The 60,948-nt window shown below is 29.6% G+C and overlaps 1 protein-coding gene, 1 non-coding gene and 1 pseudogene across 2 annotated transcripts; 2 read left to right on the top strand and 1 right to left on the bottom strand.

The window, feature by feature from the left end:
• The first annotated feature begins 9,639 nt into the window (after nt 1-9,639).
• Nucleotides 9,640-11,968, top strand: LOC111308431 (putative GPI-anchored protein At4g28100). The gene is made up of 2 exons (XM_022906753.2): nt 9,640-10,734; nt 11,349-11,968. Exons 1-2 carry the CDS (start codon nt 10,099-10,101, stop codon nt 11,685-11,687), a joined length of 975 nt encoding a protein of 324 aa, XP_022762488.1. The 5' UTR covers nt 9,640-10,098; the 3' UTR covers nt 11,688-11,968.
• Nucleotides 11,969-14,763: 2,795 nt separating this feature from the next.
• Nucleotides 14,764-29,259, bottom strand: LOC111308430 (equilibrative nucleotide transporter 3-like; annotated as a pseudogene).
• A 27,049-nt stretch (nt 29,260-56,308) lies between these two features.
• Nucleotides 56,309-56,415, top strand: LOC149519979 (small nucleolar RNA R71). Its single transcript, XR_016335574.1, has one exon. It is a non-coding gene; the product is annotated as a small nucleolar RNA R71 (small nucleolar RNA).
• The last annotated feature ends 4,533 nt before the right edge of the window (nt 56,416-60,948 follow it).

The raw sequence follows: 60,948 nt of genomic DNA, 5'->3' as shown, positions 1-60,948 counted from the left end.
ATAAAAAAATTTATTTAATAAGCACAATGTTTTTATTATATACACACTATAATAAATAACAAACATGACATTTCTATCATTATAAATGCAATATTTGACAAAAAGACAAGCACGATATTTTGGTTTATAAACAAGCATGACATTTTAATTCTGTAAATGTAGTTTTTGAACCAACATGACATTTTTGGCATTACAAATGCAATGTTTGACAAGTAAATAAGCATGATGCTTTGATTTAATAAATGCAGTCTTTGAACAAACAAGACATTTCTACTATTATAAATGCAGTATTTAACAAATAATAAAGATATTATATTTGACAAGTATGATGTTTTGGCTTTATAAACACAGTAATTAACAAATTATATTAAACAAACATAACGTTTCTGCCATTATAAATGTAATGTTTGACAAATCATTAAAAAAAATTTTATTTAACAAGCACGACGTTTTTACTATTATAAATGTAGTGTTTAATATTCGTTATATACTTTTTCCCCAAATCTATAGACAAGTCTCTCATGTTTGTATCAGTGTATCACTTGACATTATTCTTTATATCTAAACGAACCTTATGCCATCTAATCACTGTCGTAATTGTTGTCATCACCAACATTGTTCTTATTTAAGGCAATAGATCATTTCTTATTGTTGCTTATTTTATGAGACATAGCAAATAATATGGTATTTGAAGTATATTTATCTTATTTCCATTTGATATTTGTTTGTAAAGATAAATTGATATAATGGATTATGAAGAATATTTCTATTAATTTGAAGTATATTTCTCTTATTTCAAATAATAGGGTATTCGAAATATGTTTCTATTATTTCCATTCCATATTTGTTTGTAGAGATAAATTGATATAAGGGATTCTAAAGAATACATGTCTACCTCAACTGAACATGAAGAACATTTGGCATTAACTCATTTATTAGACACATCATATTTGAAAAAAGGAAAAGCAAAGGGACGATCTAAGTTACTTCAAATAACTGGAAAGAAAATACATGTTGAGTTCAATGTTAAGAGCCGGCTTATCTTAAGTGGTGGTTCAAAAATGGCTAACCATATTAGATGTCTTATCCAAGAGAAGATAACTATTAACTACAACAATTGGAGGACTGTTCCAGTAGAAAAAAGCTAAATTTAAAAATGGATTGTGGTTAGTTATATTAATCAAATTGAAGTTATTGCTTCTTTGATGTCTATTATTTATGAAATGCAATTATACTGCCTTGTTCCAATGTATTATTTTTTTTTTGGGAACGATTTGACATACCAACTGAGTATAAAAATGTTGTATTACAATCTGTTGGTCTGAAATTTAGATATTTCAAAAATAGATTGACTCAGAAATATATATATTACCTGATGCTAACAATTCTAAACTTTTAACTCATTCCCCAATCATATATTCAGATGTAATTAGTGATGCAAAATGAATGAAATTTGTTTTATCTCGATTATTAGATGAATTCAATGTATACTTAGAAATTTTTTTGTAAAAAATTATTGAATAGCAATTGTTATTAAAATTGTTTGGTTCATGTGTTCTTAATATGCAATAATTCTTGTCCTATTTTGTCCCAAAAAAAAGAATCCTAATAAAAAATAAGGGCAAAAAAAAGTATAACCATTGAGTATCAAAAAAGGGATATGCAAATTTGAAACATGAACTTGTAAGTTTTTTTTATTGTGTATTATACACTTGATTCAATTAATTTGAAATTTATTTACTTTACAAAAAGAACCTATTTTTTCATATAGTTGTAGGAAACATTCGGATCAAGCAACGAAATGTCAAGATAGGATGTTTGAAAAAAAGCACATGCATCAAAACTTGAGAATATATTGATGAAGCAAATGAAGAGCTGGCTAAAAATATAGTAAGTTCATATATATCTAGTTTGCTACTTTCCCATTTGTGCATGTTAATATATCATATTGACTTACATAAGCATTTTGTGTTTTAGGATGACAAAGTTATGAGATGTACATCCAATGAAATTGAAATTATGATGGCATTGATGTGCTAACCTTAATTTTCAATTTTAAAGATAGATCTGGCCGTGTTAAGGGTGTTAGAAGTTTTGTTTGTCCAAAAACTTATTTCAAAACAAAACCTAAACCACGCATATCAAAGACTACCCAATTAAGATCTATAATAGCTTAGCAAAATTTACACATTGCTGAATTGGAGGCATAATTGAAAACTATAGCATCTAAAAAAATGGGTTAGTCATTTATTGAGAATGTAAGGAATGTATTTGTGGATGAAGTTTTGACTAATCATCTCCTGTAGTAATATTCGTTTTGACTTAATTAATTGGATTTAAGGATCATTGTGATTTAATTTTGTATGAATACACATGAATTTTGTATGTAAGAAACTGAGATTAACCAAATTTCACATGCGAAATCTAATATGCATGCATTTCTCTATTATGTGAAACATTAATAAGTAGACGAAAGACTAATAAATACAAAAATCAAAGATGGATTATTTAACTATCCATCAACTTCATGGATTGGGCAAGAGAAAATTGTTAGATTTTATTTAATGATAGAAATATCAGCTGTAAAAATCTTAACGTACATGAAATTAGCTTATATAATCATGTAAATATGAATAATATATATTCATTCATATAGAGTGTAAACTTGTATTATAATTAATTTGTATTTCATTGTAGCCTTTTTAACAAACAAGAAAAGAAGAGATAGAGAATTACTACATATAGATTCATTGATCCAAGTTATATATCCAATAGCATGGGCTCTATATTTGAGCGTGTACTTGCTTTGGCATGTGCAATAGAAAGAAAGTCCCAATACTTTCTTGCACTTTATAATCACGTATATGTGTTCATAATATACCTTAATTGTTAATTACTTTATATTTTTTATATTGATTTGAAAATTCTTAAAAGCCTAAATTTGAACATTGGAATCGATACTATTTATTCAAGATTTATTGGCAGTTGATTGTCATTGAATACACAAAACATATGGTTTACTTTTTCAACTCAGAAAGACGTAATCCGAAACTATTACAAGAACTCAAAAATATAACAATGAGGTACTTATCTTAGTTATGTTAAATAAGTTCTATTATGTTTATGGTTTATTATGAGTATAATGTTATGTTTACGGTTACCTTTTGGTGTTATTTTAAAGAATTGATTATCCATAATATAAAGAAAAAAATACCGTAGGTCACATTTTCGATATGTTTGTTTATTTTATTTTATCAATTGTTTGCACTAATGTGAAAATCACTCGACAACCTAATAATTATTTGTAGATTCTTCATCAACTAGGAACTCAATAATATGGATATTATATTCTCTATTTCATGAAGGAAATAGTTAATAACAATATTTTGAGCACACCAAATTAGTGGGTTGGAAAGGCACATTTCATAGAAGAGGAAATTGATGAAGTACATCTTGAATAGTGTGACTATATATCTAGATTTATATAGTGAGGACAAGTAGTCTTTTTCTTTTTTGGTTGATGTAAATTTTTATATTGATTAAAATCAACATATAATTTGTATTGAATACCATATTCAAACTATACTAATTATACAAGTCCAAATTTTTTTCCTTTTATGTGGCTCATATCCAAATTCAACATATATTAATGTTATCTTTTGTCGAAATAATGTATCATCCAAATTGTATAAATTGAACAACTGGAAGCCTAAGAGCAATAAATTTTATGTATTGTTAAACTTAACAGAGATGTCATTTTAATGTTATAAAATGCAATCTTTGATTTACATAGATGATGTTTTGGTGTTAAAAACACAATTTATATACAAAACCATTTTGATGAAAGAAAATGCAGTCTTTGTTAGTTTATAGAATTAAAGTTGAACTTTCTCAGTTTATGCTAACTTGAAAATTAGATTTTTTTTTTTTTTGTTAAAAAACATAGTCTTTGTCTCAAAAGATGACGTTTTTATTTTTTTTTAAAATATAGTCTTTGTTAGTTTATTAAATTTTAAATTGAATCTTGGTAATTTCATGTTAACTAACAATGACGATTTTTTTTGTTAAGAAATGTAATATTTGTAGCCAAAGATGACATTTTTATATAAAAAAATATAATTTTTGTCAGTTTATCAAATTTTAAATTGAATTTTGTCAATTTTATATTAATAAATAATGACAACTTTTTTGGTTAAAAATGCAGTATTTGTATACAAAAATGACGTTTTTACGTTAAAAACACAGTTTTTGTTTATTTATCAAATTTTAAATTGAACGTTATCAATTTTATATTAACTTAATAATGACGATATTTTTATCCTAATTTTAAAAAACATTTATATAAATAAAAAAAGTAATCATACCATTCCAATTTAAAAAATTCAACATTAGAAACTAAATACAATCCCTATAATTTAAAAATGTAATTATAATATTTTAACATTACAAAAAAAATATGTTGTTCATTATTTAAATCAATTACATATATCTTGAAGGAAGAAAGTCAAATTATGGTTAATAAGCATTATATTCATTCGATTGTTTTTATATGTAATCCTTTCAAAATTTATTTGACAGAGCACAGAAAAAATCAACTTTATCAGTATCTTTCAAAATATACTCCCCAGCAAATAGCATTTCATCTTAGAAGAATCCATCTAGTTGTATGATTTCAATAAAGAGTGATATTCGCCTATCATTTTCTTTAACTTCTTTCTTGAAAAAACAAGAAATGTTTTTGATTTCTTGCACTACTTCATAATATGTAGCCTCGATATTACCTATTTACTCCACCAATTCAGTTAATCCATTAGAGTTCTTAGAATGCTTCTTGCTTGATAGTGTGTAAGAGTTGTCATACAAACTAAACTTTTAACTTTATTATCCTTTATTCTTTTCTCATCGTGATCACTGTTGACCTCATTTTTGTTATACCTAAAAGCAGCATCATCACTAGCATGAAATGATTCCACAGCATTAGTTGTGATTTCAGCTTTTCTCTAGTTGCTTTATTTCGACCAAATATCTTAATGAAGTCATTAAAGTGAGAAAAATGTTTGTTTCTTAACTTTCTAACATTAGGGTGAGTCTACACAAAAATTAAATTAAAAAGATTTAAGTATATATATAAGATATTTTGATAAAAAATTAGTAATCAAAGTAACTTCTACTTACATGTTAACTATTTACCTGAATCCACTAATCAAAATCATCATTGTTAATAGTTATATATTTGTCCTTATCATTCTATCCAAATCTACTTGCATTGGCTATCATATCACAAATAGCATAATATTGTCTTTTTAATAATTTTACCTTAACTTAATGTGAGGGGTTGCTTTCAGTTGGCCTTCAACATCTTTTCTAAATGTTCTAAAAAGTCAACTCTGAATGCTCCATTATCAGTTTTTATTTAGGATCATCAACAAGAATAAGTAAGCATTGGACAAATGTAGCATACTCGAATTTTATCCATGTGTGATTACCAATTGAAGTTTGTTTTCTTTTTTTATTTGTACTTCTTATGTTGGTAGCAAATGATAACATGTTGATATCCTAATAATATAGGTAGATATCATGCAACAAATGCTTATCATATAAAAAATCAATAAAGATGAACCAATAAATATTATTGCAAACAATAATCAACTACATGTACACTCAACAAAAAAACAAATAGGAAAACAAATATAAAATAAATGTAGAAAACAAATAATACACTTAACATATTGTACATTTAATAATGTTAGCAATCAAACAAAAAAATAAAAGAATTTACCCTTAACCAATGGATTGCAATCAATTCGTGAACATCTCTTCTACCAATTTATCTTTAAACTTAACCTAAATATCACTTAGCTCAATGTACCTAATCAAAATTTGATGACCATCTTTTTTTGCTTGGCTATTACTCACTTCATCAACATTACTTTTAATAGAGTCAATTAACATCTTCGACCTAATAAAATTATGGAGAAAGTGGCAAGCAGAAGTGATTCTACACTATGTTTTAATGTTTCTCCCTTAAAATTGCTTATTTAGCTTTCAATATACTAAAACATCTCTCGATACAATTTTTTGCCTAAGAGTGTTTCATATTGAAGTATTTCTAAGGTATCATAAGTTTGTGTCCTAATCTCTAATCATTCAAATGATATCTTTGACTTTTATAAAATGTTAAAAAATCTTCTTCATTTGTCTACTCAATATCACACAAATAGTAAGAACCTAAGTTTAGTGTCATAATATTAATATACACTAAGTTTAGTGTCATAATATTTATATACATTTCAAATGTATTTCATGGTATAACTAAAATCAAAATATTAAAACCAATACATTGTGAGATCTTTAAACTATTTCTACATGTAATGACATCTTTGAACATTCTGCCATCTACTATAGAATCTTTTCATCCTGATAAAACATAAATGAATGGCATGTTTAGTGTGTAAACACCAAGAATATTTATAGCAATTTCATTTTTCACAGTTTTATACCTAGACTTGTCAACTGAATTTACATTCACCATTATATAAGTTCTATCTAAGGCACCCAAACAACCTTAAACCTAACAACTCTGATTAATACATTATATAAAATTAAGATTTATTAATATTTATTCAAAGCAAGTAATCATTAATGCATTACATTGAATCATTTTCATCTGTTATCTGTTAAATTCTCTACATCGATTTTAGTTTTTTAAACAACAAATAATATAGTCTTAAAATATAATTAAACACAGCATGAAATTGCTTACTAATTTTCTCTCTAAATTTGATTACTTGACACTTCATAACCCTATTTTTTTGTATGATGGGCGATGATGTGAAAGAAACTAATAGCCATTTCTTCTATTGACATATATCTAAATGCTTTTAATACTCATCGTGTTTGAAGTAACTGACATAATTTTACAAAAGCTTTTCTATCCATTCTACAATTATTCACAATCTGTATATTACTCTTAAAAATCATTTTGTTTAAGTTTAATGACCTAATTTGAAGCCTATTTTGAAGCCTATCAAGAGTTTTATCAGTATAAATGATTCTATGTCTTTTTCTAAAGTTTATAGCAACTAATATCATAATAACAATAAACAACAATTGAAATATACTCTCAATTTAGTTCATTTGCAAAAATAAGCACAATTACCAAATATGTATTCTTTTTTTATTAATAAACGAGTCGTAACTGTTTAAAAAAAAAGATTTTTATTAATGTTGAAAACATGTGTTGAAAGCAACAATGTGCATTTGGTAAATCAAGATCTAAATCACATCTAATGAATAACAAATAGCAAGAAAACATTTGAGTAGATCAAGAACTAAGCCAAATCGAACAAATAACAAATAGCAAGAATAAGTATGATAGATCAACAACTTTTAAATTAAGATCTAACCTAGATCTAGCAATATAACAATAAGACATCTAATGCAAACAAAAAATACATAATAGATTATACAAAATAGAGAGTAGATTGACCATATGATGATAAAGATAAGCTAAAATGAATCGAATAAATATAAAGTCACAAAGCTAGAAGGTGATGTTATGTGAAACAGAAATGCTATGATTTAGGATTTGACTAGAGCTTTATGATATTGTCTGAAAAAGAAATGTGGCATCCATTTGTTAGTTTATTTTGTTATTTTTTTTCTATTATCAAAGATGTTTTGAAATTAAAAAAGGTGATTATTTCCAGTTATTACATTTTCAGGTGATCATTTACTACGGTTTATCAATAATTATATTTTCATAACAAAAGACGTAGTTATTAATATAGAGATATAAATCACATTTTATTTTTATCTAATACTACATTTTTTGCATAAAAAACATAGTTAAAAACTTCATAAATATTCTATTATACTGATAAAACCAACAATAATACATTTTTATATAAAAAAAATTATGTTTTATTTATTATTATGTTTGTATACCAAAAAATGTCGTTGATAATAAAAATATCAAATTTATTTTATTATAATATCAAATTTATTTTGTTATTATTTTAAAAAAGATAAGCTACATTTTATATATTAAAAATATAGTACTTATAAAATGAAAAAAGTGATCATTACATGCTAATACATTTTCAGGTGATCAATTATGTGGCTATGTTTCCGTAACAAAAAACATAATTATTAATATAAAAAAAATTTTATTTTTATCAAATACTACATTTTTTTTATAAGAAGCATAGTTAAAAATATTATAAATATTTTATTTTAAGTATTTTATTTATTACTATGTTTTTGTACTAAAAAATGTCATTGATATTGAAAATATTAAATTTATTTTGTTATTATTTTAAACGATTAACTACGTTTCATACATAAAAACATAATGCTTCTGAAAATAAAAAAAATAAAAATTTTAAATTTAAAAAAATCTACTATTTTTTTCTTTAAAAAACGTTTTTTTATTATAATTAATCTACTATATCTAATCATTATTAGGTGTTTAATCATGTTGTTAGAAATGTTGATTTGCCCAATTGTGTGATTAAGAATGCAACCTTTTATCTCAATTTATCTTGCGATTATTTTGATTTTTAAAAATAAAATAGATCATAACAAATTATTATTAAAATAAAAAGTAAGATAAAATTTACTTTTCTCCAAAAATATTAAAAACCTTAGGTAAATTTCTGATTCTAAGCTATTACCCTCTTTTTTTAACATTATTAAACATTTTAAATATCTCAAAAATTAAATTTTGTAAATCAAATGAAAAATTAATTACAAAATTAAAATTTTGACTAATAATCTAATTTTCTCCCAAACCGAACACTCCATGAAAGTAGCATTCTCCACCATATCTTCATCTATAAATTTTTTATTATGAGCTATTACATTTTTTTTGACATTATTAAAAATTTTAAAATATCACAAAAATTAAATGTCATATATATCAAATAAAAAAATTAAATTACAAAAATAAAATTTTGACTAATAATCTAATTTTCTCTCAAACTGAACACTCCATGAAAGGGGCATTCTCCACCGTATCTTCGTCTGTCTCACTTTGTCTTACTGCGTCCGTCGCCTCCGTCTTTTTCTTGATCCGAGCAAAAAGTATTATCGTCCGCACTTGACCTAGCACGTGGAAAGTTCTCCATTTTTCTCAATTATGTGATTTCACATAATTGGTCGTGCATTTAATGGTTGATGCACATGACATATTAACATAAAAATTATGTTTGAGTTCAAATTATAAACTGAAGTTTTATCTTAATACAATAGAGTCATACTTACTAGGAACTTATTTAAAAATAAAAGAAAAACTTTAGAAAAAAAAAAAAGCAGCAGCAAGTGGGCAACGGCGGGTGGTGAAAGCGAGGGGCACGTCTATATCACACCAGCGGGAAGAAGAAGGAGAAGATAGAGAATGAAAAGGAAAAGGACACCACTAGCTGCCAAATCTACAGAAAGAAAGCCTTTTTTTTCCAAGCCCCAATCTCACTCTCTCTCCTATAAGCCTATAACCAAACGAATCTCTTCTGTTTTTCCGTGGACCCATAACTTTTTCCCCTTTCCATTGAAACCTTTATAGTATTAGCATTAGGACAAGAATTACCAGTATTGTTAAAACAAGAATATACTAGTGATATAAATTAATGAATGGTTACTTGTTCCATGACCACGGACCTAGAGAAATTGGATATTCTCATATTTATAATCTGTCATTTCTCATTTTCGGGAGGAACCCTGAATGAACACACAAAAGAGAGAGAAGAGACGACATGACTGTCACTCTTCTCTTCATTACCTACTGCTTATAGTTTTTCAACGGCTTGATTACAGCTGCTTGTAGCTTTCAAATGTTAGTTCTCAGCAAGGGACAGAGCACCACCCACCTTTGCTACTGCTACCTTTTGAATATCTCTTGAATCACTTTTCCTTTTTTTCCTATAATCTAATAGTACAAAAAACGAACGATTATCGTAGAAGCAGAATCAAAGTCGTCTTCTTAACTTTTACCCTCTAATTCCGATTCCCAACTCCCACGCAATCTTTTCTCCACCTCATTCCTTTCAAAAGAACACCCTAAGAACCTCATCATCAACGTAAAAGAACTGGATAAAAAACATGGTTTCTTTTTCCCTCATTTCCACGTTTCTAATACTTTTATTTTCTTTCACTATCTTCCATCACTCTCTCGCAGGGTTTTTAGCTCAACCGGTTTCCGGTCACCTTCAGCCGTTAAAACCTGGAGACTACTCATCACCAAACACGGTCCCTGCATTTCCAGTTCAAACCCAAGCTCAAGTTTGCCGTCTCGACCTGTCAGCCGAGCTATTCGGCGGCGTCAGCGACGCCTGTAGCCACAACCTGGACAGAAGCCGCTGCTGTCCCGTGTTAGCAGCTTGGCTCTTTGCAGCTCACGCCAGGTATGCTTTGGAAGTCTCATCTCCTGCTCCAGTGGAATCGGAGCAGCCTGAGCAGCCCATGAGGCCGGATGATTCACAAAAGTGTGTGAACTCGTTGCAAAACGCATTGTTAAGCAAGCGCGTGAGGATTCCTCAGCCAAACGCGAGTTGCGATGCGATTCTATGTTTTTGTGGGATAAGGCTACATCAGATTAGTTCCCTGAGTTGTCCCGCGGCGTTTAATGTTTCCGGGTTGAGAAACGCGACACCTACTGCTGCCGTGAAGAATTTGGAGAGGAATTGCAGGAACGCTTCTTATGCTGGGTGTACCAAATGCCTCGGTGCTCTTCAAAAGGCAAGTAATCAATGAAAGTTGTTTCCTTTCTTGGGTCCATATATTGGGTAGCTAATGAACCAGACAATTAGTTAATGGGAAATGCATTAACTCTAGCTCCGAGTCTTTTGATAATTTTTTCTAGGAATGTTGTCTTAAATATAATTGCTCTTGCAGTTGCCACTTTCAGATTTCTATTGTTAATTAATGAAAATGCATTTAATAAGTAACTGATAATTGGTTCACAAAAGGTTTGCGTTGCAAAAATTTAGTGGCCATGGGCAAATGAGGATTGGTTCTGGTGTTTGTTTGTGAATTTTGATTGTAAATCAAATTCTAGAATGTGAATTGGTGATGCTCATATGAAGAAGTGGTTTGAAAGTGGACTTTTTTGGGGGGGCTTTTTGCCATTTTATGAAAGGAACCAAAGTCATTCTGGTAGACCCAAGAAAATGACATTGTCATTTGTGCATCGATGAGGCTATCCCTTTTACATTGCAAACAATTACACCCTGCCTTCTCCACGATTTCGTTCCTCATTACCTTTCCCCTTCTATGCACCCACTCTCTTCCAGGGGGGGCTTGCTTTTCAACCAAATCTCTAAGACACCCTTGTTTGTGATTGGTAATTACAGCTCAAAGGCGGATACAGCAACAACGGAACACAAGACAGCAGCACGAGCGAGAGAGCCAACAAGATGTTCAACCGAGACTGCCAGCTCATGGGGCTGACGTGGCTCCTTGCACGCAACAAAACGGCGTACATACCTACCGTTTCAGCCGTCCTGCGGGCCATAATGTACAGTTCGCACCCTCACGAGTCCAAGTGCAGCCCAGATCAAGAGAACATGCCCTTAGCCGTTGATTCTCTGCAGTTCGACAAGGCCCAATCATCAGCACCGCCATCACCCTCGTGGGCATCTTTTACGTTCCCGGTTTTGCCCCTTATCATTTTGGTTTCACTGTTTGGGTAGCGTCGGAGAGGAGGTGGTGACCGAGTGGCACTGTGCTTTTTGCCAATTGCCTCTTACTAATTTTTTCTAGTCCTCTTGGACTGTCGGGGATTCACGTGAAGCTTTTGGACTTAGCAGACAAATAAAAGCAGGCTAATAAGGAATCGTTTTTGTCTTTTTGCCCACTGTAAATTTCAGCTCGTTTTCAGGTTTGTTTGACGTATTACGTAGCAGACGAGGAGCAGCTTTATATAATACTAGAAAATTAGCCCGGCTATGCTTGGGGCCATAAGTTTTTATTTTATTTTGATGAAATATAATTATTTAAAATTCTAATTTAATAATAAGTATACAGCAGAAAAAATAATCATATTTAAATCTATCATCTTAGTTACATGGTCACAATCAAAAAAATTAAAAGCAAAAACTTTGTACAATCAAATATATTGATGACTCAAATTTTATTTTCATAGTAAATATTCAACACATATTTAAGTAATAACTCACATTTATATCTATAGAGAGTTATTATGAAAACTTTATACTTGTAGATTGTGGATATAAGTAAAAGTTTAGCAATACTACTAAAAAAAACATAAATTTTTTGATAAGAAGATTGAAGATAAAAAATAAAAAAAAACACTAATTAGATTGTTTAAGAAATTTTTAGTTTCTAATATGAAAAAAGCGAGTTTAATTGCGTATCTAATGTAGCAATTTTTAATATGACACTCCAATTTGAATACTTTTTTTTTTGAATCGAGCTATCTCATGTCTTTTATTTTTAAGTTTTTAATTTTAAGAGTTGTAAATTTTAAAATATTCAATTTATTAAATAGTTTAATTTTTAGAAGCATTAATCGATATGAAATTTTTATTATATATTACTTTTAAAGTATTATATATTGAATGACATTTTCAATTGTTAGTTAATTGTAAAAAAAATAATAATAAGAACAATTCTAACATACTAAAAAATTGAACAACAATATAAATGTCATAACAAAAAAAAAAAAACTAAAATTTAAATACAAAATCATAAATTAATAAATAACAAAATCAATAAATAATCATTTAAATTTAATTATTTTTCATATAACTTAAAAAAATTTTGTCCCTTCAATTTTCATCAAATTTCTTCCTCTAAAATTTCTCTATTTATGATATACTAATAAAGTTTTTTACCCTTACTTTTTTTCCTACTAAAATTTTTAAAATTTATTTCAATTAATAAATTATGCTCTAAATTAAAAGAATATGCACAATAATAAGGCACTTCCCCATCCCATACATGTCTCCATTGGTCAAATAGCCTACAGACTCTTAGTCCTCTTATGTCTTTTCCATTCTTGAGTCTTGATGATGTTCTTCTCTTCTCTTTTCTTAACACTCTCATCTGTCTCTCATGTCTCATTTTTCTCAAACTCAGTTTTCTGCCTCCTCTTTCTTAACTCACAAACTCAACTTGCAAAAGTCCAAAATATCACCCTTTCCCTCTCTTGAAGTAATCTGCTTGCCTCATTTCCCCACCTTTCTTGACTTTACTAGCAATTCGATTCAAAGTTTGTCTCATCCAACCATGTAGCTATAGAAGCTGGACGATGGAGACAAGCCTTCATCACTTAAGTTAGCTTTCAGACCCATTTAAGATTCAACAAAAAATTGTTAAAACTTTAGAAAAAGATAATTATTGCTGCTTATTTGTTGATTGTGTTAGATTGAGCTGAAATTTGTGTTTGATTGAGATAGAATTGATGTGGGTTAGAAATTAGAACTGTTTGTTTTTGGGGCTTTTTTTATGCGAGTGTCGGCTTCGGTAGCCATAGGTTTGGATCTTCAAAATTTTTGTCGCTTTTTCCTTTACTTTTTAGGAGATGAATGTATCAATTTAATTGAATTTTAATTTGATGTTATAGTGAAGTGGCTAATTAACAATGCTTATATGGCAATAAAGTAATCAATTAATTAAGATGATATGGCAATTATTTTGCGATTTGGTATTCAAATGAATAGTGTATTTGCTGACTTGGCAATAAATTGATAATTGGGGACAACTTTAATTTATAGGTGAAGATAATATAGCAGTGTTAGTATTATTTATTTACTTTCTCCACTATTCCTTGAATTTATTTTCATTTGTTTGTTTTGGTTTAGTTGGAATGTGAAGTTTCATTGGATTTACCGTTCACCAAAACAGAGAGTGCCTTTTGCGCCTGCCTCATGTGATGGAAACCAATAATTTTGAAGGCAGATGTCTTTTGGGAGTCCAAATCGAGATTTGCTTAAAGAAGTGTGTAGCGATTGAAAGAATCAATTTCAATAACAATTTTTAGCAAGAAGGGAATCCCAAGGATTGAGTATGTTGGTCGCCTATTAAATGTTATTCAGTATTCAGAACTATACACAACCAGATTAGATCAGCATAATTTTTTTTTTAATACAAACGAAAAGATTTACGTTAAAAAAAGTTGGATTGTTTTTGTAAATTGATGTTTAAAAACATGTTCAGGGGAGTGATTTCAACCGAACACTTTCCCAGGGATGCTGCCCCCTTTCACTGACAGACACAGACACCAAGGACGGATTTGTATAATTTTTTTTTTTTTCAATTTTAAAGAATTTGCATTTGACAAGAGGAAGAAGATAAGACACAATCGAAGTGCAAGAGAGTCTGTCCTTTTTCTTTTTTTTGGGTGAAATCCTTTTTATAATAGATGTAGTTTTATACTCAGAAGTCACTAAAGAGTTGGATATTTTTGTAGTTACGTTGTTCTAAGCATAATTGTGGAACATTGTGATTTTGAAGTCCATTTTTGTCCATGCAAGTATTTTCCTTTTCTTGTAAAATTAACGTTACTTGGAGGTGAAGGAAAACTGTAACATGCATTGAAAAAAAAGATTGATGAGAATTTGGAGGTACCAGATTGAGTTCATTCGAGACGACAAAAGTTGGTGGCCCTACGCCTACATGTCGTTGTGTCAGCAACCATGTGATTTCTGAACAGAGCCGGTAATACGGGTAATATTGTTAATAATGATTCCACAACGGGACGGATTTGGTCGGCGGTAGAAAACACGAGGTAAAGAAATCCTTTCCTTCCGTCATGTTTCACAATTGGACCCAAAAGTTCAGTGCACTCTCACCTATAACCAAAATACCATGAACAACCTGGACCTTAGCAAATACGGGCCAAAGAGCCCACTTGACATCAATTATTCTATTTCATAAAAATATGACTTATAAAAGACAATGACACATTAACTAAACTAAACCAGAAGTTGATAAGTACGAGGGAGGCATATAAATTTGGCAATATCTGAATATGAAATGTAAGCATTGCTGCCTATAGTCTTCAACTATTTGAACAATTTTATGATGGATCAGTACTCCCAATTTCACCATCCACTTGAAAATCACTATATCTATAAATGAGAAACGTGGTCTTTCTTTCTAAAACCAGCTTTCAACCAAAGTTTACCATCCCTTGCCTATGAGCCATAACCAGTCAATTGTTACCCCTGCGAAGATACCTCCTTGGAGATGCAAAACAAGCAAATTTCCCAATGCATTCTGCTCAGGTCCCTGTAAAAACAAGAATTCACTAAGTTTTTGATTGAACTGTCTATAGGTTTCATACATTGGTATGTTTAAGTATTAGGCTAACAAACCTTATAGCCCTTGGGTGCAGAAGTAGGGACGCAGACAGTGAGGTAACCATTAGTTAAGCCCAAGAAGCTTGTTAGCATGATCATCCAGCCTTGTCACCTTATTTAGCTGTGAAATAAAATGCTGGGATTAGCAAAAAACGAGAAAGTATCACTGTTGTGAGACCTTCCGTGATTCCAGCTTCGACACTTTTACCAGTGGAATGTATCTCCCAATAAGATCCCATACATTAAACATTGCTATCAAAACAAGTGCATACCTGAAATGTCACGATAAATCTGGTGAAGTACATATACATGCTTAGAAGGAATAGCAATTTTTCAAACAAAAACTTACATGTGCCTAAACTGTGTTTTCCTGTATCTTCAGACAAGAATCCCGGAAAAATGGACAGTGTCAACACATATATCAGGAACATTTCGAGTGCATAATCAATGTTCTGAAGCAGTAACTTTTTGTTGCTCGGCCTTTCCTGGTTTTTGGGGTCTACCGCAGTCTGCAGGAAAACATTGATTCTTATTAGACAATGAACTGAGAACTACTAGGAGCATTTTATGTATGACAATAGGCAGGAGGACATACATTAATTTTGGGGCAATGTTTGGATGCCACCAGCAGCCAGGTCAGCTGCAACAGTTATAGATCCTTCAGAGGCTGCCTTTGAGAGATAGTACTTCACAATGGGTAGTTTTGGAAATACATATGCATAGAGAAGAACACAGAGTAGTTCAAGAAAATGCAGAGATGGCAAAGAATAGAACTGCACAGGGGTTGGGTGGAATGCAGAAAAACTTATTAGTCTCAAATAAACCAAATAAAAATAAATCCAAAAAGAAAAATAATCGAGAGAGAAGGGTTAACAGTCATTTTTCAGTCAATTGCATTAACAAGAAATGCAAGAGATTGTAACAGCACAAAGGTTTTCTGGGTGTGAACATGTTTGAGACACTCCATCATCTGGACCGACCAAATATATTCCAATAAAAACACTTGTAGACACCCAATCTGTCTGAGGTTTTACTTAAGTTAATTTTGTAAATAAAAAAATAAAAAAAAGTAGTTGAGTTTGTGTGAAATTGTTGAAACTGGTTTATAAAGTTAGAGTTGGGTTTAAGATTAAAATTCAAAGGAAATTGGGATTCTTTTTTGGATTGGAGTTCTCATATTCAAAATCCTATAAATATATGTTCACACAGATCATACAAACACACAAAAAAAAAAAAAAATGAGAGAGAGAGGCAGAAATTAAAAAAAGTAGTCAATAAATTTTTTTGAAGATTTTTTAGGGGTTTTAAAAGAAAAAAAGTCTTTTGTCTCAAGTTGAGCCAAGCCGAGCCACTTTTTGAGCTGTTCAAGCTTTTGTTTTGCAGTTGAGCCAAGTCGAGCCATCTCCTGTTTTGGGTATTTTTTATTTTTTTATTTTATTTATTTTTAGTATTTTTACGTGATTAAATTTTAAAAAAATAAAAATAAAAAAGGTAAAAAATAAAATAAATTTTAGGAATAAATATTAATTATCCAATCATGAAATTTATAGAAATTTTAAATGGTAAATTTTTATAAAATTCATAGGTGAGAAATTTAGTATAAATTTGTCCCAAATGGTAGAATAATTAGATAAAGTTTCAATAACAATAATTAATGTTTATTTTCAAACAAAAAAAATAAAAAAATAAAAAAAAAATTTGGAATTAAATACAAATTATCCAAGGATGAGATTCTTAGAAATTTCAAATGGTAAATTCTTAAGAAATCTCTAGATGAGAAATTTTCTCTAAATTTGGCCCAAATTGTGAAATAATTTAGATGAAATTTCAATATAAGTAATTGTATTCTTTTTCAAATAAAAATTTCGGTTGAAAATATTTGATAATTATCCAATGATGAGATTTTTAGAAATTTTAAATGGTAAATTTTTAAGAAAATTTTTAGACGAGAAATTTTCTTTAAATTTATCCCAAATGGTGGAATAATTTAAATGAAATTTCGATAAAAATAATTGTCATATTATTTTCTTTAAAAAAAAATTTCTAAATAGACCCAAATGGTGAAAAATTTATAAATAAATAAAAAAAAGAATTTATAAATAGGCTTAAATGGTGAAAATTTTAGAAATTCAAAAAGAGAAAATATTTTTAGTTTAGCCCAAATGATGGAATAATTAGTTATATTTTCAATAAAAACCCAAAATAAAAGAAAATATTTCCGACGACGGAGCCTCTTCAAGAAATCAAATGGGATTCTTGAATACTCTTGAGGTGAGAAAATATTTTTAAGGGTTCTACCAAATTGATGGAAGAATCTTAAGAATTATATCTAATATTTCAACATAAAATCTAAGACCATTAGACTCAAAATCATAGGATAAATTTAAAATAAAATGGTACCATCTTCAGATGGGCATGTGGGGGTGCTATAACCTTTCCTATATGTAACCGAACTCTCAAACCCTGTTCTGATTAGTAGACCCAAACCTATTCTTTTAGGGACCCTTAGTTAAGCTTAGGAGCTTTTTAAAAGGATAAATTTCTTAGGTGGTCAATCACACCTAGGTAAAAAAGATTAGTTGTGACTTCATCTATTTGTTAAGTTTAGTTATAGATTTTTGGATCTATATGTTATGACAGATCGACGACTCCACGAGGGACAACCATAGAGAGTCAAGCCATAAACTTATAAATTTATCCTATCCTTTGGTCTAATGGTTTTAAATTATAATGATTTGTGTTATCTGTTTACTAACATTTTATTGTTTTGTCTTGTTTTTTATTTTTGGGGCATGAAACTTATATGTTCCTCACACACATTATCACATGCATTTATATTACATGAGCTCCATACCCAGGCTCCATACCCCTTAGGAAAGAGTAAAATACCTATGATCTCGTGAGATGATAATCTTTGTAATGGCTAGCAAAATACTCTCACTCAAATTTAATCCTTTCTGTTGGTAGCCTGTGATGGGTGAGGACTGGACCGCCTTACTAGTCTGTGATGGACTATGATGTAATAAATAATTTGGGAACCTTTAGTTGTCAAAATCACCTAACCTAGCATATAGTGTGCACTTAAGAGTCTAACCCTAAGATAAAGCCCTTCCTACCTATTGATAGATATAGCCCAAACTTAGGATATAAGAAGGAATGATTTATGCTCTAACTATTTTGTATGTTTGACTTTATACATTTGCATTATCATGTCATGCATCATTTTCATTATCATATGTAACATTCTGCATCTGCTTCACTTTCATATTAGATTTCATCTATGAAAATGTACATTTCATTCATACATCAACATACTAAACATAAAGTATAGCATCTTATTTTTTATCATAATTGTGGTATCAAGGTTCAAGGATAGCTTCATTAACCAAGAATCTCATACAATCAACTCATTAGTATAACACAAGAGCTCGAGCTAAAAAATAGAATAAAAAAATTTCAATCATCTTGAGAGGATAAAAAAAGCTCAAGAAAAGCTAGAAGGGGAATTGAATAAGATTTTGGAAGCTTTAAACAAATTAAACAAGGGGAAAGGTATAGAAGAAAACACTAGCTAAAAAAATCATTCATCACAAGAGGTGGATGATCCATTGTACCCTCTTGATTTTAGGTCACATCAAGCCCAACCAGCATAAAGTCCACTACCATAGCAATTCACTTATCCTGTAAGGTATACATACCATGAAATGCCATTAGCTTAAAACTCTAGACAATATCCTGTTTTTATAGAAAATGTAATAGAAAAGGTAATAGAACCAGTTCGGGTCCCTAATTTGGATGATTCAAAGAAGAACAAAAAGTTAAAAATAAAAAAAGGGTAAGTTGCTGAGGGACTTAAAAGCTAAATAGAAGATAAACTTATTAGAGAAAAAGCTATACGAGCAGTGAAAAGAGTTAGTTTTTATGGTTTAATGGATGTTGCTAGGCCCTATTTAGTGTTTGATGTAGTTATTCCTCAAAAGTTCTAGGTACCAGAGTTTGAAAAATATGATGTTACAAAATGCCTAAAAACCCACATTACTATATACTGTCGAAAAATGATAGCCCATGCTCACAATGAAAAACTGTTAATGCATGTGTTCTAAGATAGCCTCACATGTTCTACTGCTAGGTGATATGTCTAGTTGGATAGGACCTGCATTTGTTCTTGGAGTGACATGGCCCATAACTTCATTAATCAGTATCAGCATATTATAGATTTGGTCCCTGATCATCTTTCTTTATAGAATATGAAAAAAAAGATGACTTAATCATTTAAGGAATATGCCAGAGGTGGAGAGACATAACTTTTCAAGTGTAGCTTTCTCTGATTGAGAAAGAGACCACAGTGTTGTTCGTTAGTACTTTAAAATCTTTTTATTATAAAAAAATGATAGAGAGTGCAACAAAGAGCTTCTTCGACATGGTGATCTCAAGTGAGATCATTGAGAATGTCATTAAAAATGGTAAATTAAAATAAGGAAAAATTAAGAAGGTATTAGAGAAGAAAAAGATCAAAGTTCAAGTTGTGAGCTTTGACAAGCAATTTATGAGATATCAACCCTATCCACCACAAGGTTACTCTTCATACTATCTTGTTGCATCCTACCCATACTAGTCCATACCATAACCATCTTAGTCATTGACATACTAGCCTATTTTTAGCCCTCAAGCTTTCACATATAGCCTTGATATTCAACCTCTCGTAAAACTTTAAATTTATCCTGTTGGCCCATCAAGTGGTTCACGGGAGTAATGAATTACTTGAAAAAAACTCATATTTAATCCAATCTTCATGACTTATATGAAGTTATACCGAGAGCTCTACAATAACTACTTGATTACCCCTAACCGTGTGGAGCCATTTAAGCCACCTTATCCCAAGTGATATGATCTTACAGTCCACTGTGACTACCACTATGAAATTACTAGCCATTCCACTAAAAATTGTACTACTTTAAAGCAAAAGATGCAACGGTTGATCAAAGATGAAATGATAAATTTTGATTAAGGAGGGACAACAACACCTAATGTTAGTGGCAATCCATTGCCTAATCACAATATCAATGCTTTAAGTGAGAATCAAGAACACATTGATCCGAAAAAGCCCAGAGAGTTACAATGAATCAAAGGGTAAGATTTCAATAAAGATCATTCACCTGATTGCATAGGGGCATAATTTTAAAGAATAAAGATAAGGTTGGTTGGAAATTTTTTATCATTTTGGATTTCTTTTAGAGTAATGTTAGGATTTCTTTTATGCAATAGGATTTCATTTGTTATCATTTTAATAAAAGGCAAGGATAATACATTTCATTACATTTTCTCTTTCATTCAACCATGGTTTCATACTTTGTTACCTTTCATACTTTTCATTCATACTCTTAAATTTTAGATGATGAATATTTAGACAATGATAACAATAATTTTAAATTTTAATTTTGAAAACTCATTCACATTGATTTGAGAAGACTACTTGAGTAAAAGAAGCTAGCTACTAGTAAATGTGAAATAGTTATGTCTTGAAAATGTGCAAAGATCTATGAGCTTATTTTTGTTCAATAAATGAAGTTCAAAGAAAGTACTCACATTTGAGATGAAAAATAGTCATTTTTCTTTTATCATTCGAAAAATCATTCATTACTACCCCTTTGAGCTTATTGTAATTTTTTTTTTTTAAGAATCCTTACCAAGGATCACCTTTTACATTGTGGGGCATTTTTTTTTTTTAAAAGTGGCAAAAGATCGTAAAAGTTTCAAAGAGAGAAAGAAAAGCAAAATGAAAGAAAGAGATAAAAGAAAAATACCATAAACAAGTTAGGGCAAAGTACTGAAAATCCTTTTGTGATGAATGGGATGAAAAAAAGAGTAAGAAAATAATGTGGGATGGGGTAAAATGCCAAGTTATTTTGAACGATGAGAAATTATCTTTTGGTTTGAACCCTTTAAACACATGTTTTGAGCCTATGTTATCAATTTCTTTCATGACCCCTTACCATGACCTATATTATAACCTTTAAAAATCCATTTGGATCAAGTGTGAATGCTCAAATTGAATAATCATATGTTGAACTAAGGCATGCTCATGATGGAACAATGGAATCATGCTACATTGCTTTAGAGATTGAAGTGTGAGAGATACCACTAGTGGATGAAAAAAGATTAAAAAGAAGAAAAAAAAGAAAAAAAGAAAAAAAATGAAAGAATGATAAAAAGATGAAAATGAGAGAAAAGGAAAACTCAAATTAAAAACCCTTAAAAGGTGATTTGGGTAGAAAATCTCTGAGTTGAGAGTTGGATAGACAGTTGACATATATAGAAGGTCAAAGATATTTGAAAATCCTTCAAAGTTAGGGCAAAGTTCAATGAGCTTAATGTGATTTTGAAAAGTCAATGGAATGAGTTTTTTTTAAAAAATTCTAGATTAATGTTAAGAATTGTTTGAGTATTCATTATTGTTACTTCATTTATTCAATACTATTCCTAAGAACCTACTTTGAATTTGATCATTTGCCTAATTATTTTTGCACCAAACTCGTTCCTTATTGATTACTTTTTTCTCAATTCCCCTTGTGCTTCATTACTATTGTGTCCCTAGAATAAATCGAGGAAATATATGATTACATTATATTTGTCATGATTTGAAATGATAATGAATGAATGACAATATGTATAAAAAAATCTTACGTTCATTTGAAAAGAAATCCAAGATGATAAGGGAAAAAAGAAGAGATGACAAAAACTTAAAAAGAATGATTTGAGAAGGCATATGGTGTGACCAAATTATGAATATGGTGATTGATTGGCCAACAAAATGAAGAGATGGAAAAATTTGAAAAGATGATATGATCAAGTGATGAATATAGGGATGAATTGGTTGACATAGCCTGTCAATAGTGATTAAGTGATGAACATAATATAGATTAGAGGACATAATTTATTCTAAATGGCTAGTACTAATAAGCCTGTGAGTTGTGATGAAAATAGTGTGGGTTAATGGATGAAATTTATGTTGAAATTACTAGTACTAAGTAGCCTGTGAGTTATGATTAAATGATATAGGGTAATGGATGAAACTTGTTTTGGAATTGTTAGTGCTAAGAAGCCTATGAATGGTGATCAAGTGATGAAAACAATGATGATCAATTAATGAACTTATTCCAAAGTGTTGAGAAGCTAAACAAGGAGAAAACGTGAAATGGTGAAATCTTGAGGATCATATTACCACATTTTGATTAGAATTTCATAACATTGATATCTGCATTACATGTTTTACATTGGCATTATTTTTTGGAGAATGTTTAAAATTTTGGTTTGGATATGCATTTGTATTATGCAATAAACATTTGAATCATGGTTAAGAATGTGGCATTGTGAGAATCTAGATTGTTGCATTTGCATCATTGAGAAAACATTTGCATTATTGATCATGACATTCATTATATGCACAATTTTGAGTCACTTGAAAAAGAAATTAGGAATCTTTTGATAAGAATTTTTGAGTTCTCAAATGAAAATCTTTGAATTTCAAATGAGAACCTTTGAGGTGTGAAATCAAAAATTTATCGAATGTGAATCTTCGAACACAAATGAGAAGCTTTGAATTTCAAATGAGAATGTTTGGGGTGTGAAACCCAAAATTTGTCAAATGTGAATCTTCGAACTTAAATGAGAATCTTTGAATTTCAAATGAGGATATTTGAATCTCAAATAAGAATATTTGAATTTCAAATGAGAATCTTTGAGGTGTGAAACCCTAAAATTTGTCGAATGTGAATCTTCAAACTCAAATGAGAATCTTTGAATTTCAAATGAGAATCTTTAAGGTGTGAAACCCAAAATTTGTCGAATGTGAATTTTCGAATTCAAATGACAATCTTTGAATTTCAAATGAAAATCTTTGAGGTGCGAAACCCTAAGATTTGTCAAATGTGAGCCTTTGGACTCAAATGAGAAGCTTTTAACTTTTGGTTGTGAATCTCCAAAATTTAAATAAGAATTTTTAAATGTTGGATGCAAATCTTGCAATTTGCAAAGGTGAATCTTGAGATCTTGCAAATTTGAATCCTTATGAAACTAAAATTTTGAAAATCAAATTTCATTGAATTCTTACGAAGCTGAAATGTTCTTGCGAATCTGAACTTTTGATTTTCTAACTCAAATTGTGAATCTTTGAGTTTTCATTACAAATTTCATCAGATCTTATCTACGACTCCTCTAGACATGATCGTCAAGGAGTAATTTATTTTTCAAAGTTGTGATGCCTTTATTTAGAGGAGCATTTTATTTTTTCAAAGTCATGGTATCTCTGTTTAGATGAGCAATTTATTTTTCAAAAGTTGTTGTGCCTCTATTTAGAAGAGCAAGTTATTTCCAAAATTGTGGTGCCTCTGTTTAGAGGAGCATTTTATTTTCAAAGTTGTGGTGCCTCTGTTTAGATGAGCATTTATTTTTTTCAAAGTCGTTGAGCCTCTGATTAGATGAGCATTGTTTACTTTTTCAAAAAAAAAAAAAGATGAATGTGTTAGGATGATCATGTGTAGGGTGTCTACGTCTTTGTATAATTCCTGTTACATAGAAAATGTGCAAAGAAGGGTAACTGTAGACACCCCAATCTGTCTAGGGTTCTACTTAAGTTAATTTTGTAAATAAAAAATAAAAAAATAGGTAGTTGAGTTTGTGTGAAATTGTTGAAACTAGTTTATAAAGTTAGAATTGGGTTTAAGGTTGGAATTCAAAGAAAATTGAGATTTCTTTCTAGATTAGAATTCTTAAATTCAGAACCTTATAAATACATGCCCACACAGATCACACAAGCACACAAAAAAAAAAAAAAATCAGAGAGAGAGGCATAAATCAGATAAAGTAATCAAAAAATTTTTATGAAGAATTTTTGGGGGTTTTTAAAAGAAAAAAAGTTTTTATCTCGAGCTAAGTAGAGCCACCTTCTATTTTGGGTTTTTTTTTCATTTTATTTATTTATTTTTTTGAATATTTTTGCATGATTAAATTTTAGAAAAATAAAATTAAAAAAGGTAAAAAATAAAATAAATTTTGGAAATAAATATTAATTATCCAATCATGAAATTTATAAAAATTTCAAATGGTAAATTTTTATAAAATTTTTAGGTGAAAAATTTAGTCTAAATTTGTCCAAAATGTTGGAATAATTAGATAAAGTTTTAATAACAATAATTAATGTTTATTTTCAAACCAAAAAAAAAAATAAAAAAATTTGAAATTAAATACAAATTATTCAAAGATGAGATTTTTAGAAATTTCAAATGGTAAATTCATAAGAAATCTCTATGTGAGAAATTTTCTCTAAATTTAGCCTAAATGGTGAAATAATTTAGATGAAATTTTAACACAAATAATTGTATTTTTTTCCAAATAAAAATTTGGGTTGAAAATATTTGATAATTATCCAAGGATGAGATTTTTAAAAATTTTAAATGGTAAATTTCTAAGAAATCTCTAGGCGAAAAATTTTCTTTAAATTTGTCCCTAATGGTGGAATAATTTAAATGAAATTTCAATAAAAATAATTGTCATATTATTTTCTTTTAAAAAAAAATTTCTAAATAGATCCAAATGGTGAAAAATTTAGAGATAAAAAAATAAAAAAGAATTTCTAAATAGGCACAAATGGTGAAAAATTTAAAAATTCAAAAAGAGAAAATATTTTTAATGTGGCTCAAATGGTGGAAAAATTAGTTATATTTTCAATAAAAACCCAAAATAAAAGAAAATCTTTCTGACGACGGAGCCTCTTCAAGAAATCAAATGGAATTCTTAAATACTTTTAGGGTGAAAAAATATTTTTAAGGGTCCTATCAGATTGATGGAAGTATCTTAAGAATTATTTCCAATATTTCAACATAAAATTTAAGACCATTAGACTCAAAACCATAGAATAAATTTAAACTAAAATGGTATCATCTTTGGATGAGCATGTGGGGGTACTAGAACCTTCCCCATATATAATTGAACTTTCGAACCATGTTCTAGTTAGTAGAGTTGAACCTATTCTTTTAGAGACCCTTAATTAAGCTTAGGAGATCCTTAAAAGGATCAATTCCTTAGGTGACCAATCACACCTAGGTAAAAAGGATTGGTGGCAACTCCATCTATTTGTTAAGTCTAGCTATACATTTTTGGATCTATATGTTATGACAACACCAATAATTCTTGAAGTGCTCACCTTAAACTTGAGCATTTTTTGAAGGATGATTTGAAATAAACCATGGACTTTAAAGTGATTTATCTGTCATTCTTTATTGTATAATGCCATAGGAAATAGTAAGAAGCATTTTAAAGATAAATTACTCATCATTGTCCCAATATCAATGGCTCATAGAGATAAAATTATGCAACCACATACATGGCACAAGTAATACTAATGACTTGCAAGTTGATTAATTGTGAGGCTTAATTCAAACTTCAGATCTTTAGCCTATAATTAACAATAATACTAACAGCATTTCTACAACAAAGAGGGATGCTTCTTCATTTCTTTTGTGATAGGGCATAAAAGAATAAGGCAATTAGAACGTACTGGCTCCTTTGTGAAGACCATCCCGTGAATTCTCAAATGCTGCTTATGTGATTAACCTCAAAGCAGAAGTCATAGCCCCTGATGCAGCCAAACCAGCTATAAATGACTGAGGAATTCAAAACATATAAGGAAAAGAAAATCATAAAGGTTGCTCATAAGATAATGCAGCAAAAAGAGAGAACATTAACATGTAAAAATGTTGATCCCTCATACTAACTTGAATAAATTCAGGCCTCATGTAGGAGTGATCTCCAATTCCTCCTTTTCCAGAAGTAGCTAAATCCAACTATATTTAAACGTAGAGGAGGGAAATCACAATCCTCTCAAATGATAAAACTTTGAGTTAATGAAACACGAACATATGAAAGTTTAGAAGCATAAGGGTGTGCTTCACCTGCCATTCTCAATGTAAACCTATCATCCACTATGAATAATTCATCATTTATTATGCAAAATAAAGTTTAGGAGCACTGAAGGATCAAAAGAATGAAGTCTATGAACAAAACTTACAACTAAAACTGCAAGGGAACTTAAGAAAAACAGGATATATCGAAATAAGTTCCTTCTTCTAGTGTTTAATTTTGCCTCATTGTAAGTCAGTGTTGCAAGTGTTCCAAGAGCAAATGGCTGATAAACAAGAGTAAGGACCCTTGATGGGTGATAATGCTGCACAAAGGAAAAGAAAGTAGGTTAAATGAGAAGAACAATTATAAATATCACAACACATAATTTCAGCTAACATAAAGCAAAGAAACTTAGGAGAGCAGACGTGTTTAGCAAGATATAGTAGCCTGAGTAGCAAAAATTTAGAATTTGACACTAGATGGAAGAAATATAATGCATTATAAAACGTGAAGATTACATTTAAGAAAAAAATAATTATTTATAAATCATCGGCCAAGAATCAGGATATAATCAGGCAATTCGCAATCAATCGAAAAACTTTGATCCCTTGTTTGAAAAAAACTCAGTGGAGAAATAGTCTGGGGCATCAAATCCAGTAGCAAATTTTGCATGTAGATTTACAAAGTGCTTGATGAAATTAGAACAAAAATCCCTAGCTTTCTGTTATTAAGGTCTACTAAAAGACCTATGTGCTGATTTATGAATTGAATGAAAGTTAGAAGACACTGGTTATTTTCTCATTGACTAAGTTTTCAAATGACGTGATATAAAGCTTCTTTGATGTCAATGATTTATTAATGAGCTAGAGCTTAGAGGTTTAAATTTGACTGTTTCACTACAGATTACAGAGTGTTAATAAAATATGTTCATGCCACAATCTTTTGAAGTTTCTTTATTGCAGATTAAAACAGAATCGGATGCAAATTGTTCAAGGTGAGCATTTATATAATCATGGCAGGCAATGAAAGTATCACAACCATGAGAAATAATTTGAAAAGCCAGCATAAAAATGTAAAATTAGGATATCAAAATTACCAGGAACAAATAACCATAGTAATCTTCTATTGTCAGCATAGTATTCCACGGAAAGAGGCAGCCAATTTCCAAGAAGCCAACACACGACCATTGCTGCATATTTCCCCTATATGACAGCAAAAACATATCAGATGCAATCTAAGATTTAAATTGCCATTGCGTTTTCACTTGCATTTCATTTATCGCAATTACGGATATAATGTAAATTATTACAATCATTCTAGTTTTTTTTTTTCTGTTTTTTTAATTTTGCTCCAAATGTAGTAATTATATTTATAATTATAAAACTCTTATTTCATAATTTTTAAAGTTTGTTATGACACACTTTGTTTTTTATTTACTTGCATAAAATTATTAAGCTAAAAATTTTATATTTTTCATATAATTGAATACTTTCAGTCTTTTTGATATTTCTTTGGTAGAGATGGCATCATTTTTTCAAAATTTTCAAGAATTGTAAATGCTTATCATTATATTATTGAATTAATTGACAATTCTTTTTAGTCTCAAGACAAAGCTACATTGTTATACTACTCTCATTATTATTTAGCTCAAATCAATTATAAACATTTTGTTTTATTTTGATAATAAATGAATTGTCATGCCATGGCCATGACCTTCAACTTATTATATAATGGATGATATTTTCAAGTATTATTTAATTACATAAAAAATAAAAATAAGAACTAATTTAATATTAAGAAATCACAACAATATAAATACCAAAAAATCATTATTAAAATTTAAATACAAACTTATAAATTAATAAAATAATAAAATCAATACATAATCATTTAACTTTAATTATTTTTCATCTAAATTATAAAAAAATTTCCCTAATAAAATTTCCTCCTTTCAAAATGTCCCTTCAATAAAAAATTTTCTCCCAAAATAAAAAAAATGGAATTCCCCTCAATATATACATTTATATTAAAAAATTAACCCCAATATATTGCATCTTTAATTTCTCCCATTGTCCCACTCCTCAACCTCATTCAATTGCGTCTTCAATCCCAGCAGCAGACCCCTGAATTTCCCCGTTCTCTGCCTCTGCCTCTTAACCCATTTCCTCGTCACCTCTTCTCATACCCTGACCATGTCTCCCCTAATTTTTCTCTCTAGACCCTCACCCTTCTCATCCCCTGTATCTCCTCTCCTGGTTCTTTTACTGTGTGCTATTTGCTCATCTCTTTCAACCTCAAGTCTCATTGTCGTCTCTCATCTGTCATCTATCATCTCTCATCTATCATCTCTCGTTTTGTTTCTCATTTAAAGTCCCAAGAGGTCGACAACTTGAACTTAATTGCCTGGCTTTCGGCTTTTTTGATCCAATTGAGAGATCCATTCTTAGGGGAATCATAAATAAAATAGATTCGTCAACCGAGGATGCCCTTCAAGAAAAAAGTCATGACACCACATTATCCTACTTTCTCATCTGTCTCCTGCAAAATTGAAAAGTTTTTAACAAAAAAAGATAATTTGGATGTTGAATTTCTTGCTTATTTTCATTCAATTTGAGTGAATTTGATGTCTCTGGCAGTTTAGATTTTGTGATTTTTTGACTGAATTTGTGAATTAATTAACCCGAGCCAATGATTTTTTTTTTTTTAAATTTTTGGATAAAAAATAAAAAACGAAATATCGAAAATAAAGGATCATTATTGCTGTTATTTACTATTATGCCGATTTTCGTGATCGCGATGCGATGCTATTAGTTAAATTGAAGTTCTCCAATTTTTGCTCAATAATAATACCGGACGATAGTAATACCGGACGGTAGCGTTACCATTAAATAATGATCACTATACCGTTATTCTACCGCTATTTAAATCTCTGAATTATACAAAAGAATTTTTCGTCCTCCAAATTTTCTTAGTTTAAGAGGAATCAAAAAGTTGAATGATAAAACTAGAGCCTTTGAGAAGCACCATCAGGGAACACCATAATGCTTTTTATGAAATGCGTCGTATAGCTACTTGGAATTAAAGCTGCTTAATATCTAACGATAATGATATGAACTAAACTTGTCTACAAAATTATTAAAAAAAAAAAAGTCAAGCATTTATAATATTTCAGAGTCGTGTTAAGGAACCTATTCTAGTTGTATTTACAAAGGACTACACCTCAATTTCACTACTACATATTTATTAAGAATTTCTAAGGTGTGAATTGTGAATACTTTAGTTTTCAAACTCCTACAAATCATTGTTATTAATCGGAAAAATTAAAATAGAGACAATTCTATAATCCTAATGTGAATTCATCTCTACAATTTCCTAGCTAGAAGTCAAAATCAAATACCCCATCAATCCAACAGCAGAATCAATTATTGTTGAGTATGAACTATTAAACCAAACTTAATCATCCTTTATGGGTGCAGCATAGTAAGTCAAAGACAGCAACAAAAAGCTTCGTATTATTATCACAAATCACAAAAAAGCTTGTATTTGTTATAAATGGGGAAGCTTTTAACAACTCAATAACTATTAAAAAATTCAAACCAGAAACACCCAAAATCATGTTCACTCATAATTTATGCTTGAATCTTCATGAGAAGATTAAAAAGCATATGTTTCAGATGTTCCGTACACAAACCAAACGTTTGTGTTTAGAATAATCCAAAGAGCAGAAAAATATTTCTGTGTGGCTCATGTATAACATTCAATTGAAAACAAGGTGAAAGTTAAAAAGCCAGAGAGATTCAAGTTACTTGATGGAGAGATTCTTTTCACGTTCACAACAATGTGGAATCTGCATATGTGATTCACTTAAATCGGAAATACAGTGTTTTAAAATATTACTACCGATTAAAACAAACAGGAACTTTTGAAAAAGACTTTTTGAAAGTCCACTTCTGGTTATGTCATATGGGAAAACAAAAAAAAACTCCAGCAAAGCAGTGTTAGAGATAGGGCTTCCAACGAACTAGCAGAGATGAAAGTTGCTTGCTTTCGGCAATGGCTTCGGTATTGTTTGCTGCTTTTCAATGTTTTTGAAATTTGACAGTTGTGCCGTATTTATGTACCTTTTCAAACGTGTTTTGCGGCGTGCATTGACCAAAACCACCACTTTCAGATAAAGCTTAGGCTACGGGCCCAGCCCGCTGATCTGATTTGACCGAATCAGGCTTTGAATAAGGTTTTTTAAAGATCGGATCCCGCTCAATTAATTAATAAAAATTAATTTTAAATTAATTTCAAATAATTAAAACGTATTTATTAAACGCACATGATAATTTTTAAATTCATTCAAGGTCATCTATGTAAAATTTCTTTTATATTAAAGATTTTGTTTTTTATATACTTATATAAGATACAAACTATCTTAATTATATTCATAGCCCCATTCTGATGCTTCCAAATAAATGGTGCATCCTTTCTTCCTACGCCTAGGACTTGTCTTGAAAGATATTTGTTGCTATAGCTTGGTAATACCAAACTGATTTGAGAAAAAAAAATTGCTACAATCATGTTTGAATAAACTCATACAGCATGAGAAATCTAGATTATTTATTATAATTTAAATGATGAAATTTGGTAAGAAATTTGTAATTCTTACAACTCAAAGTATATGTTAACATCTTCACCAAAAACACGTTCGCTCTTTTTATTATTATTTTTCATCCCAAAATGGAAAATCCTTTAACTCATGAAAAATTTCCAATTTCGAAAAGGTGTGTATGGACTGTGAACATAGATAATAATTTAGTATTCATTTGAATTCAATTGCATTTACGATGCGATGTAATTAAATTTATTATATCATTAATTGAATTTAAATGTTAATTTTAATAAAATTTATTTAATAAAATTTTTTTATTGATTTTTTTTAATTGTAATTATAATAATTTTTTTAATTACCATTATAATAATTTTTATTATTATTTTTTATTTTACTGTAATTAATTTTATTGTCAATATCTAAATAGAGCCTTAATCAACTGAACATATAGAAATAATAAAAAAATTAACATCAACTCAAGGAGAGAATTTGCTTGAGAGTGTAAAAAAGTTCTCAATAATTTCCTTTAAACTATAATAAGAAAATTAATATCAAAAGACAATAATTATGGCTTTGAGGAGTACCAATAAAATTTTAAAGTAATCGTTTATATTGTTATGCTGTTGTTTGAATAATGCCTCACTGCCACTGTATAATCCACAATTGAATTACCATTTGTCTCCTTAAAAGAAAAAAAATTGCAATTGAGTTTTGCAAATCCTCAAGCCATTATAATCTTCCCTTGCCCGCCGACCACTGCAAACTCACGCTCAATCTCGGTTACCGGATTTCGAACATGCTCACTGAGCTGCCAATGAAGTCCCCTCAATGAGTCCAAAATCTAGATAAGCCGCCAGCATCAACCCATTTTGCCCCGCGTATACAGAGACACTCCTGGAATTGCCCATTAACCCTTGATGAGGAATATGTACTCAAAAGTTATCACTAAATCAATGGATAACCTTTTTTTTTTTTTCACATATAGTTTAATTCAATTTATATAAAGTTATACTAAATAAACGGATTGTTTTTCTTTTTCCACATATAAATTAATCAAGAAACTTTGACAAAAAGAAGGCAATGAGAGCTTAGTTGAAAGACCATACTTACGATAACTCTTCCTACATTGAGAAGTAGTAGAAGAAAAATAGACAGCAAAAACTAAGTAAAGGAAGGAAGCATATCTATCTGTAGGATTAATTTTACTAATTTATGGAGAACAGTACTCCTCCTACACTGTGCCATGTGTTGCCCTTTGGTCCTATTTTTTATTTTTTATTTTGCGTTTTTAACAAATTTTTTTGCTTTTTTGTTTTCAACAGCAAATGTACAGAATGCTATGCCCTTTCTATCATGCCAGGTGTTGTGATACAATTGGTCCATGTATATTGTTTTTTGCATTTTTTGTTTTTCTATATATTTTTCTTTTAAAAAAATAAAATTTTAAAAAATTATAAAAAATAATATGTTTGTAAAGATTATATTTTTATGTTTGAGAGTCATTATACCAAATTTATTTTACCCTTTTTGATTTTTCATTTTTAAAATAAAAAAAGTAATTAAAGTTTTTTTATTTTTTTTAACACACTTGAATGATGTATGATTTACAATTTCGTTTCCTTTTATTATTGAATGTCATTTTCTAAGCTTTACTTTTTTTTTGTTTATTTATTTTTCTTTAAACTTATTTCATAAATATTTTAAAAATTATAAAATTATATTTATTTTAGATTTTTTTTGAGACATGCTTATATTAAATTTTTTTAATCATAATTATAAAACTATCTTTTATATTATATTTGATTAACTGTAATACTGTTTAATTATAATTATAAAAAAATATCTTATTTATTACTTCGTATAATATTTTTTCTAATCATAATTATAAAAAAATATCTTATTTATTACTTCACATAATACTTTTTTTAACATAATTACAAAAAAAAATCTCGATCCTGTGCTCAGGGTGCTCGGAGACAGCCCGTATGGAGCGATCAACCTAGCATATGGCAATCCATTGATTTTATTTTTGTTCCTTTGACTTTTTTTGACGGTGGAATCCACTTATTTTTTTAAATTCATTTTTAAAGGTGTGGGGCCCACATTTTTTTTTTTAACATGTTGGATTTTTTTCTCAATTGATTTTTTTTTTTTTACTTTTTTGTTGGTTGGGTCCACATGTTGTTTTGTTGCTTTGTGAGTCTCGATTTTTTTTTTTGCAATCAATTTTTTTAATTTTTTATTGGAGAAGTCAACGTGTTTTTATTGTTTTAAAAAGAAGATATTGGACTCACATTTTTAAATTTATCTTTTGATTTTATTTCTTTTTCTTCCATTTATTTGTTTATTTATTTTATTATATTCAATATTTTAAAAAATATATATTTAAAAAAAATTATTGGACTCACTTATACAAATTTTCTCTCTCTTTTTTTTTTTTACTTTTTTTATTTCTTTCTTTTTATTTTTTTCAAAAAAAAATTATTTTTATTTTAATTTGATTTTGAAACTTACTTGCTATTAAGAGTACACAACATGTTTATTTTTTTTAACATTTTTTTTTATTTTTTACATAATTGATAAATATTTTTTTATTTAAATTTTTTTAGATTTACTTTATATCAACAATATACAATATGTTGAGTCATTTTATTTTTTATTCATTTTTTCTATTAACCTTTTAAATATTTAATAGTTTTTATATTTAGATTTTTTAAAATATAAGCCACTTGATATTATTATTAAAAATATATGTGTGATATTTTTCTTTTTTAATTTGATCATTTTTAAGAAAATTATATTTACAGATTTGTTGGCTTCGTATCTAAATTTGAATTTTTTTTTAAAAATTTTTTAGTTTTGATTTTTTAATTCATAATATAAAATTTTCTATAAAATCTCATTATTGCTAATATCACATGCGAACTTAATTTCCTTATGATCATGATGCCCTTTTAATTCATAATAATTAAATTACATTCATCCAAATTAACTATAATGCTTTTTTTTTAATGATTAACTAAAATTACTGTAATGCCCCTTTTACCATAATTACTAAAATATCCTTCTTGTCATAATTGACAAAATTACTATAATGCCTTACAACAATAATTATGAAAATACCTTCATACTATCATTGTCCAAAATAACTATAATGCCTTTTCTATTATATTTACTGTTATAATGTATAAGTTTGTATACCTATCGCTACACATGACTTAAAGGAGTTGTCACTAATTTTTTTTTGGTCTAAGTGCAGTTAGTCACTTAAATGAATCTGTCCTATTTTAAAGAAAAGTCTCAAACTTGACTTAGGGATCTTTAAAAGGTAGATTCATGTTTATGAAATCAGAATTAAGTTTGAGAGTACGGTTACGTGCGAGAAAGGTTATAGCACATTTACATTGCCCACCCAAAGGATGATACTAGCTTGATTTCGTGTTATCCAAGAGTCTAAAAAAAAACTTACCAAACAATTTAATATAAAAAATTATTCTTAAATTACTCCAATATGTTGGTAATAATTCAAGAACATTCATTCACCGTATGAGTATTCAAGGAGATTATTTATCATGCTTGGAATTGATTTTATCATCGATTCATTATCACTTTTAAAAAATTGATTGTGATAATCAAATGAGATTTAGAATCTTGATATCGAAAATTTTTATCTAAATTTTTCAATATGATGGTAAAATTTAGAAAGGATTTCTCACCTACAAATTTCATAGAGATTGCTATTTGCAACGTTTTTAGTGATTCCATTATTGGAGATTCAAAATCTAATTTTATAAAAAAAAAACTCTTTATTTTCAGAAATATCCTCTAATATGTTGGTAAGATTTTTCGTTAGAAATTATCCTCTAATATGTTGGTAGGATTTTATGAAAATTATTTCTTTTTTAAAAATTAATTTATATTTAAAAATCATAAAATTTTTCAATATGTTAGTAAAACCTTAATTTGAAAATCAAATTATATTCCAATATATTGGTAAGGTTTTATTAAAAACTATTTTTTCTTAAAATTTATTTTTTATAAAAAAAAATTAATAAGGTTATTAAATATGTTGGTAACACTTTATTTTGAAAATCAAATTACCTTCCAATATGTTGGTAAAATTCTTTTTATTTTATTTTAAAAAATAATTTTATCTTTTTTAAGAAAAAAAATATTTGCAAATAAATAATAACAAATAAATAAAGAAAAAATAAATAAAATAACAAAAAAGATGAAAAACAAACAAATAAATAAATAAATAACTAAACATTAATAAAATAAATAAATAAATAAATAAATGTAAAAATAAAAATACTAAAAGAACAACTCGGCTTGGAGGCTCAAAGGATATGGCTCAAAGCACAAAGGAATGGCTTGGACATCGTTGCTCGAAGCTTAGCTAAATGGCTCAGCTAGCTTAATAGCAAACCAACTTCAAGCACATGGGTCGGGAACAATATGAGTCGGATTGCTAATAGGGTAACATGCGGATCTTACTTGGATCTTAGGAGAGCAAAATGGTGTCCTTTTGCTAAGATATGAAAGTAAAAAAAACAACCTTTTTCCTTTAGATTTTTCTTTTCCTTTTTTTTCTATGTTTTTCTAGTAGGACCTGATGAACTTCGGTTAAACCTTATTGGATTTTGGAAAGTGATGCCAAAATTTTAAAAATTATGCTAGAAAGTCATCAAAAAATTCAAATATCATTGAAAAACTGAACTAGTTTATGGAATTTCCAAAAAAAAAAATACCTTGTAAAAATTCCCAAACTAGCTCTCTACCTTCTAGGATCCTCTTAAGAACAACAAATCAAACTTTCCAAACAAAAACTTTGGCTAGAAACTCATTTATTTTTAAAAAAATTGTATTTGATTGCTCTTTGCATTTTTTTAGCTCAATGTATTTTCTGTCTTCTTGTTGATAATTTCTCTATGTATCTTTTCTATGTTGATTGGAACCTATTTATAGGACAGTTTCCTAGTTTAATTGGTGTTTTGATAAAAATCAAATCCTCTAAAAAAAATCCACCTTATCACAAAAAGTTAGGCTTTATCCCAAAAAAAGAATTTTTTCCCAATTAATCTCAAAATTTAAATGTCGATTATCATAAAAAAAAAAAACTCAATCTCTAACTTGCCGACCATTCAATTTTTTCTTTAATTATCTTTTTTTTACCAACTAGATAAAAAAACTAAAAAATAAATCAAAACAAATTAGATAATAAAGAATAATTAAGATAAATATAAATGTGGATAAAATAAAAATGAAAATATAAATCTAAAAAATCTAAAAAAAATGAAATATACAAATAAAACAAAGAACTGAGCTTGATTAGTCAGGGCTTGATCAAGTTAGGCCCAATTGGTTTGGGCCCAGGCCAAATAGGGTGTCTACATTTACAAAAATACCCCTTATATTATTATTTGTCAAAATTTCTATAATATCCTCTAACCCATAGTTACAAAAAAAAAAAGCCCATTTTTTTGCTTCATCTAATGCCTCTCCAATCATAATTATGAAAATATCTCTCATATTATAATTGACCAAAATTATTATAATACTTTTAAGCATTGTCATAATATTTAAGTCTGAGAACTTACCCATTAAACATAAAAATCATGGAGTCTCCACTAATTATTTTTATATAGGTGTGATTGGCCACCTATGTGAATATACCTTATTTAAGATTACCTAAGCTTGAACTAAGGGACCCTAAAAAGAATAAATTTTGGTTTTTGTCAATAGAATAAGGTTTAAGAGTCAATTATGTGCTGGGAAAGTTTTAGCATTTCATTACACCCAAAATTGGGACGAAATTAATTATATGTAATGTGATTTAAGCCTTCTCAACGATGGTTATTTTCATGTAAATAAATCAATTTCAATCCTTTTATTTATTTATACAACATTGTCATCCAAAAATTGAATAAAAAACATCATGCAATCATGTAATAAATATACAAAATATCATGCAATAAATCATGCCAAAAATATCATAATAAACCATGCAAAGATGTTCTTGCAATTATGCAAATATATAATAAATCGTACCAAAAATATCATACAATAAATATAAAATCATGCAAAAATCATAACAAAAATATCATAATAAATAAAAAAATAAGCATGCAAAAATATATAATAAATCATGGAAATAAATAATAATTATGGAAGTAAATAATATAATCTTGTAAATAAATAAAATAGTCATGCAAACAAATAATATAATCATGCAAATAAATAAATAATCATGCAACAATATCAAAATAAAATCATGCAATAATAATAATAATAATAATAATAATAATAATAATAATAATAATAATAATAATAATAATATCAAGTTTTTTCTTTTCTTCATTTTTAACATCAATCACAATTGAAATTAAAATAACAAAATAGAAAAAAAATCAAACCTACACGGGTGGGGTCGGGTTGCAAAATAGATTGGAGTGCGCATAACATAGATTGTGGGTTAGCTTCCACTTACTTCTCCTATAGCTCTAAACAGTATCATTTTTATAGAGGAAAAAAACTTCAAATAGATTGTGGGTTAGCTTTCGCTTGCTTCTCCTAGAGCTCTAAATAGTACCATTTTTATGGAGGAAAAAAACTTCAAAGTTAGCAACAGCTTCTAGTTTTCATTTTATGCTTCCATTTTTACAAACTTTGCCTTCTTTAACTTCTGTCTAACAACTTTAAGTTCTTTACCTTCTTTCTAGAATTAAAGAACACCTAATTGATGATTTGCATGCTCACAGAATTGTAACAAGTAGTAATATAAAGATCATTCTCATGGAGATTGCAAAATAGAAACCTCAAGCACTAAAATTATATAACCTTAAACCTGTACTTATAAAAATCAATTAAAAGATATAAAAACTAAACAAATAAAACCCTAATAACATGCAATACTATAAATCAAACAAGAATCAATAACTAAAAAATAATAAAATAGAAATCAAAATATTAATAATGAAGCAAAACCAAATATAGTATAACATGTCATTAACTAAAATCAAACTAACATGAATCCTAAATGCATGAACCGAATGTAATGAAATAAACAAGCATGCAATATAAATCAAATTAATAGGAACCGAATGATATTATAACCAATAATGCAAAATCGAATCAAACCCTAATCAAATTATCATGTAAACAATGCAATATATGTAAATTGAAACCCTATATACTTCTAAAACATGCAATAGACTTAAATTAATTAAAGAACATGTAATTAAACCAAATTAAGCTAAAACAGAATTTAAATCAATCAATATATAAAACCTTAAATTATTAAATCCTTTAACTTTTTAATATGCAACCCTAATGAAACCCTAAACCAATTTTTATTAAGCCCTAACTATCAAATGAAATTATAATATAATGAATCAAGATTTAACTAATAACTAATAACAAAAACTAATCTAACTAATAATTATATCAACCAAATCAAAACATGCAAGAAATCATGCAAACAAAACAAGATTGAACTTTAAACATGGAACCCAAAAACAAAACAAGAAAACTGATTTCAATAAAACATTAAACAAGATAGCTGAATCTTTAAATCAAGATTAACATGCAATTGAACCAATTAAACACTAAATGAAGCCAGCCAAATACCAATTAAATAAGATCATATTGAAAATTTGCAGCTATAACTTCAAAAACCCTAAACCGAATTGAAAAACCAATAATTAAACCAAAGAATATCAAAACCTAATCAAAGAAAAGCATAAAATTGAATTTAAATTGCTTAAAAACTTAAAAGGAAAGTGCATAAACAAATCTTGAAAACCAAAAAATTAAAAAACTATAAATCTTGAAAACTAAAGTTTGAAAGCTTAAAGAAAGCTAAGGAACAAGAATGCTTAAAAACAAAACTAAAAATCCTATAAAGTTGGTCTGTCACCCCAACCCCTTGTGCACCATTTTTCTAAGAGAATATGATGTATTTGTAGGCAAAAGAAGCCCTAGGTAGGTTCGACCAAAAAAAAGCTTCAAGAAAGCTTTACATAGTTTCGGTTGAACTTGAACTTTTTAATCTAAGAATGTTTCTTCAATTAAACTTCAACAAAGACTCTTAAAAGAAAGCTTCTAAATCTTTACCATACATTAACTTATCATTACAACTCTTCCATACCTACATAAACTTACCAAAAATAAATCTTCCATCAAGAAAGCATATTTTTGGCCTTGCTAAATTTAGCTTCCAAAAAGTTGCTTCAAATCTTTTTGTCTTAATCTTCATCTTCTTTTACATACCTTGGCTTGAATTCATGAAGAAAAATTAAAAATTAACTTCATCCAAAAATTTCCTTTATGCCCATTAAAGTTGTATTTATAAACCATGCAAAATCCTACTCCAAATAGAGGTAGAAATACTTCCCCACTAAATAAAGAAATCCAACTCCAAATAAGAAAAAAAATAAAATTGCCACCTCATCATGCCATATCATCATTTTTAACCAATAAGATAATTCTTTATGCCATGTCATCCCATAGTAATCCCATACATGTGTACCTACACAAGCTACATGGACTTGTAATCACTTAAAATTTTGACCCTATTCTTTATTGCCAAAGTTCCAACTTAAGGTTTTTGTATGAATTTTTTTTCTTTCTTCAAGATTCATCTTTCTATCTCCATTAGACTCTATAAAGGCAAACTTGAACTTATGTCCCATTCTTGAACTTCAAGATTTCTAAGAAAATCAAGAACTTCCAAGAACATCTTGACTATCCATAATATGATCAAGAACCATCCAAGAATTATCAGGAAACTTCAAGAATCTTGAAGAATTACCAAGAATCATTCTTTTCTGTAAGAAAATTGACAAAGTAGAAAATTCAATTGTTTAGAAGTAGAAAGAACTTTATTTTACTAAGAATCAAGCAAAAATCAACCATAAAAGCACTAAAAATAACATTATAAAATAAAGTTATCATCCCCCCAAACTTGAACTTTTGCTTGTCCTCATGCAAAAAATTAAAATAACCAGACACTTGCTAGAAATCAAAATAGACATTCTCAATATTAGATTCTTGTGAATCTTTAAAAATTGCATGATAAGTAAATTTAGAAAGAAAATCAAGAACATAGATCCCACACAAAAATCATTTAAGAATAAGTTTGCATTCCAATCAAAAAGTTTTGTGTGTGTGTGAATAGTCTTTCTCAAATCAACACAAGATGTTCAATCAAAGCTATGCGAACATGAAATTAACAAATACCTTCAAAGCATGAAAAATTTTCATAAGTTCACTTTTCATATACCCTTTCCACTAGTTTAGCCACAAACTTAACCAAAGATAAATAGATCTTTTTTAAGCTTGTAATGTTAGGCTAGGGTTAATGTAGGATATAGGAAAAATTTTGGCTCATAAAACCCCAAATATACATCACTAGGATCTTATTCTTAATAAAAGAGCTTATAATAAAATTGTAATACCCCTAAACTTAAATTTTTCCTTTTTTCTTTTCAAATAGCAATTTTTTTTTTCAAACAGTAAATTGATTTTCATGAAGAACTTTGCTAATTTCAAATTTCTTTCTCTATTTCAATTTTGTTTTTTCTTTCTTTATAATGCTATTTTTAGCTTTTACTTTTCTTTTTTTTTGTTTGAAACGAAATTTTCACAATCAAGTTCCAACTCTTCCCTTCCTTCCCAATGAAGATAACTTTCATGATACTTTGATTAATCCATATGCGTATAGGATAAGGTAAAAAGATAAAAATAAAATAAAATAAAAGGGTAGCTAATTATGTAGGTGAAAACAAAGAAAAGGAATATATATTAGGCTTAAAAGGGGTGACTAGGGATAAAAATAAATAAAGGTTAGCTTGAAAGGCTCAAACGATCCAAAGATGGCCTAAATCATCTGTTAGCTCAAATATTTGGAATAAACCAAGAAGGGTGAATTGGTTTGAATGGATTTTTCAAAAACAATATTCAATAAGCATAAATTTAGCCCAATAGATTATCTAAGCAAATAAGCACAATAATTGAAAGTAAATAAGATATGGGGTTAGAGAATTTAACACCAAAATTTATAGAGGTTCGGTCCTTCCTTAGGCACCTACATCCTCTCTTTTAGCCCTTCTTGCCAAAGAGTTCAATCCACTATGATTTGAAGATTACAACCAAGCTTTTCAAAGCTTTACAAACTCAACACTATACACTCTTAAGGGTTATCCTTACCCTTAAGTTTACAAACTCACAATACAAAATTTTTGAAGTGTTTTGCAAACTCTAAGAACCTCTCAAAGGTTAGGTGTTTGCTAATTTGAAATACATAATAGTTTAGACAAGAAAATAGAGAAGAACTGATATGAATTCTGTATTTTTTTGACTTGGAACAGCTTTGAATGCTTGAGCAAATTGGTAGGTGAATAGCAATAAGTTTTCTTGACTCTTGTTCTTCTTCGTATGAAGTTAAATGCTTGATTTATAGGTAGAAATAAGTTGAGAGCCGCTGGAATGAATTTAATGCTTCAAACCTATAAAAATTTCAAACAAAAAATAACCGTTGGGAGTTTCTAACCTTTAGAGGATCGATTGGTTCAAGTTGGAGGAAGCACGATTTTATGCTTAAAAAGGTTTACTTGATTGATCCCTTCATTCAAGGGATCGATCCATTCTTTAGGTGATGGATCCCCTATGTGGGGCAATCGATCCCTTTTCTGGATTTTTAGACTTGGGAAATATTCTATTTGAGCAATCGATCGATCCCTTGAAGAGGGCATCGATCCCTTACCTTAGGTGATCGATCCTCTATGTGGGAGGATTGATTTTTTTTTAGAAAATTACACTATGAAACCTTTCTATATCAAAAAGTGATCAATCCCTTGAATGAAAGGATCGATTTGGTCAGTTTGAAACCCCAACCAATCGATCCCTACAGGGAGGGGATTAATTGGTTTTTGCCAAAACATGAAGAATTTTTGTTCTGAAAAAAAATAGGATCGATCCCTTTTGCTAGGAGATCAGTCTGGTAAGGAGGGGATCGATCTCTTCCTTTAAGGGATCAATCCCTTCCCTTAGGGGATTAATCTTTTCTATCAAAACTTGCACTAATCAGGTTTTGTTCTGAGAATTTAACTTATTTTGGTCTTCAAATGGATTTTGGCAAGATAGAAGGGTGGAAAAATGTTCAATTTAAGCTTAAAAAAGATTGATTCAAGTTAGGCAAAATTTTTTTTTTATCAAATCAAAACTCTTAATCAATTCAAGGCCAACAATCTCCTCCTTTTTGATATGACAAAACCAAATGAAAAATTTGCATGAAAAATGTTTTTCCTTTTGAAAAACAAGTTCTCCCTAAATTTATGAAAAAAACTCCCCCTGAATAACCAATATAACTTCCCCTGAATTTAAGCATAAATTTTAAAGCAACTAGGCAAAACCAATATCAGCAAAACCATCAATATCAGTTGGATCATCAAAGCAATTTTTCATATCAATATTTCTCCCCCTTTTTGTCATAGCAAAAAGGATGAAGTAAAGCCAAATAAGAAAACAATCAATTTAAGGCCACTCAAGTTCATATCAATTATCAAATAACACATAATGTCACATGCCACAATACCACAAGCAATATGAGAATGAAAGAGAATCTGCATTAATATAAATATCAAGTACCAAAGTTTACAAACCATAATGTAAAGTTTGCAAAAAAAGATTTACAAAATACAAAGGTGTGGGAAAACATAAGAAATGGCACTAGTATAGCTCATTGAGGTGGAGATGGAGAATAAAGAGACTGATGAGGATGAGGAGAGTGAAAAGAAGGTTACCCCATGTACGGAGGTGTAGACCTCATTGTTCAATGTTAGTGCGAAGATGGTGAACTTGTGCTACCAGCTCATTCTGAGTTTCCTCCATAGTTTCCAATCTAATGTTCATATTGTCAACCATTGAATGCAAGCTGTTCATCTAAAGTAAAAGCATCTCTAAGGTACCTTGAGTATTGAATGGTGGGGTAGAGAGTTCATCTTGAGATGCAGGCATATCTAAAGGTTTGTGCAGCTTCAACATCACCCTTTTTAATCCATAGTTCAGTTGCATTTTGAACATACCCCATGCTATGTAGTGTAAGAGCCCTCAGAACACTAAATAGGCCATTGAATACCATCTACTTACCTCTTCTAGTATTCACCTCCAAATGCCTCAAAAGATTATTTATGGCATACCCATATACCAATATATAATCTCTATTTTGAACTATCTTCATCATATCATGAAAAATGAAGTGCACCAAATTTGGTTTCTGTTCATGCTTGATCTTATAAATCCATTAATAATCTTGCTTCCTAATGGTGGAGTATTATGTCCCAAAAGGAGTTAATACATAAGTAACAATGAGGTGGAGCAACCTATCATGCATCGATAACCTAGAGGCTTGAGTGGAAGTAACTAGTAGATTGTGATTGCTAAAAATGTCTTGAGCAAGTTGCACCATGTCACATCTAGTATTTTTTTCCCCTCATCATCTAACTTAAAAGCTTCAGCTAGCACTTGCTTAGTAACTAATATTTTCTTCCCCATCACATAAGTTCTGAATCTATCAAGGTAATGCCCTTTTGATCATTCAATTTGGACACAGCTAGCATTATTATAAAAAACTCGTACTAGATTCTCAAATAATAGACCATCCATGCACAAATAATGTAACCATCCAAATTGCTCAAAAACATGCAAATAAGGAAACTCTATGGATTGAAGAAATGTTAATGAGATTACCCTCTCAGGCTTTGCTTCTCGGTGTGTAAAATGCATCTTATATCTATCTTTTGCATCTGGATTGTTGAAATTTTGATTGAATGAAGGTTTTATCGTTGAACTTGAAGCCTCCCTTGGGGGATTTTTTTTTTTGGCAATGACTTTGGTTTTTGGGGCCATTTTAAGGTGAAATTGATGAGTGAATTTGTGATAGTAGATGATGAGGAGCAAGATATGTTTGTGTGATGTAAGAAAAGTGAGTGAGTGTGGTAGATTAACCTTCTAGAGTGATAAAAGATGGGTATGAATTTTTGTGTGATTTATGGGTTTCAAGGAGGAATTTCGATAAGAAATCAAGTTGGAGTGAAGAAATTTACAAGAGATGTAGATAAGAAGGATCAATTTTGGGTGAAAAATGAGTGGGAATGTGTAGGGTTTGGAGAGGATGAGTTTGGAAAAAAGATGAATATGAGAAGAAAGTTAAAATAATCAGTCAAACTGAGGAAGACCTGAGTTTATCATGTTAGAACGACATGACCCGATCGATCAGCTGAAGTAGGGGATCAATCGGTTATGGTTCTTGCATGGAACTGATCGATTGGTTTTGAAGGGGATCGATCAATTTTTCACATTTCCAACTCCTTTTAGCTTATGGTTGAATACCTAATCGATCATGTCCAAAGGGGATCGATCGGTTCTGTATGGGTTTAACTAAAAATGGCTACTGTTTACACATTCGATCGATCTTGTCCTAAGGGGATCGATCGGTTCCCTATGTTTTCCCTTTAATTTGGCTATGGGGTGAAGAACCAATGATCCATTCTAAAGAGGATCGATTATGTTTTCCCTTTAATTTGGCTATGGGGTGAAGAACCAATGATCCATTCTAAAGAGGATCGATTGGTTTTTACTGTAGTATTTTTTTTAAATAAAAGATTTAAAAACCATGCAATATGATCATTCAAACATACATTTTACAATCATGCACAAACCAAACAAAAATTTAGAAAACACACATTTGATCAATTAAGAGTGCACTATTTATTATAACATCAAGAAATTCATTTCAAAGAATATTCATCATACCAAGTTCTCTTTTAATTGCATACAATCTATCCTCATCAAGAGGTTTTATGAAGATATCAGCTAGTTGATGTAAGGTATCAACATATTCAATCACAATATCACCATTTTGAACGTGATCTCTAATAAAATGATGCCTAATTTCAATATGTTTGGTTCTAGAGTATTGAATTGAATTTTTAGTGAGATTGATGGCACTAGTATTGTCACATTTAATGGGAATATGATCCATAGTTATTCTAAAATCCTCCAATTATTGCTTAATCCATAAAACTTGAGCACAACAACTTTTGGCTGTCACATATTTGGCTTTGGTTGTAGATTGAGCAACACTATTTTGTTTTTTAGAAAATCATGATATGGATTTATTTCCAAACAATTGACAAGTACCGTATGTGCTTTTTCTATCAATTTTGCATCCACCAAAATCTGCATCGAAATAGGCATGTAAAGAAAAAGATAAGCTTTTTAGATACCATAATCCTAAATTAGAGTTGTCCTTAAGGTACCTAAAAATTCTTTTGATAGCAGATAAATGTGATTCTCTAGGTGAAGATTGAAATCTAGCACATAAACATACACTAAACATAATATCGGGTCTACTAGCAGTAAGATATAGCAGTGAACCAATCATAGACCTATAAAGTTTAGAGTCAGCACATTTACCTCCTTCATTCTTGTCAAGTTTTGTTGAAGTGCTCATTGGTGTTAAGCAAGGCTTTGATTCTTTCAATCCAAATATTATGAGCAAATCCTTGATGTATTTGGCTTGATTAATGAATGTGCCATCTTTTGTTTGCTTTACTTGTAGTCCCAAGAAGAATGTGAGTTCTCCCATCATGCTTATTTCAAATTCACCTTGCATAATCTTAGCAAATTCTTGACAAAAAATTTCATTAGTAGCATCGAATATAATATCATCAACATAAATTTGCACTATGAGAATGTCCTTTCCTTTTATTTTAATAAAAAATGTCTTTTGTTTTAATAAAACAATGTAGTATTAACCTTACCTCTATTAAAACCATTTTTTACCAAACAATTTGACAATCTTTCCAAGCTCTAGAAGCTTATTTTAAATCATATAATGCTTTTGTCAATTTATAAACATGATTTGATAATTTTGGATTTTTAAAATCGGGAGGTTTCTCTACATACACTTCTTCATTTATAAAACAATTAAGAAATGCATTCTTGACATCCATTTGAAAAAGCTTGAAATTTTTAAAACATGCAAATGTAAGCAACATTCTTATGGCCTCTAACCTTGCAACCCAGGCATAGGTTTCATCATAATCAATTCCTTCTTCTTGACTATACCCTTGAGCTACCAATCTAGCTTTGTTCCTAATAACATTCCTATGCCCATCCATTTTATTCCTAAAAACCCATTTTGTGCCTATAGTAGGATGATCACTAAGCCTAGGTACAAGATTTCATACTTGGCTTCTTTCAAATTGGTTCAATTCCTCTTGCATGGCCAAAATCCAATGATCATCTTCTAAGGCTTTATCTATATTTTTGGATTCAATATGAGATAGGAAAGCAACATAATTATATATATTATAAAAGGATCTAGTTCTTACCCTTTGAATTGGATCACCAATAATTTCATTATCTTTGACATACCTCCTTTCTCTAGGGTGATTTGGTTCTCTCTCTATGTGTTGTGGCTCTTTTATAAACTCATCATCTTCCTTTTGATTATTCTCCTCAATGTCATGAGGTGCATCATTGATACATTCTTGAAGGATACCTACATCATCATCATCAAGAAGCACCTTTCTCGGAGGTGGGTTAGACTCATAAAAAATAATATGTATAGATTCTTCAACCACTAATGTTCTTTTATTAAAAATTCTATAAGCTTTTGAATTCAAAGAATATCCTAGGAAAATCTCTTCATCACTTTTTGCATCAAATTTACCAAGATCATCTTTTCCATTGTTTAAAATAAAACACTTGCAACCAAAAAAATGAAAATAACTTATGTTAGACTTTTTTTCTTTAAAAAGTTCATAGAGAGTTTTCTTCAAAATTGGCCTAATCATAGATTTATTTATAATATAACAAGAAGTATTTATGGCTTTCACCCAAAAATACCTAGGTAAATTATTTTCACAAAGCATGGTTCTAGCCATTTCTTTTACGGTTCTATTTCTCCTTTCTACTACCCTATTTTGTTAAAGAGTTCTAGGAGCAGAAAAATTATGGCTAATACCATTTTCACTACAAAATATATTAAAGCAAAGATTTTCAAATTCCTTTTCATGATCACTTCTAATACTAGTAATTGAATAACCTTTTTCATTTTGTATTTGTTTGCTAAAAGTGATGAATTTTTCCAAAGCCTCATTCTTGAATGCAAAAAGAAAACCCATGTGAATCTAGTAAAATCATCAACAATAACAAACCCATATTGTTTTCCATAAAGACTCATTGTTCTAGTAGGGCCAAAAAGATCAATATGAAGTAGTTAAAGAGGTCTAGTAGTTGAAATGCAATTCTTAGGTTTGAAAGAAATTCTTCTGTGTTTTCCTTGAGCACATGCATCACAAACCTTACCATTTTCATATTTCAACTTTGGCAAACCAATAACCAAATCATTTTGAGAAAGTTTTGAAATTACATGCATACTTACATGTCCAAGCCTTCTATGCCAAGTCCAACTCTCATTTTCTTTTTGAGTCATAAAACAAACATTTTTAGAGGATAGGTCATCTAGATGCACTACATAAATATTTTCTTGACGATGTCCAACAAAAATAAGTTTGTTAGTTTTGATATCAATTACTTGACAGCACATGGATTCAAACATAACTCTAAATCCTTTATCACACAATTGACTAATGCTAAGTAAATTATGCTTGAAACCTTTTACAAGTAAAACATTTTCAATAGTAGTAGAGGAATTATTACCAATGGAACCAATTCCTTCAATTTAGCCTTTAGAGTTGTCACCAAATGTAACATCTCCTCCACTTTTAGCTTTCAAGTCCTTAAAAAGAGTTTTGTCCCTGGTCATGTGTTTTGAGCATCCACTATCAAGGTACCATGGATTGTTCTTGCTTGAATTAGCTTTGTAGCAATGCTCATTCACCTACAAAAACACAATTAAATTTTTGTTTTGGGTACCAAAATTTTCTTGGGTCTTTGAGTGTTAGTACTAACAATTTTTGTGCCTTTTGGAATCCACTTCATTTTAGTAATCTCATCTTGAGATGTGCTAACTCTTTTTTGAATTCACACTCTCCTAATGAGCTTACCTTTATAAGTGATTTTTTTCAAGGAACAATATTGTATTGAATAACCCAATTTATGACAATGTGCACATATGCTAGATGAATCATTTGACTTAACAAGAAAATTCTTTAAATGAGTTTCTTTGTTGCCACCATTATAACCTAGTTGATCTTTATCAAAGAAAGCTCTTTGTGTTTCAAGCATGTCATTGAGCTTTTGATGTCTCATATAAAATCTAGAAAATAAATTATGCAAATTTTCATTTTTCTTAGTCAAGTCATTGACATTCAACTTTAAGAGCTCAATTTCCTTTTTTAAGTCTTCTTTTGCTTTAGTCAATAATTCATTTTTTAGTTTTAATTTAGAGACCATTTTCTTATATTTCAAACTCATGTTCTCAAATTCTATGGCTAATTCATCATAGGCATCTTGTAGTTCATCAAATGTGTATGAATTTAAATCACATGGATTAGAGGTTACCTTGGACTCATCAAGGGCCATGAGACATAGATTTGTTACTTTTTCCTCATTTGATTCATCATCGAAAAAGTCACTATCACTCAATGTTGCTACCGTAGCTTTTTTCTTTGGCTTTGTCATGTTTTGATTTTTCCATAAAGGACAATCAAGCTTAATGTGACCTGGTTTATTGCATTCATAGCAAATAATTTCATCTCTTTCTTTTCTACTTGATTCCCCTTTAGTCATCTCCTTTTGTGGTCTTCTTCTACTTATGAACTTGTTCATCCTCATGAACTTCTTGAATCTCTTTGTAAACATGGCCATCTCTTCATTTTCATCATCCTTCTCTTGTCCAAAATTTTTTTCATCTTCTTGAAAGGTAGATTTGAGAGCAATGCCACATTTCTTAATTGGTTCTTGTCCTCTTTTAATCTTTATTTCATCGGTGAAGAGAGAGCCCATTAGTTCATACAAAGATAGTGTGTGAGGATCTTTAAACTTTTCAATGGCTGTCACTTTGGCTTCCCAGCTCTTTGGTAGACTATTGAGAATTTTTTTTCACTATTTCTACATTTGAGTAAGTCTTCCTAAGAGCCTTTAAATCATTAATGATATCGATGAAGTGGTTTGACATCTTACTAATGGTTTCATCTGGTTTCATCTTGAATAGCTTATAATCATGAGTGAGCATGCCAATTTTTATCTCTTTCACTTATTGGTACCTCCATGAGTAACAGCTAGCTTATCCTAAATTTCTTTTACATTTTCACACAAGAAAATTTTATTGTAGTCACTTGGCCCCAATGCACAAAAGAGTGTATGCATTGCTTTGGCATTGAGTTGAGCCATTTTCATGTCATTGACATCTCATTCACTCTCTAGCTTGATCACCTTCCTACTATCCACCATCTTCATTAGAATTTGAAGACCATTTATAATGACCATCCAAACTTCATAATCATTAGCTTGAATGAACAACCTTATCCTAGTCTTCTAATAAGAATAGTTGTCACCAGCAAAAAAAGAGGGGTCTTACAATTGAATGCCCTTCACTTACAAGAGGTGTTACAACTGTTTCATTTACCATGAGACACACCTCTTGTTGGCCACTATAGTTGTTATAGCTTGAGGATGGTTCTTCTACATTGATTACCATATTTCTTTGAGCTATTTTCAGGATCACTCTTAGGTTGTTAAATTTATAAAAAAGAATACTAGCTTGATACCAATTGTTAGCTCAAAGATTTGGAATAAACCAAGAGGGGGGTAAATTGGTTTTTATGGATTTTTCAAAAACAATATTCAATAAGCACAAATTTAGCCAAATAGATTATCTAAGTAAATAAGTACAATAATTGAAAATAAATAAGAGATATAGAGAATTTGACACCAAGATTTATAGAGGTTCGGTCCTTCTTTAGGTACCTAAGTCCTCTCCCTTAGCCTCTCTTGCTAAGGAGTTCAATCACTATGATTTGAAGATTACAACCAAGCTTCTCAAAGCTTTACAAACTTAACACTACACACTCTTAAGGGTTATCATCCCCCTTAAGCTTACAAACTCATAATATAAAATTTTTGAAGTGTTTTGCAAACTCTAAGAACCTCTCAAAGGTTGGTTGTTTGCTAATTTGAAGTACACAATAGTTTAGACAAGAAAATAGAGAAGAACTAATATGTCACACTTTTCTAACTTGGAACAGCTTTGAATGCTTGAGCAAATTAGTAGGTGAATAGTAATAAGTTTTCTTAGCTCTTATTCCTCTTGGTCTGCAATTGAATGCTTGATTTATAGGTAAGAAGAAGTTGAGAGCCATTGGAATGCATTTAATGCTTCAAACCTGCAGAAATTTCAAATAAAAAATAGTCGTTGGGAGTTTTTGACCTTCAGAGGATCAATCCCCTCCTTTAGGGGATCGATTGGTTCAGGTTGGAGGAAGCACGATTTTGTGCTTGAAAAGTTTTACCTAATCAATCCCTTTATTCAAAGGATCGATCCATTCTTTAGGTGATCGATCCTCTATGTGGAAGGATCGATCCTTTTTTTAGATTTTTAGACATGAGGAGCATTCTGTTTGAGCAACCAATCGATCCATTGCCTTAGGTGATCGATCCCTTATGTGGGGAGATCAATCTTTTTTCTGAAAATTGCATGATGAAAACTTTTTGTATGAAAAAGTGATCGATCCCTTGAATGAGGGGATCGATCTGGTTAGTTTGAAACCCTAACCAATCGATCCCTACAAAGAGAGGATTGATTGGTTTCTGCCAAAACATGAAAAATTTCGATTCTGGAAGAAAATAGGATCGATCCCTTTTGCTAGGGGATCGATCTGATAAGGAGGGGATCGATCGCTTCCCTCAGTGGATCGATCCCTTCCCTTAGGGGATTGATCCCTTCTATCAAAACTTGCACTAATCAAGTTTTTTTTTAGAATTTGACTTGTTTTGGTTCTCAAATGGATTTTGGCAAGATAGAAGGGTGGAAAAATGTTCAATTTAAGCTTAGAAAAGATTGATTCAAGTTAGGTCAATTTTTGTTTTGTCAAATCAATTCAAGGCCAACATCATCTTCCTAGTTAAGTTTGGTATATTATTTCACCTCGAAAGATGCTTAAGTAAATTCTAAAATAAGTGCATAACTTCAAAGATCAAAACAACTCCACATCTACCTAACTTCAACTAAACATACATGTATCTAAAAAATCAAGATTACGTGCTCAAGAATGTGAAAATATTGTAATTAAAAAAAAAGTAAATAGCATAGTTCATCTAATGATTTCATTACATTTAATTTTTTTAAAAATATTATACTTAAAGTCAATCAAGGTTACTATCATCGGATTATGAGAAAATACAAAAAGGAAGTGCTATAATGATTCTAACATGAATAATTAGGCTCAAAAATAGAAAATTGGAAAAATTTTGCATAAATTTTGTCTCTCCTTAAACTTGAATGACACATTGTTCCCAATGTGTGCAAACAAAACTTAAAGACATGAAAGGAAAAAGATACTCCCTTAAAACTCCAATGCCTGAATATAAAAGCATGAAATTCACCATGGCTAATTGCAAAATTGCATGGAATTCCATCTTGTGGCAACATATCTAGCTTCCTTGCTTCTATACTACAAAAACAAAACAAAGAAAAACCAAAGCATAATCTGTACTGAAAAAAATCAAAAATAAAAAAACTAAAATAAATGTACAAACTAATAAATGAAACTTAGGTTGCCTCTTAAGTAGTGCTAGTTAGAGTTAAGCTTGATTAGCTCATTCCAGAATTCTTCAATGATACTTAGGTTTGGCCAAAACTAGAACATCTTCTTATTGATCTGCAACTCTTCCAAAATACCTCTTCACTCTATGTCCATTAACCTTGAATGATTTCCTTAACATGGGATCCATGATTTCCATTGCTCTAAGTGGAAATACTCGAGTTGTTTCGAACGGACCATCCCATATTGATTTCAATTTACCAAGGAATAGTGTAAGTCAAGAATTAAAAGCAAAACTTGTTAACCAAGTTCCAAATGCTTTTTCATAATCTTCTTGTAATGCCACCTCTTGGTTTTCCCCTTAAAAATCTTGGCATTCTCATAAGCTTAGAGTTGAAACTCACCTAGCTCATTTAATTGGAGCAATTTTTTCTTACTAGTAGCTTTTGCATTTAAGTTTAAATTCTTGATTGCTTAATATGCCTTATGCTCTAATTCCACAAGAAGATGACAAGATTTACCATAAACTAACTGATATGAAGACATATCTAAAGAAGTTTTAAATGTAGTGTGATATGCCTACAAGGAATCATCAAGTTGTAATGACTAATCTTTCTTTAAAAGGTTCGTGATTTTCTCAAGTATCTTTTTAATCTTCTTATGTAATACTTTAGCTTGGCCACTTATTGGGGATGATATATAGTGGCTAGCCTATGCTTCACCCCATATTTTGCAAATAGAGCTTCAAACATTTTATTGCAAAAGTAGGATCCTTCATCAGTAATAATTGCCTTTAGGGTGCCAAATCTTGTAAAAACATTTTTCTTAAAGAATCTTAACACCACTATGGCATCATTAGAAGGGAAAGCAATTGCCTTATCTACCTAGAAACCTAATCTACTGCTAATAGTATGTACAAGTTACCATGAAAAGAAATAAAAGAGCCTATAAAGTAAATTCCTATGCATAAAAAATTTTGACTTTCAAGATGTTGGTGAGAGGCATCTCATGTCGCATTGAGAGATTACCAGTCTTTTGGCACTTATAATACCTTAAAACAAACTCATGAGCATCTTTAAATAAAGTAGGCCAATACAAAACGTGATTGTAACACTTTGGCTATAGTTTTTACTCCTCCATAATGCCCACCATGTTTAGGTGAGTGACAATATTGAAGAACATCTTCAACTTCCCCTTTGGGAACACACCTTCTTAAAACCTGATCCTTACATTACTTAAACAAGAAATGGTCATTTTATACATAATATTTAACATCATTAAGAAAATTTTTTCTTTGTTGAAAAGTAAAATCAAAAGAAAAAACATTACCAATTCTATAATTGACAAAATTAGCATACCATGGCAATGTTTTGGAGAAAAAAAGTTGCTTATCGGGGAATGGTTCATGAATTAACTCAACTTTTTAGTGCTTCATTCTCTAATCTCAATGGATGATTAGCCACTTGATTTTTAGTTTCCTTCTTGTCTTTAATTTCCAAATCAAACTTTTAAAGTAGAACCCATTTAATCAATTTTGGCTTAGCATCTTTTTTCATAATGAGGTACTTCATAGTTGAATGATCATTGTAGACCACTACCTTAGTGCCAAACAAATAAGATCGAATTTTCTCAAAAGAAAAAACCATTACCAGTAACTCATTTTCATTTGTAGCATAATTCAATTGTGCCTTATTTAAAGTCTTGCTAGTATAATAAATAGGATGGAAAATCTTATTTTTCCTTTAGCCCAACAAAGCCTTCACTGCATAGTTACTAACATCACACATTAACTTAGAAGGTAAATTCTAGTTAGGACATGCAATAATTAAGGTTAAAACCAATTTTCTTTTAAAGTAAAGAAGGTATTCAAACATGCATCATCAAACTTAAATTTCACATCATTCTCTAGCAATTGCATAATGGCTTGAAAATCTTGAAAAAATCTTTAATGAATCTTTTATAGAAATCAATAGGTCTAAGAAAGCTTCTTATGCCTTTAACTAAATTTGAAGGTGGCAAATTCTCAATCACCTCAATCTTAGCCTTGTCAACTTCTATTTTTTTAGAAAAAACCTTATGGCCTAGCACCATACCTTCTTTTATCATAAAATGACACTTTTTTTAATTAAGCACCAAATTGGTTTCTTTATATCTTTTCAACACATTCGTTAGATGGGTTAAACATAAATAAAAAGAATTACCAAAAATAAAAAAATCATCCATAAATACCTTTAAAAAATCTTCTACAATGTCAAAAAATATGGCCATCATATATCTTTGAAAAGTTACAAGAGCATTACAGAGGTCGAATGGCATTCTTCTAAAGGTAAAAGTCCCATAGGAACATGTAAAAGTAGTTTTCTTTTGATCTTCAGGATCTATGGCTATTTGGTTATAACCAGAATAATTATCTTACAAGCATAAAACTCATAGCTGGCCAATCTATCAAGCTTTTGATCAATAAATGAAAGTGGAACGTTGTCCTTTCTAGTTGCTTTGTTGAGCTTTCTATAGTCCATGCACACTTTGTAACTAGTGACTATTCCTTTTGAATGATCTCTTTATTTTCATTAGTCACCATAGTCATCCCACATTTTTTTGGCATACTTTGAATTGGGCTAACCTAAGAACTATTAGAAATTGAGTAAATAATGCTTACCTCCGACCACTTAATAATTTTTTTCTTAACAACCTTCTTCATGGTTGGGTTTAAATGCTATTGATGCTCAATGGTAGCCTTGTGATTATCTTCCAATAGAATTTTATGCATGCACAAAGATGGCTTTATCCCTTTAATATCAACATTGACCAACCTATTACCTTCTTGTGTTCTCTCAACACATTTAATACCTTTTCTTCTTGCACACCATCTAAAGATGCTGAAATTATAACATGTAAGGTAAATGAATCCCTTAAAAAGGCATACCCAAGATGAGAAGGCAATGGTTTGAGTTCTAAAGTGAGAGGGTTCTTCAATGGATGGCTTTAAGCCATTAGATGATTTAAACACCTCCAATACACCAAAATTGCATGATTTTTCCCCAAGTACTTCTTTAATTGATTCCACATTGCAACATGATTCAATAGTTCCTAGTTCTTCTAAACTATCAACCTCAATCACTTCTTTCACAACTTCATTTAACTCATCAACCTTCAAGCAATCATCAGCCTCAGTAGGGTACTTGATAGCCTTAGACATGTTAAAGGTCACCTCTTGATCTTTCACTTTCCAAAATAGTTATCCTTTTTGCATGTCAATGAGTGCCTTACCTGTAGCTAAAAACGGTCTTTCCAAAATAATTGGAACCTCCTTATCTTTTGAACAATCCAATATCACAAAATCATATGGAAGATAAGTCTACCTACTTTTATAAGGACATTTTTAATAACTTTTTTTAAATGCTTGAGTAACCTATCAGCAAGTTGAATGGTAAAAAAAGTAGGCTTTGTGATTTCACCAAGTCCAAGTCTCTTAAAAATAATGGCATTAAATTAATATTGGTACCCAAATCACAAAGAGCTTTATCAAAATAAAGGTTACCAATAGTACAAGGAATAGTAAAACTCCTTAGATCTTTAAGCTTAACTGGTAAGCTTCTCTATAAGATAGTGGTGCATTTCTAAGTGAGTGTTATGTTATCATAATCCTCAAACCTTTTTTTTTTTTAAGAGAATGTTTTTCATGAACTTTGCATAGGTTGGCATTTACTCAATGGCATTAGCAAATGAATTGTGATTTGGAAACTATTGAAAACTTCCTTTAACTTTTTAAATTAGTTAACATTTTTTTGACTATGAAACTTTTAAAGAAAAGGGATTGGTGGTTGAAAAACCTTAGGCTTTGGCTTAGGGGAAGCTTAAGCTTAGTCTTGCTTAGCCAATGGCATTTCGGCTTCCTTTCTTTCTACTTCCTTGTTCTCCTTAATCATTTCCACTAAAGGCTTCTTGAAGGTTACTTTAGGGGTGGACTTTATAGATTCATCACCTATAGTTTCCCTACTCTTAAAGGTTATAGACTTACAATGCTCTTTCTCATCCTTTCTATGGTTTGGCTGAAAAATGGTATGTATGGTTTCTAAAGGATGGTTATTAAGGCATTGGTTATTTGTCTTATTTGTACCTCTAGCCTCTTAATTGATGCCTTCTGGTTTTGTAAAATTTGGGTAAACATCTCATTTATGGATGATTTCTTTTCTTGGGATGGTGGAGGTGGATGGTATTGTTGTAGTGGTTGGAAACCAAATGGGTTTATAGGTCTACTGTAAGAATTAAAAACTTGCCCCTATTTATTACCCCATCAAAAATTTGGATATTGCTTCCACCCAAGATTACAGGTATTAAAGTATGGGTTAAATGGTTGCTTGGGTTGAGCAACATAGTATATAGGCTCAACTCTAATTAGGCACCTATCTAAAGAATGGTTCCCCCCATAATTATCACAAAAAACAAAAGGGCTTTGGATGGCATTTACATGGCTAAGCGTAGGGTTGGATCCAAAGTTTTCAATCTTTTTGGTTAAAGTTAAAAGTCAATAAGTTAAAGTGGTCAGTTCATTAAGCTTATACACCTTAGCTAGTTTGTTAGGAACTAACCTATCATTGGCCCACTCTTAATTATTCATGGCCATCTCCTTAATAAGATCACATGCTTTATAAATGGATTTACCTATTAAAGCCCCACCAGTAGTAGAATCAATGGTAGTCCTAGCTTGCCCCACCAAATCATTATAAAAAATTTAAACTTAAAGCCATTTAGGTAAAACATGGTGAGGGTATTTTATTAACAACTCCTTATACCTCTCCCAAGCATAAAAAATAGATTCAGCTTCCATTTGCTTAAAAGAAGTAATATTATTGCACATTTTGGTTATTTTTGATGAAAGGAAGAAATGAGCTAAAAATTTTTGCATAAGGCCATCCCATGTTGTAATAACCAAGAGGTAAAGAAATAAAGTTAGCTCTTTGATTTATCCTTGAGAGCAAACAGGAAAAAGTCTTAGTCTAATGGCATTACCAGTAACACCATTTTGCTTAAATGTATCACAAATTTTAAGAAAATTAGAAATATGCAAATTAAGGTCATCACTAGCTAACCCACTAAACTAAACAAAATTTTGATTCATGTTGATAATGGATGGTTTCAATTCAAAATTATTGGCTTGAATGGCCTAACTATTAATACTAGGTTGAAAACTATCTAGCTGAGGGACAGTATAGTCCTAAAATGTTCTTTGATTATCTTGTTACTCAGTCATAACTAACTTAGGAGTTACTTAATTTTTACTATTTTTTAATCTTTTTAAGTTTTTTTTTTAATCTTTTTAAGTTTTTTTTTTAATCTTTTTAAGTGTTTTCTCAATTTCTTTATCTAATGGTACTAAACTAACACTTACAGTTCTCGGCATACAAAGCAAAATTAACCAAAATAGATAAAAGCAATAAAAATAAAATTTAAGCTATAAGTAAACAGATTAGTATTGATGTAGTGATTTTCATTTAATCCCCAAAAACGGTGCCAAAAAACTTGGTTGATGATCTACAAGCACATAGAATCGTAACAAGTAGTAATATAAATATCATTCCCAAAAAGATTGAAAAATAGAAAACTCAAGTACTAAGATTGTATACTTTAAGCCTATACTTAGAAAAATCACTTAAAAGATATGAGAACTAAACAAATAAAACCCTAATAACATGCAATACTATAAATCAAAGATAAAATAAATCAAACAAGAATCAATAACTAAAAACTAATAAAACTAAAATCAAAATAATAATAATGAAGCAAAACTAAATTCAATATAACATGTAATTCACTAAAATCAAACTAACATAAACCCTAAAAGCTTGAACTGGATGTAATGAAATAAACAAGCATGCAATATAAATCAAATTAATGAGAACCAAATGATATTATAACCAATAATGCAAAACTGAATCAAAACCTAATCAAATTATCATGCAACAATGCAATATATGTAAACTGAAACCCTAATAAGATGCATGGTACAAACAATGATGCAAATGCAATATTGAAAACTATGTTTTAGATACTCACTAAATGATGCAGATGCATGGTCCAATCAATTATATAGTTTATAAATTCCTTAAATGATGCAAATACATTATCCAAACAATTATGTAGATGCAATTATTAAAACCAATATTTGTACATTTATCAAATAATGCCAATGTAATTATCAAAATAAAACATATTTGTTACCTTAAAAAGGTCACTCTTGTCATATTGATTTGGAAATCATTTTTCTTCCATCCACCAAAATTCATGTATACAATAATATTTTTCAAAAAAATCCCAAAAGAATGGCAACACGAATTGCCCCAAACAAAATTCCCACACAACAATTTTCTATGTATCAAAATGTGTCAATTCTTTTTAAAAACATGTGACATTTAGATATCATGAAAACTGATGATTACTACCTAGAATAAATTAGGTGAATTGTATCTTAGTCTTTCCCAATGGACAAAATGGTTTGGCATGTTAGGATTTTAGTTACTAAGAAGGAATTTGTCACTAAATAAGAAAAGTAAGATTAATGTTTCTTCATCTATACTCACAAATGAAAGTTTAAATTTATTGAAAAATGATTTGTTTTAAAGCAGGATCCAATTTGGCACTCCTTTAGGTTCTTAATATGTGGCATTTTAACAAATATAAAAAACTAACTATGATAAGCTTAAATTTCTTGGAAAGAAAAAAATAAAGGCTCAAATTTCAAAATAAATTTTCAAATTAGGGTTCATCTTCTTAGATTTCTTAAAGGTCTTCATTAGTCATTGGTTCCTTCAAAATCCCTTTCTCTAATGAAATTGCTTGAGTTGTTTTCAAAATTTTAATCTTGCTCTAGATTGCCTTTTTAGGTTTTCACCTTAGAGCTTCATTCAATCTTTTTTTCTCTCTTTATTTCTTTTTTTTTTTACTATTCCATCATGCATTTGAAAACTTAAAATTTATCAAGAAAAGTGATGATGATTTTCTAAAGCAAAGTTCTTCAATTTAGATATTCGTACTTGATCAAATTGAGTTTTCAAAAAATGTAATATAGGCCAGGGTTTGGGATTCTGGAAAAATGGAAGTAGCTCCAAAAATGTGTTTAAGTGTAATCAAACCAAGGATCATTTATTTTCTCAAAGACATTTTCCTTGTCACATTTTTTCATCTTTTTTTTCTCATTTCTTTCATTTCCTTTTCCTTTTCCTTTTCCTTTTCTCTTTTTTTTTTCTTTTTGTTTCCACATTTTAACAAATTGAGCCCAAAATTTTGGAACTTACCTTTTGATTGTAGGCATTCTTTCTTATCTTTAGCTTTGGATCTAATACTTTCTTAAATAGATCTATGTTCATGCTTGCCCTTAGTACAAAGGGTGATCTTTGGTTGTGGTTTCTACAAAAAAAGTTCAATAAACTCAAAAAGGGTAGCAAATGGATATTTCCCTGTTGTGAAGGGAATATGAAAGATGGCCATTTAGTTTATCAAATATGAATACCTTTACTGAAAAACAATTTTTGGGAGAAGATATTTTCTCTTTGATTTTGGAATCATTCGAATACCTCATATACTTGATGTTGCAATCAATTCTTTTCTTTTTATTTTTCTTTCGCTCTTTTTTTCTTTTTTTTTTACAACTCAAGCTCAAAATGTATCATCTTACTACATTAAATGAAGTCCCAATGAATCATCAATTTCACAATCCACACTAAATATTCATATAATTTCCTTTCAATAAAAGATGAATTGAGTGCCATCAAAAACACTTGATATTAGGAAAATTGGATAATTTGGCTTTTTGGTAAATTTTCCCCGAGATGAAGGCAAAGGAAAATTTTAAGGCAGTAAGTGAAAGAGAAAAGGAATGTTACATAAATCAAGATGTCAAACCAATATATTGATAAGGTATGACATTTTTAGTAATTATGCTTTAATGAAGAAATTGAATAGGTTAGGCTTTGTGAAGAAAGATGGGCAATAATGTGTTTCGAATAGTCTTGAAACTTATCAAATTACCAAAATCTAAAATCTTTAAGAGAGAGCCTCATGTATTGGCTTACAAAGAATTTTCCAAGCAAGATCCTATAAATTTCATTGCTCACAGCCTTAATGAAGCTCATTAACTTGGAAATCCATCTTTGTCAAGTGAAAATCAGGATCATAGGACTTAAGAAGTCAGGCTTTGAATTGTGTGGTGCTCACTTGAATTGGAGCATGAATTGGTAAGTGAAAAAACTAGATATGTTCATTTTTTGACAATAATCACCAATGCTCTTAAGATTGTTTCCACAAAAATTTTTCTTTACAAAAAATAATTTTCAATCATGGAAATAAATCATGTAGGCATTTATTGTCAAGCAATCTTAAATTCAAATGCTTAAAGAAAATATATACAAATGCATGTATTCAAAACATAATGAAAAACAAGATTCATATTTGCAACTATGTACAAAACTGAAAAGGGCAAAGATTCCCTAAACAAATGAAATAATGCACATACAAAGATGTTTAAATGGATGAAATGTATAAGCAAAAAAATGTATACAATGTATAATAAAAACAAGAATTCGTATTCACAACTATGTACAAAACTGAAAAGGGCAAATATTTTCCCAAACAAATGAAATAATGAACATATAAAGATGTTTACATGGATGAAATGTATATGCAAATACACGAATGTAATGCATAGTAAAAATAAGAATTCATATTCACCACTATGTACAAAACTAAAAGGGCAAATATTTTCCCAAACAAATGAAGTAATACACATACAAAGATGTTTACATGGATGAAATGTATATGTAAATACATGTATGCAATTCATAGTAAAAACAAGAATCTATATTCATAATTATATACACAACTGAAAAGTCAAAGATTCTCCTAAATAAATGAAGCAATATACATGCAAAGATGTTTACATGGATAAAAATGTATATACAAATACAAGTACGTAATACATAGTGAAAATAAAAATTCATATTCACAACTATTTACAAAACTAAAAAGATAAAGATTGCCCCTAAACAAATGAAATAATGTACATACAATGATGTTTACATGGATGCATGTATCCAATATATAGTTAAAACAAAAATTCATATTTACAACTATGTACAAAACTAAAAAAAAATTCTTTAATTTACAATTAGGCATTCATATATTCTTATGTATGAAAAAGTGAGATGAAATAATTCATAAATGAATGCACAAACAAAAATATATCTACAAATGCATGTATGTAGTGGATATGATCATAATATACTTCAAAATGTCACCTATTTTCTTTTTTTAAAAAATTTTTTTAGAGAAGAAAGAAAAAGAAAAAATATTACAAAAACATTTTTATTTTGGTACAAGTTCAAAATTATCTTAACAAAAT

Source organism: Durio zibethinus, chromosome 2, assembly GCF_047325235.1.
Source record: "Durio zibethinus cultivar Kanyao isolate XHJ-2024 chromosome 2, ASM4732523v1, whole genome shotgun sequence".
Lineage (NCBI taxonomy): Eukaryota > Viridiplantae > Streptophyta > Magnoliopsida > Malvales > Malvaceae > Durio > Durio zibethinus.
Note: the sequence above shows the minus strand (reverse complement) of the source record. Positions and strands in the feature narration are given on the sequence as shown.

Bases quoted from the DNA above. Each gene is read 5' to 3' on its own strand.
- LOC111308431 (XM_022906753.2), top strand. From the start codon at position 10,099: ATGGTTTCTTTTTCCCTCATTTCCACGTTTCTAATACTTTTATTTTCT. The intron at 10,735-11,348 runs GCAAGTAATCAA...TGGTAATTACAG, and splicing joins GCCTCGGTGCTCTTCAAAAG to CTCAAAGGCGGATACAGCAA.